Raw genomic sequence first — 55591 nt, 5'->3', positions numbered from 1 at the left:
TTTGTAATATATAGGAAATATTCCATGTATAGGAAACAATGGGAATTCCAATGGGCGACTTTTGAAGTGTACTATACTCCACGCTTTTGTTTCATGGCAAAATACAATTTGCCGTTTCAACACACTTTGCTCCATTCAATTTTTGTTGTAAAGGTTTGCTCTGCTATGACAATACGTCATCGGAAAGTGTGTAAAAAATCAGTAAAACTTTTGTAAAATATATGGATGGACGCTAGATATATTTTATAAGAAAGGTATTCCTAACTTAGTCACTAACTTTTGTCCTCATAAGAAACTAAATATTTATTTTCTACTAATTAGTTTCGAAAAAAGAGCTGACAATATTCATCAAAGTTTTCTCTCACAGTTGGTCCATGAAAACTTAGCCTGCAAACTCAACGAACGGAATTACGCAGAAAAGCTTCTACCGAGAAGAATTTTAAGTATCATTAGAAAGTTAAATTACGTAGATTAGATTGATGCCTGCCTAAAAACAGAAGGATTGAATGGTGTTCAAGTTGCCATCGTACGTATAATGTTAACTGTTCCGTATTCTAATTAGCGAAGACTTAATGTTTGTTCCCAAGTTATTTGATCTGCAAATACATTAAAACCTCCTTAGACATCAATAGACCAATACTATAACGTAGAGAAAAGGAATAAAACCTCTATAGACCAACCTATTGAATGTCCAAGTAGGCAATGTACATACAGCAAAAGAACAAATGAGAAACAACTTACAATTAAAGCAACTCTATTGATGCCGAGGCTCCAGACGTCTTTGTGGGAACAGTTGAGTAATATATGAAGCCGACAGATGAATACAAAGTTTGTACGTTTTGTCTGCGATCGGAGGCACCATATGCCAAGTCGGGCATGGCCGATGTCTGGGATATTGCTTGCTCAGCGGTTTGTACTTTCAGGCTGATGTTGAACTAATTCAATACGAAATGTTTCCATATGCCAAACAAAAGGCATGAACAAGACAGGAGTATAAATAAATACATATTCTATTACTTAGGTTTAAGGTACAAGTTGAATTGGACTGTGGACCTCTAAACGTAAGTAAGGCAGAACGAGTTAAATGGAAAACGTTTTAGGCTAAAAGTTATAAATTTTCTTGAACTTTTAAAGGAAAATTGATTAAATAAATCGAAAGTAATCTTTTCGACACTTCGTTTTTAATCTGCATGTTTATCAACATTTTAAGCCAGTTCAGAGAATTGAGTTTCGATTTCGTTTTTTGCAGATTAAATATAGTTGATTGCATTGCTTTAAGATTAATGACATATTTTAAAAGAAAAATATATCTATCCCTGCACTGAATCGTTCTTTGCAGGTCAATTTATTTCTTTATTAAAAATATCAAACAAATGCTATCGAAAATGTTGAAAAATGCCAAACAATTTCCAAAATGTCTCAAATCATAATCCTGACATTAATCGTTCAGTTTGTTGTATATGAAATATATTTACGAGACCAATTTAGTGTTGTATCTGTAATACAAGACGAGAGCGTGTCACGACGGGAAGCCGAGCTCAAGTAGACGTGACAACTCGTAAGTATGAATACGTAAGCGTTCATTACACGCATACACATTTGCATCTCGCTTGGGTGCCGTAACTCGACTCAACTCAATTTCCTAGCACTCAAACGGTTTCCCGGTCGAGGCGAGGCCGACTCGGCCTATTCTCATTTCCGTATCATAAAGCACTTGTACCATGTTAATTTGTTTACTCTTCACAGTACTCGAAAATAAGGTAATAACACTCGACTGCTGATTCTGAAGTACAGTCACCAACAAAACGCTGCGACTTACAGCTCTACCTTTTGTTTATTAAAAAGCGTTGACATTTTGTGAAAATAATTTTCTTGCATCATAATTGTCAAAGCGCCAGCAGTTAGTAAACTACTTCGCCTTTTTGTAATTTATAATAGAGCTTACATCACTAATTGTGTTCATGTGGTTTTTAAAAGGGTAAATATATTTTAATTGACTGTACTTTTCATAATTATAAATATGAAATGCAGCATTCAACATCACGCTTCAATTTTCTTTTAAGCATATTACGTGCGGTACCTGTAACTGATGTGGCGTTTATTTTGCGAATTTATATTTCCATTACGACTTTGTTGTTGTGTTATATTATATCTAAGCAAATCATAAAAATGGTCGAAGTTAATTAAGATGAGCGTAGGATGTTCTTACACTATTTCAGTATTTACTTGCGAGTATTATTTATCACATACTTAATCCTAATTTCGTATCGTATCACGTTAAATGTGTTTACGATATATTTTATAATTAACAGTAATTGCGTCCTTTAAGAACAGGCCTCTTACGCATAGCGGAGGTGTGATCAAAGTGGATCACTAGGTGTCTTTGCGCATGTGTGCATGTGAGTTGTATGTTTGTGAAACCCACCGTGATACAAGGTTTAAATTCCTAATTATTCGAGTCAATTTTTGTTTATGAAATTAGACAAATAGATTAATAATTGTTCACCACGTTATCTTACTGTGGGTTGCAGATTTCTGATCCCAACATTTGGAACTATTACTTATTTCAGAACTTCAAAGTTCAAGATACTGACATTTGAGTGCTATATCCATGAAATTGTACCTCTAGTTTGTAATCAGAGATATGCAAGATAGAGTTTTAACAACGTTGACGTGCAGCGAACCCACTTGATATATTCCAGCGTATATTTTCAAGTATCGGGCGATATCCTGTCGAAACTGGATAGACGTGTATCTAGGTGACATATTTATTAGTTGGGTTGGCAAATAGGAATTTTGCAGGAATTTTGTAGGGTGTTTGAAAATGGTTTGGAAGCTGTTCTATTTCAGCCCTTAGTCAAATTAAAAACTTTATAACAAACTAGCTGTTCCCGCGACTTCGTCTCCGTGGGTAGAAGATATAAGTTATGATTTATACCCGCCCTGTTTTGTTTCACATTTTCCGTTGTATCTTCGCTCCTACTAGTCGCAGCGTGATGGTTTAATAGCCTAAAGCCTTCCTCGATGAATGGTCTATTCAACACAAACAGATTTTTTCAATTTGGATTAGTAGATCCTGAGATTAGCGCTTTCAAACAAACAAACAAACTCTTCAGCTTTATAGATTAGTATAGATTCGAAACATACCATCGTCATTATCTCAGAGGTGACTATAAAGCCAACATATAATAGTAAATCACTTTGTAGGTAATGTTTAAACCTTTTCAAATACATATAATTAATTTCCAATAGCTTTGTTAAACTTATTTTGTTTTCAAAAGCCAACAATTTTACAGTCAAAACAATTACTCGATGTTTTATTATTTTGATTAAGTTTGATTTATTTCGATTAAGTGTTAATCGAGTAGGAGATTGTTAAATCCATGTCGCCGAACTCTTCTGTCAAATCATTCTATTGGAATAATGTGAATATTACGACGTTATTTTTGTGACGTCATTTCATCATTCGTTTAGCATAGCATATTCGGCACCTTTTTTTAATACTTGCTTTACTCATAGAAAACTGTCTGGATGTTTTAAGTTATGTCATATCTGTCTTATGGAAATAGGGAAGACACGAACTGAAAATGGATTCTTATCGAAAGGGTTAAAACAGCTGCCTAGTACTAGAGTCTGTTGTCGGTCCGTTTGTCTACCTCATGAACTGTGATAGCTAGACAATTATGATGCATATTTCTGATGATAATTCTGACGCATTAATAACTGCTGAGGCTTAGTAGTAATGTTGCGTTAATCTATAAGTTACGGATCCCTTAAATATGTGATAACGCGATGACGATCAACGTCTAGATCGTGTTGTTGTTAAAGTAAGATGGCGCAGTATTATACTTACTTCAAGTTTCGATGTCTCGTTTTCCCGACGATCAAAATTTTGCTTTAAGCCTATCTACATTTGTAGTTCAGTAATCATATCATTTTCTGACTATTCAATATTACTTATCTCTTTGTAGTTCACTCACTAGAGAATAGGCACCATTTTACTCCTCTAAGGCATATGTAACATCTAGTATGTGACTTATAAAAAGGAAAGTGTTTAAAGAGAATATCAAAGAAAAGGGTATCGCGTGCCGTTAGCTCCACAATAGCTCTTAAAGACAAAAGACTGCGTAGGCGACACTTTAACTTTCATCGACTTGTAAAGAGGTAAGTACATAAAAGCTCATATATACGCCCACGAAAAAGAGAGACAACAGAGTATGAACGTGTCAAATGACAAAAATAAATTAAATAAAAACCTCATTTGTCAAGCTTATTGTTTTGTCAACGTCATACAGAGGTAAAAATCCTCAAACAATTTAATTATACTGTCGACGGGCCCTTAAGATAAATGGCGACATATTGAAGACAAAGGTCCCGCCGAAATATAAGGTCACCGAGTGAAGACATTAGTCAACAACCTTCGGCGTCGATGCTAAAGAAATAATATACTGCCGGGGTCGCCATCCCCGGAATATGTTTTTATTCCCTGTCGTGAAAACCTTTAACGATCCTACTTTGCTTTTTTACGTCTGGTTTTAGTCAGCTGCGTTCGTTGTATCGATAAATGTAGCGAAAGCTTATTGCTGTAAGTCACCTGCCGGTTTTATAGGGCTAGGCTCTACCTATATAATCACAAGTAAACCGAACGAATACCTAAAAGATTAATTATAACTAAATACAATATTATAATATGGGTAGAGTGAAGAGAAAGAAATGGTATTGGCACTCTACATTTCGACAAGTTTTAAAAGTAATGGGGAAAGGGTGGTGCAGAAATGCAACGAGATTTTTTAGTTAAAAGTTTGGTTTGCAGGAACCGGACTGGGCGATGAAGAAATAAGAAAAAAAACCAGTTGAATTTGCTAGCCGTTGACGATGTTGAGGTACCTAGCGCCTCGACGAGCTTCAACCATTTCTGGATATTAAAGAGTCATAGAGTTTGCCATTCCATTACTGTTCGTTTTAGAGTACTGGCCTCACCTTCTATAAAAGACAAATTGTAATGAATTAAATATTTTTTTCATTTCCAACATTTAAAATAACGGTTCATCAAGACTTTTATTGGTATCTGCGGGTCAATGTGTGCTCTTGGATAAAATTACGGGATCATTAATTGTTACTTCTGGATAAAATGTTATAAGGGAAAGCTTCTAAAACATCTTTTCAAAACTGCTTTTTAGACAGGTAAATAAATATATTCACGGCTTTGTTCTATCAAAAAGATCGTTTAAACTGTATTTAAAAAACTCGAATAAAATGTAACAAGAGAAGTTCAAAACAAAACGTGTGATAACACCTTTTCGAATTAGTCTTAACATTTCCATTGGGAGATTGGGACTTCGAGTACCATAGCAATCCTGGCACAAAAGAAAAACACAATGTTTTAGTCGAGTTACTTTACCGAGCAGAAAAAAAAACAATAGAAGGTAGATAGCTCAGGTGTAACTCCGCGTCTTAGGGTAATAATTACTGCGTGTGTGCAAAAGAGATGCCGGTCTACCTCCCATATTGCGCTGTCTCGTTTCCATAATACTAATGACTTGAAGCCTGAGATTACGTGAGCAAACACTAGAACTCTATGTAACATAGTATATCAATAGATTTCCAAAAAAAAGAACCGCTTAATGTTCTTTTTTTTATTAGAGAGCGTATAGAAGAAATAGATATTTATTTTCGCAGTATTATTATTTTTTATGCGAATATGAGTACTGAGACAAAAACCCAGCTACAAGTAGCCCCACATAGTTTCACTTCTATTGTTTTTCTATTGCTGCCGTTTATAATTAAGATGTTCAAAATACATATTAAAACTTCATTCTTAAGTTAACATATTAATAAAACAATTAATCGTTGATCAAACATCGTTTTTAACGTATGCCTATATCTAGGTACCTAGTATACCTAGGTACATGTATGTATGAACATGTACATATGTAGGTATCCCCTATTAAACATGTCCGTCGCTCATTTATTATTCGTGTCGAAGATATTGCTTGTACCCTTGTTGAGCTAGACCACACTCCTTTGTAACTGTATTTGGCCGGTTGTAGGAAACAACTTAACACTATATTGTGAGGATATACAATATACACACTCGTATATATGTAGGTATGAGAAGTACTAATGTGTCGCAACTTGGGGACGCATTTGGCCAGCCGTGGGCCTCGGCTGAATGAAAAAAAAGGCTGAATTGATTGACTGAATAAGCATAAATTTAATAAGAAATAATTTATATCAACTATTTTCTCAGTTTAAAAGTATTTTCTCTCCAATGTTACTCCAAATCAAAACATATGAATAAGTAATATAAACGAAAAGGGATGATTTCGTTGTGAAACGAATCGGAAAAAATATCTGAAGATCTCACAAATCATGATTTCGGTTGGCACTCAAATGGCACTTTGCGGAAAGGTCAAACACCCCCTTTGCGGAAATCGGAGAGACAAATCAATTTATTATTCAAAATATGTTTTGATTGTTTCGTTACGTTTTGTTACGTTACGTTGCGTACTTGCCTGCATAGGAATCTGCACGTCGTACAAACAAATCTATACTAATATACACCGTGATTTTTTAGTCGTCTTACAAAAGCAGCCCAGTTCATGTATCCAATGACTAGAACACGTTCACGATAAAAAATAGGTATTTATGAGATTTGAATAAATCTAAAATGCAATTTTTTTCAAAATTATGATGCAATTCATCAGTTCGAGCCTTGTAACAATGGTGAGGGGCGCGGGCGGCGGCGTTTTTATCATTTTTAAGAGTATTTTCAGATTTCTCTTGTTTAATTTTTCTTTGTACTTAATGTCTTAGTTGATGATAAAAAATAATAATCGCGCCTAGGGGTATTTTACGTCGGATACATGAACTGGGCTCCTTTTGTAAGACGACTAAAAAATCACCGTGTATAAAGCTGAAGAGTTTGTTCGTTTGTTTGAACGCGCTAATCTCAGGAACTGCTGTTTCAAATTGAAAAAGTCTTTTTGTGTTTAATAGCCCATAATCGAGGAAGGTTTTTATTACCTATTATATAACATCACGCTGCAACTAAAAGGAGCGAAGATACAATGGAAAATGTGGGAAAAACGTGGAAAAATATTCATCTTCGAGGGCTTCCGTTCAATTTTTTTTTACTTTTTTACTTACAATACATAAAATACAGTACTTAGCACTATGTCAAGAAGCTGAATCATGCAGAATAGATGCTTGTTGAGAGAGCAGACTAAATTGTTCTCTTAATGAGTTCTCGAACCAAACTTCGGGCATGAACTGCTCTTTTGACGAATTAATTTTGAAGTTTGACTTAATGGTGTTCAAGAGTTTTTGCATAAACGAGGCGCATTATTACTTTTAAATAATTTGTGCTTGAGATAAAGAAGATTACATTGTCTGCGTGTTATAGCGAGTTAGATTTTCAGATTTTTTATTCATTTAATCTGTAACCATTTTTGTGATTGTTTGTAATTAGTTGAATGCTGTGATAAAAGATGTACGAGTAGATAAATATGTCTGTTGATAAAACAGTACATTAAGGTGGCCAAACTTCAATGTAACTGAAAAATAGTTGACTTCCGAGTTGATTTTATTTTTGGCAACTTTCGTAAGGGTGCTCTAATATTTCTTGTTTTTTTTTTATTTGGTGTGTATAACTAGTGGCGAGCGATTAAAAAGCGATTCGGTTTGAAACTAGTCGGCCAATTCCTATAAATATTCGTGATACTGACTTGTATTTATCGGATTTTAATGTGAGCAGTTAAATTGTATTTACAAAGGAAGTTTACTAGAAATATTTGTTGAGTTTGTTAACGGTAATAAGCTTTTCTTTGTATGACGCTATTTGCAGACATATTTTTGTATAGACTATCCCTACAAAATGTAAATCCACGAAATGGCGTTATAAAAATAGGCCAAAAATATTTAACCAAAACAAAAAGCCCGCATCAAGTTTCCTTCTGAAATATTTTAATTAAACGTCACTTAAGTTGTTTCAAAAATGGAATAAGCAGTTTTGGTGTTGACAGTCAAGTGGTGACCGCTTGGATTACGGCCAGAGATCCGAATTCCGTTTTCATTTTTACACTACTTTTGAACGAGTCGTGGCGAGCGAAACTCTCGCTTGGTAATAACTGGAGCACTGACTCTACATCTACATGTACGTAGCAGTTGTAGGGTTGAAATATGAGTTTTGTGAATGGAGGAGTTTGTGCGGTTTTTAGGATGCTTCGTAACCCCGTGGCTTGCTCTTTGACTTGCATTTTAGTTTGTTAACTTTCAGTGTTTTTTTACGATGGTAAGTACAAAAGCATTAAATTTTGCTGAATAATTTTATCACTATTACTCTTTTTTCAGAACGCATTAGTCTATCCGTCCGTCCACCTGTCACTAGGCTGCATTTATCAAAGTGAACTTGACTAGTTTTTCAACACATTATTACAGCAATATAATTATATTTATTTGCACCTTAGATTATGCAATCCCTATCCCTATTTTTTATACATTACATAAAAAAATAGTCTTAGATATATTGGTTTCATAAGCCAATTGGTTGCATGATTCGCCATGCTCAGAAGTAAAGTGGTTGCTGTGCCCGAAATCAGTTAGGACGTCATAATCATCATCCTAAGATCAGACTTATACAAGAGTTCCAATCTTCTAAGGACCACCTAAGGTTAGAACAACTAATTTAAATTGTATAATTAAACTAAAACTACGTAACGTACGGTTATCACATTAATTACTCCTGTAGTAATATAATTTAATTTGGGTTGAGTTTGTCGGTTGTTAGTGGTTTCCATGTTATTAATAAAGGTGGTTGCTTCGGGGGATGATTTTAGTTACTCTAAGTTCGAAGAGTAAAACTGAATTAAATGATTCTTAATTATAAGTTGGCAATCGTCTGTCACTTACAATTTTGTGAAATTTAATGAAATATTTATCATGAATGCAAGATTTAAAAGTAGTAATTTAGATGGTTCCGCACCCAAGAATAAAAACGGAATCCTATGACTAAGGCACCGTTCTCTGTCTGTTCGTCTGTCACCTGCATATATATTATGAACTGTGATCGCTAGATGATTGCTATTTCTATTGCCGCTATAACAACAAGGTCCAATGATAAGGATTGAGCGATTGCTGAGAGCTGAAATTACGGAACCCTCAGAGCAGCACGTGACTGGTTTATTTGCTTATATTTAAATTTCCGAATTTTATTTTGAACATGTAACTGCATGCAGTATAAAACGTTCAAATGGAGACCACATTTCATCTCAATTTATTAAAGAAGATTGCAAAAAAAACAGCGAAGAAACATAGCATAAAGTAGAAACGATTAACCAGAACAATACACCAAATGAAATAAACTTTTGGCAAAATGTATTGAATTAACGAATTAGTCTAAATATTATTTCATATGAATGTATGTATTTTCGTGTTTCGTTTTTCAAGAGCACTTTCGAGACGCCTCGTGGGATAACAAGCGTGTTCGCAATATTCCGCAAATTACCTACTTTGAAAATGTACGAAAAGAATATCCTTTGTTCGTTTCTCAAAGGAATAATATCTATCAGATCACAGTTGTTCTTTGAGATAACCATGTATGTAACGATGGTCATTAAGACCTTCAGGTTCTCCACAAAAAGGATCTAAATGACGTAGTCAGAAGAGACATACTTGTATCAGCAACTGAATGAATATTGCTGTAGCAGTGCATTGCGAATGGCTATAGTATCATAAGTAATCAGTCACTCAGAATGATATATTATCTATACTCCCCGCCACGACTAAATCGAAAAAATGTTAATATACGTATATTAAAATACAACGGTTAAAACACGAGTACTTGGATTGCTCGACTAGTTTTAAATACACTCAACCGGAGTCCTTAAACAAGAGGCGCCGAGATCGCCGGTCAAATAGAAATTATCATCATAAATTAGAAACACAAAATATAGTTGCTTTTTATCTTCTTTGTTTTCCACAAAAAGAATAAATAAATGAAAGAGATCGGCCAGTCACTAGTAGTGGCGTCAAGAAAAACAAAACAATGAGACGATGTAAAGAAAGGATTCTGAACATTAATCTGAGCGTAAAGTGTGATGAATTGATTGATTCTGTCTTCACCGGATAAACAACATCCTGCCACGAAATATCCTGATTAGTAGCGAACAGCGTACTATCGACGATTAAGACTAGTTCCACAAGACCTTCGGGAGTTGTTTGTTTCCTTGGTTTGTTGTATAGGGAGCTGAAAGCCAGAGGGGTCATCGTAACTGGTGGTACTTCCCCACTGATGTTAGGTTTGGTAGTTGTGGTTTTAACGTTTATCCGTTCATTTGTTCTTGTAGGTGTGTTCAGATATAAATTGCAACTCGGTCTAATTCATCCGTGATTTATACGGAACTCATGATCTTATAGAAGAGATTTTTATGGAGTTTTATCATAGAAATGATAAGTTGGGAGAGTTAATTGGTATTATACTTATTGCGCTCTCATTCTCAAAATGGAAACCATTAATGTTTCCGTGATCTTTAATTTTTCAGGTCTGTTTGAGTTTTATTGTTACAAATTAAAACCAAAATGTAAGTATTTGAACAGTACGATAATGAAAGAAATATTTTCTATTACTTTTTACTTAAGTTGTTGTACCTACTTTTAGGATTCCGCGCTCAAAAGGTAAACGGAACCGTATTACTAAGGCTCGGCTTTCTATGCGTCTTTACGTCTGCCACCAAGTTCTACCTCACGAACCATGGTAGCTAGGAAGTTGAAATTTTCACGCGTAATATATTTCTCTTCAAACAATATAATTTATCATTGAGGTTAGTTACAGAAGATTGGTGCGGTATTTAATTTATAGCGGAACGATTTTTGAAATGAGATTTCCTTGAGCCTAATTGTAAAGACTCGCGCTTTCCGGTTTATGTAAAAAAATACATCAGCAAATAATTATAATCTTTCTTATTTAATTTATTTATTTTTCAAACGTCCACATTTAAGTGGGTATTAGCATTTCTCTGAAAAACAAACGGAATAGTACTAAAGTCTTTTCATAAAATTACTTTTTTAAGAGGTCTTTTACTTAAAACACTTACTTTGAAACATTATAGCGAGTTATATTATTACTGGCAGCTTAATCGCACAAAAACTGAGTTAAAGAAAAATAAAGTCTAAATTTGAATTTATGTTCTGCAACAGTTTGGTTTTCACACACAAACGAGCACTTCACAGCTATCCATCGCTATTTCGTAGCTTTGTAAAAAAATGTTGAAATTTTCCTAACGGCTAGTGTGGACCGTACTTTGAAGCAGTACTATTGCAATTTTGGGAGAGAGAAATGGCTATACGCCATATATTCTGTCTCGCTCTGAAAACTACAACATTTGTGCTTTATAAGGTGGTGGCAGGCCTCCGTTCTGTGGAATTGCCGCTGCATGTGGATATTGTCAAAAGCTGGAAATGGTTTCCACCTGTCGGGCTAGGGATTTGAGATATAGATATAGGCTTAGTAGATGTGCGATCGTGTTTGCTTAGATTGCTTTTTGATAATTGGGGTATTGAACTTAGATAGATAGTTTTCCAAGAAGTGTATGATACGTATTTTTCTACGGCAAATTGAAATCGCGTGTGACGTCACTTGACTTTTTAGCCCCCACTCTCTTACGTTCAACTACGTACCTATCCAACGTAATTAGAATTTTTAAAGATATCTTGAACTATCATTTGATCCACATACTTATGTATAACGTATTTTAGGTGTTATTGTCTCAGAACTTTAAATTGATATTTTTCGCTTTATTAGTGTGTACCTGTGCGTGTAAACAAGCTGCATTTTTCTAGGCGCTCATGAAAAGGCAATGTCATTTTCATACTTGTGAAGTTTTCTTTTCTCATTTACAAATTATACAGTATTAAGTACCGAATAGAATATGAAATAAAAAGAGGGAATTAATAGAGTTTTGTGTAATCTGTTGAAAAACAGATTATACAAATCTCTATTCATTCCCAGAACGCCATCCGTTCTGTTAAAAGATAAAAATATTCAGGAAAACAAACCATAACATACCATAAAACGTTTCTAACTCATAAATCCGGACGTATATTTGTAAATTTTGACGTTCGTACACGCCCATACATTGATAGAACTGAGATAGAACACGAATATGAACGCGTTGATTCAGCAAAAAGTTTACAGCTATGAGCTAAACTCGAACATTAATCTATTGTGGAGTAGAGTGATGGCGTAAAACATTATAGTATTGCCAATAGGGATAGCGACTGGGTATTAAAGTGAAAATCTGTTAAGTCAATCGGTTAGATAATTAATAAAACATTTATTAGTCAGGTATTTTTTGCCTTTTTCTGAAAAACAAAAAGTGACAAAGATGTAAATTATATTAAAGTTTAGAAGAGGGGTTTTGTGACGAAACAATTGAAATTATACATGATCGTGACGTCACGCTTAAGTTGTAATTTGATCAATTTATGTTTGTGGTACATACACAATAAAACATGCATTCAACGACATAATATGTACAAGAGGGACACTGAAAAAAATATCACCATCCCAGAATTTAATGTCGGGGAAACAAAAAAGACTTATAAAAATTAAATTGATTTTAATTATTCTAATGTAACGATGTACTGATTTCATTTTCCTTGTCTTGTTCAATCAACTTTTGATATTTGATTTTCCTGTTCGTTTAAACATGAATCTCCATTCTAAAATATTTGTTTAGGAAAAAGAAACGTAGATATTATTATTAGCCCTAAATTAAAGTATTATGTAGAGGTTTTTGTGTTACTGTTCTCAATAATGTTTATATAATATCGATATAAAGAACCTATGTACTAACGTGTCTAAACCACTGAACTGATTTTAATGAAATTTGGTACAGAGACAGAGTTAGCCTTGGGAAAGAACATAGGATAGTTTTTATCCCGGACTTTTGAAGAGTTCTTTCGGAAACGCGATGTAACCGACATCGACGCGAACCGGGCGAAAAGCTATAATTTATAAGTACAACATAGGTTAATTTATAGCTGTTTAATTTGGGGAAATTTATTTGGGTCGGACTGTTTAGATATCCACTTTAATTATATTAACCGGGCCATAAAGATACTTTATAAGCCTCGTTCATAAAACAAGTTGGTTCTGTATGACCGGTAACTTGATAAACTGGATTTAATTATTAAACTTACAACCAATCCTGTTATACTGTGCTATCCAGTGAAATAGGTTGTGGAGGTGAGAAAGGCATTAGTGAGTTACGGTATTCAGCTGAATCTGGTAAGATCAGAGGATCTATCCAAGTTATATTCTTAAAACCGTTTACGACAATACATAACGTACAATGTCAAAATGTATTTAAATAACATTTCTTCTCGATTATTCACGTGACTTTGACCTGTCATTTTCATACATATATTTGAATGTTTGTTTGGGAAACATCTATTCTAACAATTATAGAAATGCTATCAATGGCTGGCAACCTATAGCGACGTCATAAAATTGTATAACTTCAATTGTGAAAACGTGACAGCACATATAGTGCCGTCTCTCTTCCACTAATGCTACTACATTACTCTGTAAGGTGGTGACAGGAACTCAGGAAACCCGAATGAATGTGGGGAGATTTAAGGCTATCGACAAGGTGAAATAAATTTATCACCAAATAGTTTAGTAATGTTTTGATCTCCTTGTTCAATTATTATTTTGGATGTTCGAACTTGTCTTTGTTCTCCCGGGCACTAAACTTTAAGAGTAAAACCTGATTAATGGTATCCTAGGATTCGGAGGTATTGGAAACAGTTTGATAGATACCACAGGTATAGCATAACTGTAATTACTATAGAGCAATGTTGTCGTCTGAAATAGGAAGACTGAGTATCTTACATTTACGAGTAGGTAACCACTGTCTGAATGGAGATTGAGGAAGCTTTCCGGTGTACAATAATGAGAACATATTGGTAATGATGATAACATAATATGATGACTATCACCATAAAAATATGGGTTGGCATATAGGTATTGAGAGCTAGTCAAGTTGATGGATTATCAAGGTTATCGGCGTTACGATCAGGTAAAATAGTTTACAAACACTTTAAATAGAATTCTGTTTTAACTTACTTACCCAATATCAATGTAAGTTTAAGATATATTTTTTGATTACTGTTCATATGGAATATTTACTCAGAAAGTATAATCTTGAGCTTCCTAACACAACCTTAACAGAACATTACTACCAGACGGTATGCAGTACATCATGAATACGTAATAAGTTAATGTGATGCGTTAATATTACCATAGCTGTGCCTCTCAGGCTTTCAGCTGTTGCTACGCAAATACGAGTAGGAGCACGTCCTAAATAATTAGTGTGCCTTGCTAATAGGTTGTGGCTGACACGCTAACGAGCGGTTCTATACACATGCGAGCGAAGCGTGGTTCACCATCTTAGGAACTATTTATCAGACTAGGGTTAGTACCTAATATCACACCCACAACATTTCCTTTGATAAATTATGCATGTCATGCCCGTATAATGAACTCAAAGTTTAAGGGACGTTTCCGTAGTAAAAACGTAAGTAAATTATTATGTCAGTCGACGACAGATCAGAAAAAGGTTGACGGCGCGTATACAAACAAATGACGAATGATATTAACGGGCCGCAAAAATGGGATAGCGAAAAACACTGGAAAAATGTATTTTAGTGAATTGGTTTATTTAAAACTAATCTGTGTGTAAAATAAGTTATTAAGCAAACTGACTTAACAATGATGGAATATTATAAGAACTTTGCCCTTTGTCCATCAAGCTATATCTATATAATGATATTCGTAAGGTTTTCATGCCCGTTACGTGAAGTTTTCGTGTAATCCAACCTCTTTGAGCCGCTGCATCATCCATGACTCTGCAAATCCCACCGCCTCCAGCGCCATATCATCGATGTTATAACGCAAAATAAAATACGCTTTACTGTTTGACACTCGCTAACGTCGCATTTACATGAAAAAGGGAATGTGTTTACACTAAAATAAGTTCCTTTGAGACGTTTTATGCTGTTTTGTTACATGATGTATTCTCGAGTAAAGGTGAGCGCATAAATAAAACAAGGCGTGAAACAAAAGTGAAACGTGTCACAATATGAACTAGAAAATAATATGTTTATAGTGACGTGTAAGATTTTGTCGGTATTTATTTTTCCAATTTATCGACGGTTTTTATTTAGGGTCCTTAAAAAGGGTTGGTAGATTTTAGTATTATGCTGACTTAAATTTTGTTTTAATTTCAGATTAAAACTCATTTTCTATATTTTTTGTATCCGTAAATATTGTAACAAAACCTAAATCTAGAGATTTTGCTATGTGACACAATCTTCGATTACCATAATTCAGGAAATTAATAATTAAAATAGTAAACGAAATCTCATATTACTTTACCCGTCTTAACTTTAATTGTTTTAGTTGAAAAGTAAAGCTACTAACACTGTATCACCCTCCGCAGCGCTTGAACTTAAGCGACAAATATTTACTTTCCGTCGAATAGCTTAAAACTGTTGTGCAATGTTTTCTTAACAAAAACTCCGTCATTATTTTAAGCCGAACACAATTTGACTCTTAAAACGAGTCCCTTGGGCGGATCCTAACAACCGTTTGTAAACAGGCAGATCTTTTAACCGGATCACAACAGACTACGGGGAGCATTTTTCTGCTAGAATTCTTACAACGCAAATGAAAAATATCCGGGTTTTGTGGATGTATTATGTAAGTTATTGCTCAGTAACGATATTTCGCTTCGATATCACATGTCTAAACTTATTTGTGAGAATGTCTTCCCCGGGGCGTATTCTAGCGTCGTCAATTTACCCATCCCTCCGGCTCGTCAAATCGTACAAACTTGCTTGGTATTTCTAACGCTCTGCAATCACATCCCTAGGGTGTGACGTACTGGCTGACATACTTCGTGGCACTATTGTCTTTAAGAAGTGCTCTAGAGGCAAGGCGCGCCTGAAAATTTTATTCGTATTCGAAAGACAAAGGTTTAGAACATATGATCCGTAGACCTACTATAATGACTGTCTTTTGTTTGCAATGTTTGAGATAACGACGCGGTTAGCAACTAATCCCTGTCGTTCGTGATACTTTGAATACGTTGGTTGTATTAGTATTATTTCGTGAAATAAAATTCTTATTTCTTACACAGTTGTGCAGCCAAACATAATATGACTTGTAGTAATAAAGGACCTACTCAAATACAAAGGTACTTTTTACAAGACAAGTATTAGAACATTAGTGCCGAACTTATTGATCCGATGGGTGAATTCAAGGTTATTTTTTTAGAAGTCCGACGAAGCGAAGAAAAGAAAATTTTGATCTTTTTACTGAAAGGCGTAGTGTAACAAAAGCAGTATCTAAACAACTCTCGTCTTGTACCGAGTAAAGTCTTTGAAAGCGGATTTGAATCTTTACAACACACATTTTCCGTACTTATTTTCCGTGTTTTTAACTGAAAAACTTGACACAGAAATTTTATTAAACTGTTAATGTTTTACCAGCGATGAAAGATGAAAGAATTTAAATTAAAACAATAGCTAATTACGCTTTTGTTTCAATATTATTTCACGAAACATTTTTTTGACTAAAATTCTGAACAAAATGACTGGTCGTGGCAGCAAGGCCAATTTTCCTTACATTATAATGTAGAAAAAAAAACGACTGTGATATCGTATAATTTGAATTACGAATTTTATAAATGTGTTTATAAGTATGGTACAGAGTAAATTTTGTTCAGTCTCGTAGTATGTTCATAATAATATTGTAATTCGTAGAATTCATAACTTTTACGCAAAAGAGAATCCTTTGATAATATTCGTGTCAAGAAATATGTATTTAAACATGTATGATGGTTTGAAAAAGATTATAAATGAGTTTTTTATGTACTCGGCACGATATTTAACACATATTATTTACCAAAATCATGCTCGGTCTGTTACAATTATTATTCTTGTAATAGTATTTAGTGATAGTTCTCTTGTTAGTTTTAAAGACCGAATATAAATTTCATAAATTTAAAATGGGCTATCGTCAGGGATATCGTTAATCCACGGATCTGACATATATCTAAAATTTAATTACCTTTCTTTTACAACTAATTTTTTGATTGATTAGATATGATTCCGCGTATAAATTGTTATATACGCGGAATCATATGCACACGGCTACATTTTCCATTTCAATTCGATGTGATATGTTCTGGGTCTTTTTATGGCAATATAACTTCGAGTATAAGACGTGAGATTTTATTTTCATAAATATTTACTGTTAAATTTGAGGTCGAACTTTAATCATAAATCATGTTGATAAATAAATTGATTACGTAATAATATTGATTACAGCGCTGGCAGCGATGCGCTCGGAACTACAGCGTGATTTGCATTTAAAGTACCTTTCAGCGGTAGTTTGCGGACGCACACATACAACCCTGTATCAAGGATTATGATCGCATGAACATATAAATTACAACGGATCATTGTTAACTATGTAAACTGCTTCGTTTTAAACATATTGAGGTTATCAGAAACGGTGAAAAATTAAGGAAATCCTAGCTTGAGGATTCACTGAATTTCTCTATTTTTTATGCAGGTTCATGAACGAATCCTGTACCTATGTATATGTTAACTATTCTCATGTTACACGATATTGTATATTTTGATTTGATTCAATTGTTTGTATGAAAACAAATTCGTGTATTTCGAAGCAATGTGCTAGCCATTCGTAGTAAGTTTGATGTTGTTTTGTTTCAAACTTCTTACTCGAGTGAGATTGATGTGGCTTAGTATAAATAGTTTCTTTTTCAGTTGGAACACACATCGATGTGTAATTCTCCCAGATATGCGTAAACTATGCATACGTGATACACGTGTTATTTATGTTCACAATAAATACACGAGCGGATAAAGTGTTTTCGTATGTGGCAATTATTTTTATACCACAAATTCTCATTTCCTTCTAAATATCTGCGTTTTAGATTTTTATACTTAAACAGATTATCTCTAATAGTTGTGTTTACTTAAATGAACAATGTTATGGACAAACTAGCGATAAGACATTCCTCGAGACATCAGGACATCTCCCAACAATTTAGCCTCGCCGACGAGTGACCTATTTTTTGCCGTAACCAAAATGCCAATTTTTTTTGCAACGAGGATAAAATAAATGTTCACAGATTAAAATAATGGTCGCCCACTTTAGATGTTGAATAAAAACGGGAGCTTTAATACATTTAAAGTGCCATATTTTGTTTTCTATGATTGTATATGGATGTATAAATAATGGGGCGGGAGAGGCGGTGAACGTACTGCATAATGTGACCTCGCATATCTCGCTGATATTACCGTGATGACAAATAATGATGTGTAAACTTTGGTGCGAATAGACGACAAAATAAACACTGATTTGTACGCGTGGGTTTTGATTACATTACACACACCACTTTTCAGTCAAATAACAGATTATGTATGTGGACAACAAACTGTGTTTTTAAATTATTCTATAATATTATTGAGACATCAATGCATCGATAAATAATCAGCACGTAACATAAGCTTTGCCAGCTTTTGCGGAATTTAAGGATACTTTACGGGCTTAAAATGTAATTAAAGCGAGCAACAGTGTAGCTAAATACTCAACTGGCAACTACAATTAGGATCTACTGAGAAAAAGTTATTACAAAATTGAACGTTGTTGTTTTAAAACAAACTTTATATAAGTTATACTCTTACCTTCCACTGACTGTTACCGATGTAAGAGCTAGTCAGGACATTAAAACTACACTATCCGGCTCGTTTCCACAGAGGCCAATCATCTGCTTGGTAAAGGCATAGGCAAATAAGACTTTCTTGTCGAGTCTCTAATAACCATAAAAATAACTTCAGGAGCATCATTAAAACGGTTTGTTTCAGTAGATATTCATCAAGCGGCAGTTTAATTAAAACGAAAGTCTTGTGGCAACACTTTTTGCTGTTGACTGACCCAACGGGTTAATGTGATTACACCGCGGTCATTAATTTATACTAAACGCTGGCCGGTATAACCCTCTCGTGTAAATATAATGCCGCCAGATGCATTGAAGAAACGAACAAAGAGTTTGACTTTGAAATTGTTCTTTTTTTTGTCATTCGCGCCGCTTGTTTTGTTAAGCTCAAGGTCGAATTTGAATGGAGCGGTGGGGAACAGGTTTTCATTACGGGAAAAGTGTGTTTGTGTGCGTATGTTTATGTCGTATGTTACTGTCCGATAACAAAGGAATGTTAAGTATATCGTACTAGCGGAACATCACGGTTTCATAAGGTAAAAGTGTCGGTATTTATCGGTACACACCTAAATATTCCCCAAGACTTGGAAACAGAACAGCACACTTTTATAGTTCTCTTGAGGCGATAAAATGCATCAATGGCGACAATTCTTCGACCAAATATCTATAAATTCGCTTCAATGTGTTTCGTTTCTATGTTGCTAGTATTGACTTCGGTAGCTTTGTTCTCTACTATTTATAACAATGGCTTACCAATAGTCCATTTCTATTTATTTTCTTGGGTTGTTACTATCAGATGGCAATGCGAAAAGCCACATATTCAGAAAAATGAACCTGCACATTATAAATAAAATAATAAATTGTTTATTGAAAACACTTAATTATTTTATACTGTCCTTTATTTACATTGTCACAAACGGATAACTTAGTTGCGACTAAATTAATATAAATCTGTGCTTTATTCAAACAAATCGATAGTTTCGTAGCCGTTATGTATAAAGACAAGCATTTGCTTACTACGTCAATCGAAACGTTCCTATTAACTATTAATTAACTAAAAGCACTCAAAATTTAACTCTACTCTGATAGGAATAGGTCAGGTTACCAAACGCAAACGTAACTCGAAATGTATGCATAATGTTCGCGTACTGTGAGTAAGATTTACTATAGATCAAGCCGGGACATGTGAAAACGTTGCGACTATTCAGGCTCGCACGTTTGGCACGTTTGCATCATCAAATGAGTTTGCATTGTCCTCGAACTATAGAACAAGAGCCCTTCGGCGACGAAAGCTTTGCACACTTGTACGTGATTATTACGCGTATACGAGACTTACACGATTCGTTAAACAAGAGAGCAAAAGGGATAAAAACAAAACCTTGACAAACAAAAATCAATACTCGAACAACGTAAAAATAGATGTTCTCAAAAAAGGTTATATTCACAGATTTCAGTGGAATAGCCACTTACGGAAGGCTTGTAGAATTTAAGTTTATAACATTCATACTTGAATCAAAATGAAGACTTTCGTAGTAAGCGAGCAATATCGGAGATACTAAAAGTATAAGCCATAAAACATAAATTGCGTAGCATTCGTAGCAGGTGCTACGAAGCGTGAACGTTGGTTATTATCAGCGACCGGAGCCGTCCCAAAAACCCTTATCCTCTTTACCGTCTAACCGGAAACCGGAAAGCCCGTAGCTACTCAATGGGTTATCGTTGGAAATTGTGATTTGGAAAGCGTGTGAGCTTTACACCTCGTATTTTATATTTCATCGCGCGAGAGCTTTTAAGATCAAATGCGATTCAAAGTGAATTGCATCGAATTGTCGTGTGATTGAGTGTATTTTCAGCGGTAATGGTACATTTATGATGAAAGACTTCTTTAAAAATATACTCGGTACTTTTGAGTTTTCACCCGATATTTTTTAGTATCATGAAAGCGTTTATTTAGTAGTAGCTTTCTTATCAATACGCTACGGTTGCTGAAATTCCTCCACCAAAAATATGTGTCCTCCTAAAACGTAATAGATATTCGTCTTAATAATGTAGACAAAACATGTCCTCTCCGCAAAATGTTAATATAACTGACATACAGTTAGTGAGCGTGGGACGTTCGTTACACAGAGTAAACAACGTTTAATGTACAGGGTATCCGAGGCATGCACGGTCGACGTTCGCGCCAAACACCGCACCATTTTGTTTTGGCTAATTAACGTCGAATTGTCACAACCCCCTCGAGACCTTGTTAATGTAACACGGTAACAATTTTATATTTTATACAGAACACACGTGTATTATATTATATGTATGTATATGTGTACTCATTTTTATGTCCCGTGTCTGTTTTATCTGACACTGGAAAATGAGGCATGGTTTTATGGAGAATATTTTATTTCTTATGCGTTTCATAATTTTAAATGTAATGCGCAGAACATTAACGTCTGCCTCCAAAATACCTGTGTTCAACAGTATGTCACATTATTTTTTTTATTGAAAAGACGAATTTGGCGTTAAGCATGGATGTGGATGGATATAGGGGAAGAGGACGACCAAAGAAACGATGGATGGATTGTGTTAAAGACGATATGGCTGTAAAGTGTGTTTCTTGTGAGATGACGGCCGATAGGAAGGTATGGAAGAAGATGACATGTTGCGCCGACCCCAAATAAAATAATTGGGATAAGGGCAGGGGAATGATGATGATGAAAAGACGAATTTGGAAAGTGAAAATGCAAATAGTCAAATACATGTCAAAAAGAAGATATAAAATTAGCTTGTAATCGTAAATATCCATCTGATAAATATTTTAGTTAGTTGCTTTATGGAGCAGTAAAATTGGTTCCTGTTTTGTTGCTATAGCTTGTTTGCCTTGACTTCGTCATATTCTAACAAAAGAAAGTAATTTTTTAAAGTAACGAAGTTTATTTTTACTAGGTATATGGAGTAAACAGATTTGTTAATAGACGTGTTTAGATGGGCTAAATTGTACCAAGTGAGTCTATAAAATATATTATCCCTTTTACCTCAAACATAACTTTTACACTTCCTGCAGAAAAATCTCAAAGCCTGATAAATGGCGGTATAAATAATTCCTTTTGTACTAAAAACTTGATGTATGTAAAGTATCGCTGAATTCTGGTAACTCGAGCTTAGCGTTACGCGATAAGGGTACACAATTTCCAGGGCCATTTCAGGGTCAAGATTGGTCGCATTCCCTATGTATACCTAATAGAGTAGCCGTCACTGAACGTAATAAATTGCCAACATTTTGCTGTAATAAATGGCCTATTATGTAAGAAAGAAATGGTGTTTGTACGGACTTCGTAACAAAAACTATTCAATTTTATCTGGACCTTCGACTTTTTGTGGTTTTATTGCTTGCGATCTTTTTGCTGTCATAAAAAAGCAGCTTGTTCATTTTTTCACATAGTTCTCTGGGATGATGTATTTTGACACGAGGTTCCAACAAATAGTAGTACATTACTGAGGATCAACGGAGACCTACTTCTATTATATGTGTAATAGTAAAATCTACGTCTTGCATGGCTTGAAGTCTGTCCCACGGTGGGCGCCAATAAGTAATTTTGTTAGAGGTAAGTAGTGATTTGCTTTTTTCAACGCTCTTGTTCAGTTTATAAAAATGAAACCGATTCGGTTTCTAAAACATACCTTTTAAAAACATGTAGAGTTTATCATTTCTATTATACCTATTTTCTTAGACCCATGATTATTTAAATAAACTGCTTAGGACATAGACCTAAATAACAAATAAAATATATTCCTCATAAAAATAATGTAACGATAACTTTACAACAGCCGTTGCGATATAGTAAATACTTCAATATATACAATAATACATTGTAATAAAATATAGAGAAACACTTTACGTCTTTGACAAAGCAATATTTGATAGGTGTTTTGATTTACTGCCGGGCGCCCATAAAAGGTAGACCTCGTATAAGAGAAATAAAACCCGTTAAATGCTCGTTGACAGAATCAGGCTTATGTGTAGCTCCTTTAGTAGTTATTTTATATTTTATTTCCAGTTTTACCACGTCTATATGTCTGTAAGATTTTATGCCCATGACAAAATTCGTAAGGTAATAAACAGCTAAGGAATATGCTTATTAAGAAAATTTATAAGTAAAAAAATTTACGATCTTCCTAGTTATTTTACCAACGATGTTGGACTTCTGTTATTGAAATGAAACTTCTTCGTTGGAGTAAAATTAATCATTACGCATCACTTTTTTCAATCTTACTAATCTAATAAGAAGTATGGATATTAGAGAGAGCGTGGGTCGAGGGGCCATATTTATTTTTTAATAAGTGGCTTGTATAGGTAACCGATATGTTTTGTATTGGGAACTAATCTCAATAGACCTATTTTCTATAAAGGATAAGAGGTTGAGTTGAACGTAGGAGGCAAAGCACCGGATGTTTCAGGGCAAATTCTAAGACGCCTACGCTAGGAAGCCTTTACGGAGAAGCGGGCATTGGACTAAATTAGACTGTTTCAGTGAAGAAGGTATGGCCTACTCATAAGGTTGAATATCTAAAAAAATATTTTTACCTTTTAAGTAGTACCTTCGCAATATTACTAAGACTCCGGTGTCTGTTCGTGTGCCTGTCTGGAGATTATGAATAATGATATTTAGCAAGTTATTATGTATTTCTATTGCCGCTGTACAAATAGACAAATAAATAAATTTAAAAAAAAGTTAGATTTTGAGGCTGACCTCTTTTGATTCATTCTTTTTTCTTCTATCTATTTTCATGGAAACCTAAGTGTAGCGAGTCCTACTCGCATTTGATTGTTTTTTTTTTAATAATACTATTAGCATTTCCACAAGTCAGGTCCTTCATTAACAGAAGCGTAATTTTTCAGAGCGGAAACGACGCTACGTGGAAGTAATTTAATAATTTGATTAGTAGAATGACTAAGCAGGAAGTGTAGGCTGGTGAGTTTGATATTTTAATAATTTACGCGGAATGATTACCCTATCCCGTTACCCATGCGGTTGTGATATTTTAAAGGCTACCATTAAAGGTATACCATTAAGGTACGGGTATTGACTTTCAGGCCTTCAATAGCCTTCAAGGGAATGTTAGTAATTCGTTTTGGTGCGCTTTGTCGTCAAATTTTTTTAAGCACCCTCTATTCCCCTCTATTTTACTGTTCTATGTCATTTGCACGAATAACAATGTCAATTAGCTATTTTAAATTGTTTAAGAACGGTTAAGTCACGACCTCTTATCGGGATCGCCCCACTAGTTTCAGATGCAACTGAACTCCTTAATCATGAGCTGATTTAAAGGAGTGGTCGCAAGTCTAACCGTTCTTAAACAATAACCAATCTTTCACACAACAGTTATTGTAATACTATCCAACATTATTTCATAAAGGAGATATTTAATTGCACATTCGTTAAATACATACGATCAATTTAAAATATCGGACTATTTAAATTCATCAACGATTTCAGGCCGTAAAATATATGCTTGCAGTGTACTGATGGCGGTTAATAAAACATCGGGTATATTAATAAAACAATTTATTTATTTAAACTCGGCAATGTAAACTTACAAAATATGGTACAGACAGTGAATTGGATATTTGGCACATTTTGAGCCGTATCGAAACCCCTTTATCAATGAAATACAGTATTAATGTAACACATGCTTTAGGTAATGAATAATTTGTTACTTTTCATTAATCACTTAGTTTATTTTCAATTAACTATAACAAAAACATAAATACCATTAAAACTATAAACAACAATTCTTTCTTAATTTAAATTGTCGTTTCAGTAAAAACAAATGAACATCAGTTGTATTCGTCTAAATATTATTTCTACTTTGGCAGTACCATTGTATCGATTTATTTACATATTAATTTAATTGGAAATATTAACATTCTCTTAGTCTAATTAATGAAATGTCAATTTATTCTAATCGATTCATAGATATAAAACATCGATATACCTACTTATTCCGTAACGTATATCTCAATCCATATAAATGTATACAAGAGTTAAAAGTGTGTGGATTAGAAAATAACGTCAGACTTGCCAAGTGTCGGGAAACACCAGCGGGAATGTAAATATAGTAAATCGTTAAATTTGGCACACGATTATTTGGCAAAGGTTGTCACTACAAATCATGATTTCACCAAAGGAACTTGAACTATGTAAACAATATAAAATGTAACATTCGGTTCGCTTACATCAACAGCACTTAGCCTACACAAATAAGAAATGAATTTATTTACAATAATATATCGTAAACAACTACGCTACTTTGAGTCGACAACCGAACCTTAGAACCTTCAGATAGAACATTCACAGCAGGTGGTACTGGTGTTTATAGTTCAGTTAGCGGCGTGTGTGTCGTGAGAGCGTCCGCCGGGCTGCCTACACGTCGCTGGGAGGCGAGGCGGCGGGCTCCGGCCGCTAGTGCAGCTGGCTCTTGGTGCTGAAGCCGTAGTGCAGGTAGGGCGAGCCGGCGCCGTCGCGCGCGCCGCCCGGCCCGCCGCCGCCGCCGCCCGCGCCCCCGCCCGGGCACTTCAGCGCTGACCGCAGCTCCGACGCCATCTCCGAACACAGCGACGCCTACACACACAACTCACGCCGTACAGAACGCTCATACACCCACACATACATATATAAAATCTTTAGAATAACCGTACCTCCTCCTTCTGTTATCCCGGCAGCGGAAAAAACAAAACAAAGTGAGACAAGTTCAAGTAATTACAGTAAACACACTTGTTATCATAGCTCATTACGTGGTCAAGTCTGGTACCTACAAAAACAGTTCTAAATCATCAATCTAACTAGGACTAAGCTAAAACAAACAAAAACACATAGTAACAGTCGTGGTAGCTTCTACTTAATACTGTCAACAAACTCACAGAAAATAATATCACCAATTAATTTTAAAAATAAACCTAGAACAAAATAAATGTTTAGTTAGACATCGATATTAGCAAAATAAATGTAAACAGCATGCAGCGGGAGCGTCAACTAAAATCACATTCGTCAAAAATGTCGCTCAAATATTTATTTGTTGGACATTCCATCGGCAAAGTGCCATTTGCTATTTCAATATTTCGTAAATTGTACTGACGGGTTCCACTTGACACATGATAAAGTAATACCACTTTGTCAAATCAATCACAGTTGAAGCGAAAAATACGCTATTTTCAGCAAAAAAAACTCAATACTTAAGTAGGTATTTTATTTTGATGTATTAAAATGTTCTGCTCTATGATTGAACGCTAGAAAAATGTACTCGTTTATCTAGTATGGATAGTATTTGAAAGGACTCACTCTTTCGTCGACGGCAACTTTGCGCGACTTCCAAACAAACTCGCAGACGGCGATAACACAGGCGACGCCCATTCCGCCCATTAGTACCACAAACACGCCGCCGACGTTCGCCAGCCCCAACTCATTTGCCGTTGACGATGACTTTGATGTCTCGTCCTGTATTATAAATACATGCTATATACCACACGCGCCCACCCAACATCATACCCTATAAGCGTTTAGTGTTCGCTTCCCGAGAAATTCGATGTATAAGGAAAATCAGACGAGTTCTTTAGATGCCGCAAATTAATACGGGCTTTTAATAAAAATTCTGATCTTGATGTTCCCTTTTTAGTATTTTCATTAGTTGAAAAGTTATTTGGAAGCTAATAAAATGAATATTTAACGAAATTACTTGATAAAAATTTATTCTGATGGTGAGATGTTGTTGAAATGGGCGAAAGTCGTGGAAATATTAATTATATATTAAGATCAAGACAACATTGTAAGGGAAAGTCTTCGGAAACTCTTATAACACTTAAACTCCGCCGAGCACATCACATCGCTAGCTAACGACGTCGTTTTCCTTTTACTTACCCTACAAGACCCTCCGCCGCGTTTCTCTTTCCACCATTTTGTTTTCAGAATGTGCAATTTTCCTTCCTCTTGCAGTTTCAAAACAGCTCCGCTTATGGCCGTACGGTAAGGAGAGTCTAAACATAATTCGGCCGTTTAATATAGTCATGACGAGAGCACTTGAAATAAAATTGTGAAATACTCCAGCCCTATATAAAAATACTTTTGCGCATGTCGACAAACCGCGTCCGTAAAAGTTTATATTGGTATAAAACTAGGTACTTTTTTGTCGATACAGTTGTAAAAGTTTTCTCATTTATTCGAAGCATAAGTTGGTATTGTTATCTTTGGACTTTTGAGTTTGCTCGTTTTTATAGTTTTGTACAAATAATTGGGATGGAAACTTTTAATTTCAATTTGTTATTCGCATTCCGCTGGTACCATGACTACAAAATACGTAGCATTTTTACAAAAAGTAATTCCTGATGCTCGAAACACAATAGAAAAAATAAAAGACGACTTACTGGGCGGCATAGCAATCCCATATCCTTTAGAATCGAGCATCCCACCAACTTGTGTTAGATCGCAGTTCCTTTCAACAACATACTCGATGGTGGTTGACTCCATGAGGTAGGCATATGCGCCTTTGCCTCGTACTACTCTTTCTTCTCCTTCCTTGTTGCTTGTCGCGAATACTGATGGCCGGGCTGACTCCATAAAGGACCACATGCGTTGGTATGTTGAGAAGTTCGAGTCCTATTTCGTGAAAAAATTTAAGGACTAAAGTTTCGAATAAAGAGTTGAAAACATCTAACATCTCGTATCACTTATTAATGTAAGCACATTATGGAATGTAAGACGATGACCTGTTTTTGGCCTGTTATATAGACGATGCCCAGGTTATCCAGGGCTTATAAACATTATAATTTCAATTTCGGGCGTTGAACTGACTTATAATAATTCGTGATTAAAAACGTCTTTTATGTCTCACAGAATTTATTTTACAAGTTGTGTAAATATACATTTATACCGATTACGAAAATCCCAGTATATCTTTAAAAGCAATTTTTGGTAAACCTAGATTTGCGTCGGGAGTATAACACTTTACTTAAGTTAAGAACATACAAAATACATCAGTAAGCTCTGTAAAGTACTTAAGTGTTTTAAAACATTCTGGTGTTCTTATTCAGATCCTTAGACTTAGATACAGATCTAAGCCTAAGCCTGCGTTTTTATCGGGGATGTATAGTGAGGGATATCTTTTCAAGAACCAACGTTATCGCTTCAACAATGAATAGTAATGTAGTAATTGAATTTTGGCTAGGACAGATGTATCACAAGACATTAGCTAGCTGCACGCGACATGCTATAGTGCACAAGTGTGTTCGCGAATACAGGTGCACTCTCATAGCCCGATGGGACGGCAATCCGACGATACCGGAGATAGATCAGGAACACATTTACCCAAGCCTTTGAAACACGAAAGCTTTGATTTTTATTTCTAAAATGCATATAATATTTGAAAAGTCGCAGGGTGCCTTGGTGTTGAACTCGAGATCTTTGCCGTAACAGCCTTGAAGTCTATCAGGCTACCAACAATAAGCCTGTGTACGACTAGGTAGATAGAGCGATTGTATTCATTCGTAACTAAAAGAACATGGATTTATGAACTTTTTATAGATTTCGCTATATATTTTTTTTCTTTCAGTTGGTGAATTCCTTAAGAAGCGGGTGAGATTTAAAAATAATAAATTATTCAAGCAGGTCAGACAACACTCTTTCGGTACAAAAGTGCAAGTGTGTACCCGTAGCTTGCTAATGATGTTTTAAACTAAACTTATTCATACGAAATAATCGATACCACGCGTAATATACACCTTTTCTAATTTAAATTACTTACCCTGAAGAAAGCAGCAGTAGAACCTCCTTTCAACGCTCCATACTTAATTTTGGTCTGTTTAGCGAGATCTTCCGCGCTCTCAATAGGTGAGTCCATTCGCTCCACGGTAAGGAAGGCAGCCAGGTTGGCAGTGTACGAGGATATCATGATCAGAGTGAAGAACCACCACATACCTGCTACCATGCGGGTGGAAACCGCTCTGGTGCAAACAACATTGTATTAATACGAGTAACTAGGTTACATCACACAAACGAGCACTTACGTGTAAAATCTAAGACGCAATGGAGCCGATATGGAACTTTTGTATTCGGAAAATGTAGAATATTTTCAACGTCTCATAGCTACCCCATAGCTTCAGTGTTGTAGTGTCAATGCAGTCTGTGTTATCTCTAAGTTAACTAAATATTTATTTCACATTCAAGTTTCCATTGTAGTTATTTGAATGTGAAATCAATATTCTGTTTAATATCTAACAAACTTTGATGCAGCAAGCTGTGGATACTGCACAAGCACACAAGTCATGTCAGGTGCGATATCGTTTTCGTTCACGAAACTAGTTGTTTATTTAGCTACTAAATCAACTTTACGTATTTAGCTAAGTACTGTGAAATGGAAACCAAGGCTAGACGAATTGCCGGCACGTCTCTATTTAAATTGGACGCTCTAGGCGACTACCGATGCTTGAAATTCACAAAGGGCTGTGGTCGCTTTGAAACTAATTAGTAAAAGGGAGTTCTTCATCCAAGCTCTGCAACTGAAGGCTACATTTCCGTTTTATAATTACCGCGAGATTGCTCTTTGAAATATTTTTACCTATTTGTGATTTAGCTAACTGGTGACCTCGCTTAGGTCTTTATTGAATTTGTTGAATAAATAAATAAAATTGTCAGCCGTTTTTACTACTGTAGCGGAATTGTAACCATCAGTGGCGTTTGGGACTTACTTCGGCGCGATATCCGAACCTTGCTGCATCAAGGATCCGATAGTGAACCACAGCGAGTTCAACAGAGTGAACTGATTCTCCAGCACCGGCGGCTCGTCTAGGCAGTTCCTGGGGGAGTCCCACTCGTACGGGCTGAACCTGCGCCCAAATACTGCCTGTCATTCATTTACAATGCTTCTGTTGATCGTTTGCCAACCTACTTAGAGAATATTCAACACACGGAACCGGAGCCAAAGACGATGCCAGTTTACCAAAAATATTATAAAAGTTGGAAGGGCAGCGCATAAACTCCTGCCGTGTCTTTATTTTAGTACTTTGTAAATAAACTGTTATGTGCGCCCTGTGACCCGGCGCTTGGCAGCCTCTTCAAACAACTCTTATTGCGTTATCTTTGAACGTTACAAGAGTGTAATTAATTCGATATAGGATAAGTAACACATTTCAAAAAGGCGAGTTCCGTAATTGAAATTCACTTCCGAGTAAGTTGGCGAATGATTGAACGACCCCTCTTTTATGTTCTTCTTGTGGACTTCGCTGAGTTCACTATTTTTTATTACCAGAAATGAAACGCGTATTTTGAAATCCGAATCAAATTTTTATTAGTGTTTTCTTTTTCAAGATTTAACGAAAACCTGCTTAATTTCATTCCTGGTTGAAAACTGCTCTCTGGCAGTTTTGTACTAATAAAAGATAATTGTTGGGGGTTCGCTATATTATCTTACTTGGGCAAAAAGTCACAGCTTTGTTGCATGAGAGATCCGATTGCAAACCATAAACAGTTTGCGAGAGAGAAAATGTTCTCCATTTTTTCACCATCAGGAGAGTGCGTTTGATGCCATTCGTATGGAGTAAACCTATCGGATAAATACATTTAGACTGATATTCAGTATTATCAGGTTTCTCAGATATTCATGTATCGCAGTAAATGTGAAACAGATATTCCACAGTAGAACACACGTCGGTTAGTCCGGCGTAATACCAGCGGGCTGTGGATGCTATGAATATGAGCTTTAAAAAAACGAGAAATATATAGAGCCCGTACCTTGACTTTTGAAATCGCTGTATGTGGTGCGGTGTGCCAAAATAGTCAAAATTTGACACAACATGAGTAATGGTTTATTATACGTAGATCATGGTGACTAAAGTTTGTCTACTAGCACGTACCTGGCTAATATAAAGAGCAGCACAGACACACCGAGGTAGGCCGTTGCCATATAAATCCACACGTCGAGGGAAAGCGGCGACAGGAACGAGAACAAGTTCGGCGGTTGCTTAATTGGTTTGCGGTAAAGCACGGAAATACCGAGATTCATGAACGGCATTGTAAAGTCCACCACCTGCTCCCTGTTCCAACAAAATAATATAATGTATAAAACAATGCGCTTTCACGTTCCACAAAAGGCTACCAGCCAAATGCTAAGCGGAAAGAAAACAATACTGCGAATAAATACAAGCATTGTTTTACTCTCAACAAAGAGAACTCAAATATATGTATTATATCGAACACGTGTTTGTATAATTTTCATATATATTTTCATGAGTACCTGTCGTAGGTAATGGTGAGATCAGCGATGGCGAGGTCGGCCCGTTGTTCCAACAGTTCCCTTATCATTCCGTCCCACTCTTTAGTCTCCCGGTTGTAGGACCCGTATCGACCGTCAGGCGCCAGCTTGAATGTATAATTGAAGCCCAGAATTTTAGATATCTCGTGAATTAGATCAATGGCGTAGCCCTCGAATTGAGCGTTACCCGTGAGCTTTTCGCTGGCCTCTCTCCTCATACAATACGGCGAACTCTAGGGAATTAACAGATTACATATTATGTAAATGTGTTGAAAAAGAATTACTATATCAGTAAACAGAGTTTACATACTTGGGGAATACACGTAAAATGAATTCTTTAACAGCGAGCGCAGAGAAATGCGAGTGATTTTTTTATTTAAAAGCAGGTTTGACTGTCTCTGCGTTTCTGTTTAGAGCTTTGCATGTATCAAGTCATGAATACGGATATGTCTCGCATGAATGTTTTCTCTCTGGAAATATATTTTTACAGTGTGTCGGTCTACATAAATCCCCTCCTCGCTCCTCGAGAGAACATTCATATATATGTGTGATACGCTAATTTTGCCTTTGTGGGCCACGAGAGAGCAGTAAAATGTTTCCAGTAGATTAATGCCTATATCTTGAGTGTTATTTATTACTTACCAAAATTGTTGTTACAATGAGCGTTTTGTTCTGTAATATTTCAACTATTTGTTTCTGGTTCTCGCCGTAGGATCGCGTGTAGTTGACTCCCTCAGACGAGTTCCAAGTACCAGCTTTTTGTAGACCGTCCCTTGTTAATTCAATTATATCTAGAGTGAAATCGCTTCTGAATCCTTGATGGTCAAACTTTATCACTCCGGTTAAACCCTTCATTTCGACCTGTTCATTGAATTAATGTATTTGTATCAGTTTCGTGAAAGTTCTGAGACACAAAATTATTGTAGTGTAACTGCAAAGTGTCGGGATGGATGGAAGTTATAAGTAGAAAGGAATAAAATAAATAATATCGCTTGTTAATTGGTAGTTATACTATTAGTCATCATTCTATCTATTCGTGTTACTTTTGGGTCAGTGTCTGCGTCAGTAATTAGAACATAAACGGAGACAATAGCGTAGACATTATTTGTCACAAAGACTCCCGGTAATGCCTATAAAACGAGAAATCCAGTGGCGTTGAAGCTGAACACAACTGTAGCAGTTAATCCGTCAACGCTCACGTTCCAGCACTTAATCCCACTATGTTGGTAGCAGCTTTGTTCAATGACCACTAAACTTCTTTTATTTTTCGAACTCCAGTGCGCTTTAAAACGGAATTCGTAGTTCGTTTGTTTATGGATATGCCTTTGCTTTAGTTTAAACTTCATATAAATACATCGTTTAACAAAACTAGAGACGTTTCGAAATTGCTTGTACTTTTCAAGTTATTATACAGGGGAACAAAAATATTTTAAGCGATATTATATCCCGACTATTTTTTCTTCAGTACTATGTTGTAACACGCTCTATAATAAATGATAGAGTAACATTACTCACAATTTTCATGTAGTTTATGAGGCTATATCCATGGGGCCATGTGTCTTCGGCCTCACAGGAAAGCGGCCTCACGTCTATTTGTTGTGACGTATCAAGATCATGTAAGGCTTTGGCGAACAAATGGACCGCGTCGTACATTAGTGCCGTTTCCGTCTGCGTACATGGAGAATAGTAGAATAATTTTCAAAGAAATGTTTAGAAAAGAAAGTGTTATAGCTACCCACGTATAGAAAAAAAAATAAAGGTTATATTTTAGTGTATTCTCACCTTAATAAAAGTCATGTTTTCCTGCAAACAAACAATCAATATCAATATGGCACTGTTTTTCGTTTCCTTGCACAAATATGTTTATCATTGGCATACATACAAATGGGTGATTACCTTGGCGGTCGTGTGTCCCAGTTGTAGTTTACGTCCTTTTCGGGCTTCGTCGTAAACCCAATCCCGTACTACTCTTTGAACATCAGCACGTTCCGGGTCAAGTAATCTTATTGCAGTTATATTTGTGCCGCCATACTTGAACTCTTCCAAATCTACGCTGTGGAGGTCCTGTTCGCAATTTAAATTAATGAACTGAGAATTTTGGCCCAACACTTCTTGAACTTTTTATAAACCTTTTATTAATAATAAAGCCACTATGTAACCCCATAAGTACTTACCAAAGAAGTGATCAGATAACTATGGTAGTCGGACATCATTCCTATTTGTTGAGCTTGTTGGAGCACATCCCTAATCCTTTCCGTAGCACAATCCAATACTATGTGTGACTCAGCCGAGTTCTTTATTTGTTTCAACAACGGCCTGCAAGGAAAAGTGGACTTAAAGACTATTGTCTTAAGAGAGTAAATAGATTGTTTTTCGAAACAACACGTACCTGTAATCATGAGAATCTGGCAGTTGTCTTACTGCAACAGGCAGTTCGGACGGTCCGTGAGCTTTGAGCAACTCTTGAAGACGAACTAATCCGTCGCTGTTCTCGTAAACTATCGTAAAGGATTTCCATCCCCATGCTCTCACTAAATCCACATAAGCCTAAAAATGTACAGTTTTTGCTTTTATGTATGAAGGCTATGGGATTATTTGGAAATCTTTTTTTTAATACTGGCCAAAAAGAGTAAAAAACGGTGAATGAATATTTGATGATCTTACTATAGCAGCACGTTTTGATACCTACTCTATGTTTTGTTGATTAAAAATAGTGATTTTGTGAACAGAGTTTTGATCATTGTTCTTGTTGCGTTTTGTTCCCTTTGTTTCGCATGCCCGTGCCTGCTGCTCAAATTGGATCGATTTATTTGCGGCTGTCTATTGTCTGGTCATGCGGTTCGATGGACAATTTTGTTATACCTGTCATTGTCTCTGCATAGGTACCATAAAGCTATTCTCGGACTATTGAGAAATGAGTATTTAAAGTTTGCATTAAAAGCTTACAGTGTTATATTTAAAAACTATTTAGGTTGGTTGAGCATAGATGTATAAGAATTTATAATGTTATTATGGAAAACTGGCAGTGAACATAGAATGTAACATTATTGCTATAATATCTGGCTTTTCCCTTGAAATATTGTATCCTACAGGAAAAACATTTTTCAATAAGCGCGCTTACATTTACCAGGTAGAACCGATTAATCCTCGCATGTAACACTTCGCAATTAAAATGATTAAAAAATAAGTTGTCTGAACCATTTCTATAACAATATATAACCTTTCAGTTCATATTTCAAATATTTAGTGGTATTTCTTTTATTACTTGAACTTGCCAGATTTTTTATAATGGGTTTTGCTATACAGTTTCAGAAAATGCAGTATTTATTAGATGAAAACTGTGAGTGAAATGTCACTAAGTGTAGTGTAGTGCACTATCTAGATTCGACAACAGCAAAAGCGAACTTTAAGAGTTCGTGGCACAAAGAGGAGTGACATCGCAATAGCTGCCGAAATCCATTTGAATTTCGTGATCACGGTGAATTCATGCGCAATGCACCTAATCTAATCGATCTCTCTTGACTTAGATAGAAATGCCGAAGTATTTCCATTTGCTTCGGATTATACAAATTTTAAACTAGTAATATTATTTTTTCACATTTTGAAAATGTATTTAAATTTTCGATCTAAACTTATATTGACGGAAAAAATCCGACAACCCGTTTTTTTTATACATAACTAAAAACAGGTTAGTTATACAGAGAGAAAATCCCTGCTTACACGATTTAAATTTTATGAGCATTCTTTATGTTTTATTTTTTACTGGCGAGTACAGGAATCATAAATTTGTCTTTGGATAAAATGGAATTTAAAAAACAAGAATAAAAAGATGTACTTACTCGACTCAACGCAGCCGGGTGCGGATAAAGGTTGACAAGACAGGATTCTCGTCGTGTTCGGTAATCCCACCTCGTTTCCAAATGTGGTAGCTCCATGGTATCACAAATAGACTGGACGTGCGCCGCCGCTGGAGCCGACTGGGGGCCAAAGATGGCCGCCACTCCGCTACGCAGGAGGTGACATACTGTACAAAACGAAAATTGATTACTATCAGCTAGAAGAAGTTCCTCGACGACTGAAGATCAATCCAAAAATCTCTAGTATCTACAACGCTTAATTATATTTTTGTGAAAGGGTTTTCCTGTAACCTGCTTGATTTGTAGGGATATCAAAAGGATGACAAACATAACTTAGCATACTGGCTAAAACTTGCGATTATTTGGTTTTTTTTTTGAAACAATAAAATGAGTTTTTTTACCAAGTCCCTTGGTACACTCTGCGTATAGTGCGCTTTAAAATTTTTTCTTTGCTGATTATCAGTTTTTTTAACATATATTCTATTGCGTAACAAAAAAACATTAAAGCCTCCATAAGAGCACAACAAACAATTAAAGAACCATGTTTTGTATTCGCATATTCGTATAATTGATATGGTGATACAATAGGACGAAACGGGTGTATCTGTAATTCGTTTCCATACGGGTATTACAAGTGGCGCAGAGGGTTTATTTGATTGTGTTTACATCACGTTCCGTTGATGTGTTAGGGTTGGGCACTTCACTGCGTTCCAGAGGGAATCTCGATCGTCATACCGGAATGGTATACATTTATTTTTCGTTCATCAATTGTTTTTTCAGCCATGTTATTAAGATGGACTGTATTAGTGGCTGTTTTGTTCGTTTTGAAAGATAAAAAAAAATGTATGATTAAATAAATATAGGTGCATATTATCCTGACCCCACCCAGTAACTATTGGCAACAGACATTACCTAAGGATGCATGAGATATAGTAGATATATATAGGTCGTATTATTTGGACGTTTTCTTTCACCTTAGTCCGTACCAACTTAACTGAAGCTTGTATTGGGAAAAATATGAAAGATAGCAAAAATGGTTCCGAGATGGGATCCTTACTGCACTCTCCTCCAGACAAAGGGATATTATAACGCCGATACCGTTGTTCAGGATCAGTAGGTACTATACTATAGGGAATACATGCCGAATAGTGAACGAAACTCGATGTCAAGCCTTATGGTGTCTCTGTTTCTCATGAGACCGAAACGGTGACTATGTGTACGCGTGTATCTATATGTTACATACTGCTAAGGGACTTGTAGGTACGTATGTGTGAAGTGTGTTGAAGGATACAGAGTCGAGTCAATAACAGACCTTCTACAATAAAACATTGCGATTAAAACCATAAAAAGCGGTACTTTTATCTAATCAAGTATTGTTATATCTATCCATTAGGTATTGATTTACATAACATTTTACTCACTTGTAATGTTAGCACTATTACAAGGACTGTTCAAAAATGTAATGTGTATTGTACAGTCGTAAAAGACTTAGATATCAATGATTTACAAATAGGCCGAGTGGTCGAGGTTACCACGCCAAACCTACAGAGCGTGTGTCGTGGGTTTGATCTCCACGCAGAACAAGCATTTGCGTGATCCACGTATGTTTGTTTTATGTATGGGTTTTTATGCAAGTGAATGTTTTATTATGAATCTGAATGATGGTCCATAGTGCCGGAGTACCGTTGTTCAACATTTATTAAAAACTATTTGTATTTTGAAAAGTCTTCCTTGATTCTACATACCCAAACCATTTAATCAAAATTTTCCACCGACCAAAGCAACACCGTGACCAATAGCGTTGCCGCCCAAAATATCTATCAATACTCAAAACGGGACATGAATTGCACGAAAAGTATCACGTACAGTCATGTTGTCACGCCACTGTAAGACGTGACCAAGTAAAGGTGGGTTACTGACTGAGGGAGCTTTCTTACCTATTTATCTGGTCTTCACATTAACTAGCGAATTTGTGCTCATTTCCACGTAGTGACTGCACGAATATTCACTGTGTAATATGTTACGTTACACTCTGTAGCATCGGTCAGTACCGACCTTAACGTCACTCGCCCGTTTCAAAGACGAGTGTTTCCGATTTTGCCCCAACAGCAAAATGTAGCATTGGGGTAAATTGGGGAATTATTATCAGGAACACATTAGTTAACCATAGTTATAGTTATAACAGACTGGTGGTTTGTCGAGATTTTTGTGCTTAAAATATTCTGCACGTCATAAATAAGAATATGGAATTAGTAGATACTATTAGATATAGTATAGTAGCAACTACCTAAGTACAAAAATGACTTTCCTTTAGTGATAAAAAATCATATCTCATTTTTGATGTGAGAAAATGTCTTAAATATAATTGGCTAAAGTTTTGTTTATATTATAGTTTTGAGTTTGTTTAAAAAAGGCGACTTGAAACCTTCCATAGCGCGGGGTAACTTATACAATGTTATAATTGTAATCGAATTAACTTATTACTGAAACTATGCTCATCATGTACTGCATCTTACATCCCACTAAAAAACTAATTTCTAATATAAAAATCTTGAAGTATGCAATATTACGGAGCGTTTTTGTGCAAGTGGTATAAAGAAGATCCATCCATCATCATTATATAAAGGGTGAGATGGATATGAAGAAACTTGGGGTGATATATTATGGTGGAAAGATTATGGGTGACGGTGACGGCCGATAACGTCGTAAGCTGCACCCCGCTTTGAAATTTGCTTTCCTTTATAACTAGGTATAGTTAGCAACGAAAATGGAGGTACGTGGAATCCGACCGCTACCTCTGATAATTATGTGATTGTTGTCGAAGCGTACTAGCTATCGAAGCTCTGTAAATCCTCCACAACTGACTGTTTTACTGTAGTGGCCGTAGACCCATAAAATTCAATGAGTGATTTTGGTATGTAGGAATCGAAACGATTTTTTCAATGAAAATGAGGATGATATCATCATTAATCAATTGTTCTGTTGCCTTGAAATTCAAACATTATATTTCTTAATTTTTTTATTAGACGATAGTATAAAATAATTAAGCGTATTTTGTGGTGCTTACTTTTTCTTAAACTCCTGTCACTGACTGTACCTACAAAGTTTGCTATAGAAAACTGAATCGTCTCATGGTGATGGTTTGCACTGATCGATCGGGAACGCAGTTTTATGAAAATTACTTTACTTTTGCAGAAATGCAATTAAGTAGTGTGCAAATTGAATTTTAGTCGATTGTTATAAAATGTGGACGTTATGTAATGTTACGTCAAAAAAACGAGACCAAGAACTACATATATAATGCATTGATTTTTTTTAATATTTAGAATGAGGCCAGAAAGCGGTCGGTTCGAGGTGCAACGGGATAAGGGTATCGTAGAAGGTTCTGAGAAAAGTTGGACACTGAATTCTAGGACAAAAAATACTCTCAATAGACGTTAGCGTTCACAAAAATGCTAGGTACTCAATAATTTTTCCTATAAAAAATACGAAAATTTAAATACTATACCTCTTTTGGACGCATGGAAGCTGTCTTGCGGCGAGATGGTCTCCACTTGCGCGAGGAGCTTGGCTCGCGGCAGTACCGCCCGGTCGGCGTTCACGCGCTCCACCGCGTACCGAAACGCTACCTCTTGCTTGTCATCCTCCGGATGGAATAGACCACCTGTGTAGAATGTTAAAAGTATTAGTTAAATATACCAAGAAATATTATACGTGTGAATGTAAGTCTTGTGTGTCACGATCATCATGAAACTTGGTACAAATATTTGTGGAGGTATTAGAAGAAATATAGGGTTCGTTTTACTCGAAGTAAAAACACGATTATGCTTTACAGCGATATAAGGGCGACTGCTAGTGTGTAATACACGAAAAACAAAAACAAAATAGCTCCGTATAGCTTCTGTTTAATTTATGTTAGGAAGCGAATCTATTTCATCACTCTCATTTAAAATCTGAACTGGCATGGTTACCCCACCCAACCAATGACTTCATAACCTAAGAAACGGCAATAATATAATAATTAAATGATAGACAAAGAATAGAACTAACTACATAAATGTTGTTTTATTCGAAAAAATATAAAATAACTTCAATAATCCAAGCGGGGGTTGGAACGAAAAGGTATTTCTATCGAGACGTCGTAATTTGAATGGAGAACGGTGTTCCAAATTATAATTCCATACTGGACTAGACTTTTACGCAAAGAATATTTTTTCAATAGCGATTTTCTATTACCTCTGATAACATAAGGAGCTTTCACAATATCATTTTCATAAAATAACTAAAGTTAGATAAGATATTTCGCGTCTAACATAACAGTCTACCGAAAATCTGTCTAGCTTTTATTAGTACTTAATGTAGCAGAAGTCTATTTTGACAGAAAACATAGATTATTATTATCAATCATCTGCGTTCTACTTAGCCGTAACATCTCAGTCTGTCTGTAAAGTCCGACACTTGTAACAATTCGAGTGATTGACGACTCATTGGGGACAGTGACAAACTGATTGCGATTGAAATTTCCTTGCAGCTGTGGCTTATTGAAGTGTTTCTTCATATGTTTCGCTATTAGGTTATCCGTACTAATTTAAGAATTATTGTTGATGATAATTTATTGAAGAAGGAAAACTATAGAGCATTATGCTACGAGCTTTAAAAGCGGATAGTGGATTCCAAGTTAATAATGATGGCATTAGTCCACAAGCCTAAAATTTCAAATAAAATTTAAAATAAGTGATTTATAGATATCAGGCAGGCCTGCATGGTTTTTCTAGTTCAATTAATACTCTACATTTTAATTCGGCTTCTTTTTTAAGGGCTTTGTCATTGGAGAAAACTTAGAGCAACAAACTCACAGTAGAACGCCTGCTCTCAACCATAAGTTACTACAAAATTAATTCGCACAAATAAAGAGCACAAAGTAAATTGATTGTCGAATATCACGTACATCAAACTTTGACGACAAGTACTTCTAGAAGACTTATACGTATTAAATATCAAACGAACTTCTGCGAGTTACCTTGGGTCGGTGATCTGCCCCTAACTGGTAAAGTTTGTGACTTCAGATAGGCTGATATTTCCTCTTATTGGGTTTGAATGTTAATATAATATTCTTGATATTTTATTCAACTATTATTTCAATCGAGATGAAGATAAAATGTGCCGAACTTTATTGTATAAAATGTAGGTAAATACCATTTTAGGTTGACATGACTTTGACGTTGATTTTAAAAATATTTTTTGTGAGCTGAGTGTTTTATTCTAATAATATTATGAACTTGTTACAATATAATATTTTACATATAGGGATCCTAATGATAGCAATATAGTATTTAGACTTAAAACAGACTATTAATATAACAAAGTGAGCGGTCACAAGTGTATCGAATAAGTGGAGAAGATTTTGCATCACATAACACGGTTCAACATACCTTTAAAAAGTAAAAAAAAAAACAAGTACTTGACTAATTTGCGCAAAGGAGATGACGAAGTATTTAATAAGATAAACTTATAAAAATAGACTAACTAAGTTACTCCAAAAGTGAGCAGTTTTCGCAAAATTTCATGCTCAGTCTGTTCCAAAATGCAGACGTTGGGTTGCACAAACTTCTGAAAACTTCATTATACTGCAGAAAAGTATCTATTCAATCTTTCATTCAATAGACAATTTAGTAAATTACGTAGATACTAAATAGGGTACTAGATAGGTAGGGGTAGGTTAATTCTTTTTTAATCTCTCACGTACTTTAATCAACACTTTTTTTATGACCTAATGTTTTTTTGTAACCAAAATGGTTGTGATACAGTGAATTGAAGTTTTATGAAAGTCACACCTTGCTTCAATTTTTTTATTTATTTTCAATGTATACTACAATGTAACCAGTAAAAGAAGATTCTTTATACTTATGGTGGCAAACAAGAATACATATCTATACTAGCTGTTGCCCACGACTTCGTCCGCGTGGTTTAGTTTACCATAGCAGCGCCATCTATTGATTACTTAGATACTCAGCCCGGTCGAAAGGTATCGACATCTGTTAGAATCAGTTGTAGTTAACAGATAATTGTGACTGTCAAATAATAACAGACAAATAATTATCAATAAATTAAAATTGCGACTATAATTTGATATTTAAACTATCCTATCTCTCAAGTTGGATCGAACTGCACATGGTGTGCGAATTTTATTATAATCAGTTAAGTGGTTTACGAGTCCATTGAGGACAAACATTGTGACACGAGATTTATATATATTAAAGATTTTCGTATGTATTTATGACCTAACCGATTGTCAAAAGAGGTCTACTTTACATATCCTGTCATTAAAACAACTTTACTACACGCTTAAATATTTGCAGGCTTTCCATAAATTGGTTGTAATATTGTAAGTTTAAAAAGTTCACAAAGAAAAACAAGAACATTGAGAGAATTAAACCAAGCAAAAAAATACAGAACAATTAAAATAAATGTTACGAAGATAAAAACGAAAAGCAAATTAATCTAGAAAAACGTTTCTGCTTAAAGGACGGACTAATTATATTCAGATCATTACTTTATACATTATGGAAATTTAAACGGCTTTTAAATAAAAATCTTCACTGAACCTAGTCGTAATTTATCGCTTACTAGCTCTTTTCAGCGGTTTTATCCGCGTGGGGGACGGTTAAGGCTGCTAAAGCATAACAGATCTTTGACGCAGACGGATAAAAATTAACCCTGCATGTTAAGTTGTTAACCCGAGATGTCAGTTACCTCTGTGTTATTGAAATTGGCCTTACCGTTTGAGTTTGAAGAGGTGACAAACATACAAACACACTCACATCTTTCTCAGTCTCAAACTAAGCGAAGCTTGTATTATGACCGTCGTAATAAAAATACGACCATGACTACTGATAAAAATACTTCAATATTTCTAAATACAAACATAATATAGATATTTCACACCCAGACACAGAAAAAAGATCGTGCCCAAAAATTTGTCCTGGATGGGAATCGAACCCATGACCTCCATTATAGCAGTTAGGGTCACTAACCACTAGACCAACATTACAGGTCATACGATTACTTTTGAAACCTTACCTATTCGGATAGTATCAGGCAAGGCTGACAGATGGCCGAAGAATAGAATAAGGAATATCGCTTTCGCCCCTCTCATCCTGCAACAAAAAGATAATAATGTTATTTTTATTGACAACGAGATATAAACGTGGACTCGAGAATGATCGATTGTGGGCCAGTGTGTTCGATTTCGGAAACATTGAATTTTTGTATGATCTCGGTTTCTTTTATTGTATATGGACAATAAAATGTCGAGTGATGTATGTCTCTTTGAGAATTGTCGTATCATAAAAATCAAGCTTGTGTCCACGTGCGGGACAGAATTGTTTAGTGTTTAGAAGTAAATATTAGATAGGAAAAGTAGTAATAGGAGTAGTAGACGGTAAAGCGTCACGCAAATTTGGAAAATAATTTTCGTATCTTCGACAAAATTTAAATTGTTTCACAAAAACATTCAGAGATAGTGAAGCCTAGACTAATTGACTGATATCAAAGGTTACCAAGTATTTTTTAGTGTCAGTAATAATTTTTTTTATATATGACCAAGCATAACCCCTAAGTAGTAATTCCATTCCTTTTATTAGACATGGTATACCTTAAGGGCGTTCTCGTAAAAGAAAACGCTATTCTCTGTGCACTACCTTTCTTTTGTTTATGACTGAGAGCTCCAAGTATCATAGCTTTGCTTTTGTAGCCGGATCTATAGGCTTACCAGTAATCTCTACCTTCAACCCTTGACTAAATAACTAGATAATAATTAAAAGATCTGAACTGAACTATGAATCAAGTTCTTTTCTTGCTTTTATAACAATTAAGTCGTTTTTTATATTAAGACTTCTACTTTTTAATTATTTTGCTCGTGTAAAGCCGTATATAGAATTAATTAAACCAGTAACCAGTACTTTTACAATAAATGAATTGTTAAACAACTCAAATTCTATGATATTTTATTGCCGTCATTCCTTTATTAAATTTAAATGAAAATTATAATAATTATTAAATGTTGTGAAAACTTAGGGCCTTTAATATGATAATTGCTAAATAAAGTCACGAAGCATATGACCTAAATTGTAAAATCCATAACCATTGCTGTTTCACAATAAAATACAAAATACAACGTCCTTTCAACAAACCAATGGTGTGAGAATTAAGTGTAATCTTAATACGACAGAGTTAAGTGGTACGTGATTGCGTTAAATGCTACAAATGACAATGGGACTCGAGTCAACGTTTAAACGACTTTGCGCAGTTTGCGAAGGTTTAACAGGATTACCAACCGTCTCTAATTATCGCTGGATGAGTATAGAGGTTTTATTTTAATACGTGATAATCCCTGCAAGAAGGGACATTATAATATGTTTGTTGATTTTGTATTTTTGATACTTAGTGTTCAGGGATTTGAGACTATTAGTATCTAATAGGAAGTTGTGTGGTCAGTATTGTTATGGGGTATGGTTTGGTAATTGCAAAAATAGAGCTTATGGGCAGAATGAATTAGGTCTAAAATAAGTTGAACGGTCGAGAAAGCAAACCGATAGTATTCAGTTGTTAGCGTTTTTCAAATGAGTCTCAGATATTCAGATCACCAAAAATCAATAATGTAGGTAGAGTAAGTATTACATTAATCGTTAAAGAGTTCAAAGACTAGTAGTAATGAAGACTGACACCACGAAGGTACTTGAGGCCAGATATCACGTATAATGATTAATAGATATTATTATATTAGGACATATTTAATAGCAGTAAAAAATACACGACGTCCGCTCATGATCGACATTCAATTTTTCTATTCAGGTACAAAACCCGAAGGAAAACAGCAATTTCTTATCATAAATCTTATTAAACAAAAATCCATTTTGGTAGCGAAATTGAATTCATTCCAAATTGTAAATAAGTACATTAATAGGTAAGTATGAATAATACCCATCAAACCAAAAAAAAAAAATTTTAAACACTGTTATGCTCTTGACAAACAGCAATAATGGAAACTAAATATTGGAAAATATATAAACCAATGAAAAACGTTACGTACCATCCCCAAAACAGTTGAATAAAGATCTTTGTCAGTCGTTAAAAGATGCCCAATAATTGATTCGAAATTGAATTTGAAAGCCGCAAAGAAAGCGAATCGAAAAAAAAAGTAAATGGAAACCAATAGTCTTTAAGCGGTGGACCGTTAAAAATGGTACCACCGAAGACGTTAATAATCCCCCAGTTTCCAATTAGCGGGTTCTTCATTTGAAACAGAATTAACAAAACGTCGAAGAAACGAAAAGTCTTAGAATTGTATCATTTGAAGCCGTATACATAATTGAGTAGGCACTATGTCCACAGTAAATGAAAAATTAAATATTTATTAAGATTCTGCGGTTGAGTCCAAGCATCCAAGGATACGATTTTGTTAATAACATGGATGTCAAAAACAAAGGGACATTTCTGTGGGCCATTGTGAGTCGCTCGTGCGTGTAACGTAGATAGGTATAATAAGGGTTTCGTTCCCTGTTCTCAACCCCTTTTTGACAAGATAAGCGTTAAGATTGTAAGCTGTTGCGTGACCACGATAAGATGGCCTTTGTCGGTGATAAGTGTGAAGTGTTTTGAATGAGGTTTCTTTATACAATTCTTACTACTATATTTTATTTATTTTGTGCTTATTCTGTCAGCGGAGGTTTATATGTATAATAATATTTGTTAAAAATAATTATGTTATGTATAGCATATATCGTTAAACTTAAAGATTTTATTGCCATACATAAACTTAAAAAAAAATCACATCTATTTGAGGAGCAAGATTTTTTTACAAATCAAATCTATTTCAAGAACTCCGCCTCAACAAAATATATAGCAAAACATTCTACCAGATAATATCTTCATTTACAAGTAGAAAATATCACATACGATCTATTTTCGTTCGCGCGTGAAATTTCGTCTACATTGGTAAGAAATTTACGCACCAATTATCGTAACGTTAACACTGTAAGCTCGTTTCAGCTGATATGTTGTTCTAAACATGTTTTTCTTTATATTCAGAAAATAGAACACTTTTTAAAAATAAACCTTCACACGTTTGGTTATATTCCATGAGCCGGGGATATCTGTGGTAGTATAAATCTTATAAAGCTCCAGATTTTTATAAATCGACTGTAGGAAGAATGCTGGCCCTAAGCAGACATCGAAATCTTTTTATTTCTTGTGCAATCTATCCTTATTGGAAATGTATAAAGATAAAAATAATATTTTTTTTTAAGTAACTGATCGGTGGGGCTTGCAGATAAGTATAAAACGTAGGTTTGAATAACAAAAGAAATGGCAAAAACAGCCGGCCGTAAAAAACAGTAAATAATGTATTAGTACCAGCCTATATACGTTCCCCTGGTGGGCACCGGCCTCTTACCATATCGGGCAGGTTTGGATACTGATCACCAAGAGAGCTCACTGCGGGTCGGCGAATTCAGATTTCAACATTTAGAAACGAGGTTTTTTCACGCGGTTTTCTTCATGATTTGCCATAACGGACTTAGAATTACTAAAAATATGACTTCTTCGTATTAGACCTAGGTCTTTGAACGTACTTAAAATAAACAGTTTATTTATTCATACGACGTTCAAGCCAATGTTATTTTTAAAGGTTTGTAACATTTCAGGTATAACTCATTGTTTTAAATCATTTGTAAGCTACTACATTCAGAGCACGCACGCCCATTAGTACGGTTTTTCAACTGTAATTTTCAAATTACCGTGAACTGCTAAACGAATTTCAATGTATCGCTTTTAAACTTCTGCGAAAAACGGAAACGCTGTAGGTAAAGAATAGTGGTATAAAAAGGTGTAATTTTTGAAATAAAAATCGATTGGTAATAATTTTGGTGTTAAAATAAACAATTTTTTTTCTAGTTTTCGACTTTTGATAACAAATATTATGTAACAATAATAATTTATTAATACACTCAGTATTTTTTCGTTTCGTTTCAATGCAGTCAGACAGATTAAGTTCGGGATCCATATGCATGCGAATGCTTTTCACAGAACTCAGTTTGACTCGCAACAGTGTCACCGTTTCAGTTTAGGTTAAGGACAGAGTCCTTAATCTAATCGGTTGGGTCCAAAACAAGTCGGGCGATTCCGATAAATACCCATGAGTAAACTTTTGCATCATTTAATTATGAGTCATCGTTACCTCCAAAGACAAGTACTCTAAAAATCCGATACTTAAAAAATATAATAGAAATATAATATTATTATTCAAGAATAATTTACAAGTTATTGTTTCTGAAAGCTTTTCATGACAGAATCAGAATTGTGAACACTTTTACGATCCATAAAATCAAAGTTAAAAGCGGATGCACTTTGCTAAAATCAAATTCACAACGCTTGATGCGTTGTGAATTTTGTTTCAAGTTTCATTACTTGTTTCACAATTGAAAATAAAGTGTTTTTGCGAGGTTTCTGGTAAAATATATACCTATCTACGTAAACTACTAAACTCTCTTTGTTGAAATACTTAAAAAGAAAAATAATTTTAAACTTAAGAATCTAAATCTCGATGTGTTTTGAATCGCGTTTTATTTTAAAGATGAGTTTTAAAATGGCACATCATCAAGACTATATACTTTTTTTAAATTCCTAATAAAAGAAAGTATAACTATAGCCTATCAACATAAGCAGTATAGATGTCATATAAGTCAATCCGTTCATAATACGTCTTGAAACTCGAATAATTACTTAGTAGTTAAAATTATATTTATTTATTAGAAAAAAAAATGTTAAAAAGAAAAATAAAAAGTTATCTACAATAACATTGTTCTGACTTGCTTAACTAAAAACAAACAAAATTGTATAAAAAAAATTCAAATAAATAACAATAAATGATTAAAACGTAGCATGTCAAAGGGCAATGGAACGTGAAGGCGCTACATTCTATGTCACAGTTCCGCTGTTGTAAATTTATAGAACTTTAATGTCTCGGCAACATGGCGTGTTGCATACTATACGTGTAATACCGGTTATTTCAGACTGAATGAAATGTTTCTGACAATAAACTTAATAACAAGATTAACTGGTGAATGTTACAAAGTGTTATATAAAAATATGGAAAAAGATATAAAAAAACAACATTTCCATTTTATTGGAAAGTAGCTATAATCAATTACTTATGCATTAACGACGATTTGGTTTATAATATTGAGCTGGCCTCTTTTAAACAATGTTCAGGTTCACTTACTATTGACTTAATTTCTTTAGAATTCTTTCAAAAAAATACGTACATAGCGAAAGTCAACAACGAAAAATCTCAACGATATAAATAACGTATTAGAACTACGATTATATGCCAATTATTTCGTGATACATTTTGCAAATCACGTTACTTGATTGGCGAGGACTGAATTAATCAATGTCACGGCTTAACACGATTGACATAATATATGTACGTATCATATTCCGAATACGATACATAAGTTTCATACTATTCTACTAGCATCCTTCATTTAGGTGTTAGTATACCCACTTGTCTAGTATAGACTGCCTATATTTTTTTATGAATATGTGTGTGACTTTACACTGGATTTCAAAAGTATCTGCCATAGTTATAGATGCCTAAGATAATATTTTTTATATCATCTGATAAAAGATCTAGCTAAAATTATCATATCTGAGGCCTAAAATAATATTATATTCTATTTTGAAATTAAATTAGTTGAAAATAGCGTTCTATCGCGATTGAATAATTGAGGAAATACTATCATTCCAAGTAAAAAAAAAACATTTACAAGAATTCAGCTTTAGAGCTTTAATAACAAAACCCAAAAAATAACCAATTCAGATCCTTGACAAAGGTAAGGTCAAATTCTTGAGTAAAGAGACTAAGGGAGGGCTAAGTCTCTGCATTTAACATGAAGTGGGCTTAGAAACTACAACTTTGGCACTCAGGCATACAGACAAGCTGAAACAGAGTAGAACTAAACATGAATTTAAGAAAAAAATATCATAATGTTACAACTTAAAAACACAGGCTTAATTAAAAAAAACAGCCTTAGCAGACAAAATAGGTTTATTTTTTTCAATAACAGCTCTGAGCAAAGACATCATAAACGCAAACTTTAAAAATCCATTTTTGTTTAAACTGTTCTGCTATTTAAATCAATTAAGTACTTCAATAAACAGGATTCCTTATAGTAAACAAATTGCTTGCTCTCAATTTGAAGTTACAATTTCAGTTAGATTTCATCTATAAAATCAATACAAGCGCTCCATGATGGTCGTTAGATTGGCATCTATTGTACTAACTTAAGTTCCCTGTCTATTACATGACAGTTTATCGCTACGTGGAGCTAAAATTTTAGATTCAGCTTGAATTATATTGTGAAAACTTACGAGGATAGTTTGGGTGTGAGAAATATAAAAGGATGTTATAATTTGTTGCCGTAATAGGCTGTGGTTTACCACAGCCTATTACGGCAACAAATTATACAACGGTGTGTTGATTTTTCCTCAAAAGTGGTATTTGTTACGCGTAAATATCTAAATCCAACGAAAGCCAAATTGTTCGCTATACTGTTTGCGGCTAATTAGTCATACTAATTTAAAATGATCATGCCGTACATACAAATAGTTACAGTTTTACATAACTCCTTTGTTGAATTTACTAAGTCTTGTTAATTTGACATAATTTAGCAGATATTACATTATATTTTATGCATTCATTGTTATACCGTACATATTTGATACATAAGCATCCAAAACATCAATAACGGCCTCTCAAAAGGCAATAAGTACACAAAGACTGGTTACAACATTTCTTTACCAAGCTTGTTAGCAAACGACACAATACATAATCCGACTGTGGAGTATGGATGCTCAACGTCCTTTCAAACCCTGTACCATGAGGCTCACAAAGCCGACCTACTTACACCGCTAACGCGAGACAGCGCTATAAACTACACATAAGAGTCTCGCTATCGCAACGACAAAATATATTATAGTGAATGGTAGTACAGGCATAGGTCTTATAGAATAGGATGTCCATGTCTTTGCAAAAGGCTTATAGGGGCGATCGCTTTGGTCAACGGTCTTTTGCATACAATGATCAAGTCTTAGTAACTATGAGACGCACAACTAGGAGGTTTTTATGTTGGAATCGATAGAGATTTAGGATTTTCAAATAGCTATGTATTTGAGTAATTTGAAGTTTTGATGGAACTATAATTAACATTCTGAAAAACATACTAAGGGTAAGTATCTTTAAAAGAAAATTATTAATTATCATCTCTTTCGCCGTTATACCCATTTCCAGAAAATAATCATTTTAAATACAACTCTTGTCGGTATTTACGAATACTGGGTGCATCGAAGGAGTCAGTCGGTTTGCTTAAAGTTGAAATTCAAATGTGAGTGCAGACATTACAGGCAAAGAAAATGCTATTATGCGGAATAAATAAATTTCGTTCACCTTCAATTTCTGCTTTGGATCTTTCTTGCAGAATTTCAAATTTAAAAATATATTCGTTTAACCTGGGTCAGATTTTTGCAGCGACATTTTCAAAAAAAATATAAAAAATGCACAGAAAGATACGACAAAAGCCATTTGGAGACCTACTTCTTGCAGTCGTAAAAGAAAAAGATACACAACGAGGCGTAGTCTGCTGTCACATTCTCACCAATTGCACCAATCTCACTTGGAGATGTAGTGGAAGGCTTTCACCTGAGGGATTTCGAGAATATAGTGAAGGAATCTTTTTCTCAATATTTGTGGTGTTATGTAAAAGTCACGAGAGAATAAACTGAACCCAACCCACCGCTCGCCCAATATAACAGACACTATTAAATCTAATAAATATTGACTATCATTATATACCCAGATAGCCAACTAATCTAATTAAGATTTCTATATATAAATACAATCCTAAATTAATATCCAAGATAAAACTGTCAAGTCACATTTCCTCATCAAACCGGCATCTGGTACTTGTCCCATCCCTATCTTAGATTTAGTCGCAGTTCGTGGTCTGTCCCACATAATCCTGGATTACCAATAACCTTGTTAACGATAGTTTTGTTACCCGTTACATAATGTTCATGAGCTTTCGGTAATATAAAAAAGGTTTTGTTACGAGCTTACTCTACCTTTTGATACTAGGTAATTCGAAGTATCAAAATTGTTTAACGTAAAAAGTTAGTGTCGTAAAGTTATAGGCTGTTTTGTTATTGTTGGATGATAATAAATTATACAGGGTTTATGAATAGGTATTATGGTAAAATAAGTTTCTATTTTATTAAAAATAAAAGATGCTAATACTGAAGATTATAAGTGGAATGTTCATAGAAAAATAAGAGATAGATCATTGAAGAGATGATTTTATCCGTGGAGTGTTATAGTTAAAAGGCGCTCATATATTGCGTCTAAAATAAAAACCACTTAAGGTTATTAAGATTCTATTTCAAAAGCCATAAAGTTTTAAACTGTAAATTAAACATCAAAAGTTACAACAACTTAAAAATTACGTTTATATCTTTTATAGTCTCCATTTTGGAGGCAGTAATAGAAAGACAGTTCAATTACAGACAAAATATCCAAAACACATCAGATACATGTACGATAAAATGTTATCTTGTACGTTTAAAAATCGACTCACGTTCTAAAAATACATCTCAAGTTGTAAAACATCCTCTTTCAACGATACCAGTCTTACAATTACAATGAGAAGCTTTATGTCTTTCACGTACAGACAATTCAACTCATCTTTGCGCTTGGTACCATGTGTGAGTAGCCCTTGTAAATATACAGTGATGTTGTGTACTAATGCAGCTTTCAATTGTGTGTCATTGTCATACAATTCTTTTTTTTAGATTAATTATAGTGTTTATTTACAATTTACAGAGTTAAATATTTACAAGTTAAAAAACAAAAAATTATTAAATTAAAGTATCAAAAAAGGAATCGGCGTCGCTGCCGGCTGGGAGTGTGCCCAAAAAGGCTGCAGCATTGCCACGTTTAATGGCAATGCTAATCCTCTGAGCGAGGTAAAAGCCAGCCTTTGGGTCATGAGAAGTGTCAACGAGACGCTTTGCTAGGTCTTTAAAAAGCGTTTTGGCACTCGGCCCCACGGCCTAAAAGTTTCAACCCCAAACGGCTCAAAGAAGTAACTACCAACTAGATTACCATATTTGCGCCGTTTGAGGTTTTCAGCAGCCAACTACCAACTAGATTACCATATTTGCGCCGTTTGAGGTTTTCAGCAGCCGCGGCAGCAGAGCCAGCGCAGCTCGAAGAACCGGGAAGGTGAGATGGCGCAAGAGTATCGACACAAGTGGCGTCCCACAATTTTGACTGACTTCACGAATAATCACGCCTAAGCCAGGGGAGCGCGACGTATCGCGGTTTCGATCCCCGCATTGGATAAGACACAAATGTTTGTCCTGGGTCTGGGTGTCTTTGTGCATATGACTTGAATGTTTGTGGAATCCCCTGCGACACAAGGATTAAATTACTTACTGCGATAGTAGTTTTTTTTTAATTCTTCTTAAATATTTATCACATAGCGCCGCGCGCATATATGAATTGAACTGTTGGTACAGAAGACTATTTATTTATAGATGATATTTATCCGTTATACTTGACTGATGAATCCAAGAAATTTTCATTTGAGGCGATTCGGAGAAAACTGAAGGGATTGTTTGTTTACGATTTGTTGGTTTGTTTATCATCGTTTGGTTTGTAGGTCATTACGATTTGTTTTTCTTTTTTGTGACCTCTTTTGCGCTTTGATGTATATGTATCAGGTAGTAATACATATTGAATCTTTCTTTCTTCTTTTTATTTAGTTTTGGTATTGTAGTCATTTCTGTAAGGTAAATGGACAGAAATGGTCTAATGCATCTAACAATTGATAGAAAAAATCGTAGAAAAAAAATCAGTTCATAATTATTTCCAATGAAAATTATTAGGATTACGAGATTTCTTGAATTTAAAAATATTTCAAGTTACAAGTTATGCATGTAGGATATTAAATTATTGAAGGCCACTTAACATCATACGAGTGCGTTCTTGTACAAAAAGAGATTCATTTATATAACTGTTGTATTTTGATATCTCCTAATAAATTACTACAAACACTTTTACGACAAAGATTACTTTTAATATCACTTAATAATCTTTATCAATTCAATAAAAAATTGAACATGTCAAATCTTATCACAGTGCGGAATAATTTCTACATATTCTGAGGCTTCCGTATGTATTATGACATGAGTTGTAAAACTTACCGGATCATTTAGTTGTATGTCAGTTGTTTAATTTTCAAAACAAATATTTAGTTTTTTTCTTCTTATCATATTTTTTATGTACAACCAAGTGCCAGAATTTTACCCGCCCATGATAATCTGGGGTGTAATTTCCTTAAAGGATTCGTAGCGATGCAAATCTTACATTTCGACCGATATTATCAGATAAACTGCACCCATATCAGTTGGGTCTTGGAGGGGTGATAATTCAAAACATGGAAACTTTGCCGCGCCTTGGTGAGCCCGTATCTTCAAAATGTCTGGGAAAGAGTACAGTACTTCTTCCTACATTAAAAGTAATACCTATAATGCTGAGTACTTTGGTTCAGTATACTGTTTTTTTACTCAATCTACCAAAGAGTTTCGTATAAAACTTCGCGAAAATAAATTGAATTTTGAAGCAATTCACAAAAGACACATGTAGGGGTGGAAACGAGTAGGCTTTCTGGGTTGAATCAAATTCAGACACCCTGGAGACTGTGTCCGATTTATCTTATTTTAAAGGAGGCGGTGAGAAATAAGGGAATTTGTTACAACATATTTTTGTTTCTTTTCTAAGTTAAAAATATAGGTATGTATACAGTATGCACGTCAGTTAGGTACGTGTAACTGATAGGTAGGAATATATATTTTTTGTGCTGGGGATTAGAGATTGAAATATATGAACACTTTTAGATATAAACATATTTAACTAACATGGATTAAACATGCTGAAGTTCGCAATTCCAATATTTACTTGCAGACAACCAATGGAAAACATTTTCCCGAAAATGTTCATTCAGAAATTCTCAATCATCGCTTGAACGACTAAATGTTGATATAAAATCAAAACTCGTCAATTTATAACAAAGAAATATACAATAAAAACTGCCCCGATTTATGAACACGCTCAAAATTGTACGGGAGCTATTAATCAAGAGGATAAATTACCATCGAATGAAACGTAAAAACTTTTTGGAAATATTTTTTTGAATATCTATTGGGATTTTTCGGCTTTAATAGTTCGGGCTTGCATTCGAAATAGCGAAAAAAAGATTTATAGTGAAAAATGCTACTGGAAACGACAGGTGGAAGTGGATAACAGCGCACTGGTATGGTGAATAAAAAAATACTTCGTAAACGGAAAACCAATGAAAAATACTGTAAAATGGAATGGTATCATTTTAGACACCGAATGTAAACTATTTTTTTGGTAAAAAGATCCTATATTAGACGATGCGAGAAAAATCGCACGAGTTGCAATACATCGCGGGATCGCGCAGCTCTGGCATCAAAAGTTATATGTTATGGCGCCAATGTATCGCAACTTGCATGATACTTTCAACACCATCTAATCGGGTTTAAGGCAACGTGGTCTTTTCATCCGTCATCCGTTTTTTACCACGTTGTCATGAACCGTGATAGCTAAACAGTTGAAATTTTCGAAAGTTGAAACCATGCTGCGACTAACCAAAAAGTAAGCCATGACATGCATTTGATGGGAACAAGATTTTGTTATCTGATTTGTATTTATTTTCATTTGGACATCAACCATGACCCTCAGTGACGCAAATCTGACTCTCATTTGACCGATTCTTTTCGCAACTCTTGGGATTTTACCCAATTTTCCGTATTCAGAATGTGAAGTCATACAAACGAGGTGTCATTGGAAAGGTTGGCCCTATTAGTTTAAACCTAACACTGTCATTGACAAATCGTAGGTTAGCAACATCATAACCCTTAGGAAAATACCGTACAATGACACGCTCGTAAATCTTTTGTTTTTCCTCCACCAAGAATTTCAATGTTGACGATACTAAATGATTTGTTTGACTCAAAAGAGGTGTTTTCGTTTCATGTCTGGGAGGAATCGATCACTATCTGACGACAGCTAAAAGGAACTCGTGATGGATTGAGTTTTTCCGTACTCTCTCAGTGTAATTAGTCGTAGAAAATTAATTGTAGGTACATCAACTGACTTCCGCTATTGACTTGAATTTCTAACATGGAGAGGTTGTGACAAGATCTTCTTGGAGAGCTAAGCAATAGGCAGTTTGGCATTATATTGAGAACAGAGGTGGAAGTTGACTTCTGTGTAATTAAGGAGGCTGTATAGGTTTTATAAGGGCTTTCAAGTGTGATTTTTTCAGACTGCCGAATCACCTTTGTGGCAGCCATTAGTCAACCAAGGAATATGTTTTTTCTGATAAATACAGACTGGATTGGATTTTTATTGTTCAACTTCAGCTATGTGAAAATATTTTATTTATATTCTCTAGTAAACATTTATATTATGGAGTGGTATGCTATATTTTGCTTTGATAATTTGACACCATAATACTGCATCTGAATTGTGACAGTCTGTGGTTTGGTCATCTGAGCACAAATACTATTGTATTGTGGTAGGCTTAATTATAATGTGACGGTATTGGTTTTGAATAATTATAGCTTTTGTATAAATTTATGAGTAATTTATAAAATACTTTATTTAATTGAAAGTTGTAAAAAGCCGTCAACGGTAATAAAAACCTTACCTACTTATTATAAAACAGTTTTCGCAACACACGTTAACAACATCCTTAGTGAAAATTTGGCGAACCAAACAAATTGTGCGTCTTTATAATATTGATAAAATAAATTGAATATTTTTTTTAAGTATAAGTCAGTTATAAAAATGAAAATGTATTAAAAGCTAAAACATAAAACGTTTCATTCTAAAATAAGACTTTTGTTTTATCTATTTGGAGAACTAAAATAATTACTGCAGCAAGCATTCTCAGTCAAAAACATAGCTGTCTAAATTCAAAACAATTTCGAAACTCAAATAGTTTTTGACATTTCGCAACTGAGTTCGACAGAATGTTTGGCAGACAGAAAAAGACAGTTGAAACTCAATTTCGCTCAATTCAATTATTTTGTTTATAACAAACTGCGATTTGATCTTGTTTTTATATTTAGTCTAAAGGGCTACGTAGATTTCACATTGAGATATAAATTTAGATGAGTTTAAATATAAGAGTGGGACTGGGTTTAACAAATTAAAGAAAAAATCTATTTGATGCGTCGTCGTTGATTTGAACCTACCGATATCCAAGGAAATGGAATTAGGAATGCTTTACAAATAATACATTCCTTTATTTATTCAGAAATCTATACTAATATATAAAGCTGAAGAGTTTGTTTGTTTGTTTGTTTGAACGCGCTAATCTCAGGAACTACTGGTTCGATTTGAAAAATTCTTTTTGTGTTGAATAGACCATTTATCACGGAAGGCTATAGGCTATATAACATCACGCTGCGACTAATAGGAGCGAA

At 34.8% G+C, this 55591-nt stretch overlaps 1 protein-coding gene across 5 annotated transcripts; it reads right to left on the bottom strand.

Annotated features, from left to right (window-relative positions):
* Positions 1-24635: 24635 nt before the first annotated feature.
* On the bottom strand, positions 24636-42639 carry LOC113507813 (glutamate receptor ionotropic, kainate 2). Of its 5 annotated transcripts, none has more exons than XM_026890740.1 (18): positions 42041-42639; positions 38469-38624; positions 34943-35127; positions 33493-33650; positions 33278-33419; positions 33000-33167; positions 32886-32906; positions 32619-32771; positions 31746-31964; positions 31086-31336; positions 30706-30885; positions 30264-30395; positions 28599-28797; positions 27223-27454; positions 26720-26835; positions 26144-26299; positions 25504-25512; positions 24636-25426 (listed from the first exon to the last, which is right to left on the bottom strand). In XM_026890740.1, the coding sequence occupies exons 1-18, from the start codon at positions 42306-42308 to the stop codon at positions 25268-25270; spliced, it is 2904 nt and encodes a 967-aa protein (XP_026746541.1). In that variant the 5' UTR covers positions 42309-42639; the 3' UTR covers positions 24636-25267. The 5 variants fall into 5 exon arrangements, with proteins under 5 accessions (XP_026746541.1, XP_026746540.1, XP_026746543.1 ...); XM_026890739.1 differs by lacking the exon at positions 30264-30395 and adding an exon at positions 29542-29679; XM_026890742.1 differs by lacking the exon at positions 25504-25512.
* Positions 42640-55591: the final 12952 nt, after the last annotated feature.

The sequence above is a fragment of the Trichoplusia ni genome, unplaced genomic scaffold (genome assembly GCF_003590095.1).
Source record: "Trichoplusia ni isolate ovarian cell line Hi5 unplaced genomic scaffold, tn1 tig00003175, whole genome shotgun sequence".
NCBI classification, from domain to species: Eukaryota; Metazoa; Arthropoda; class Insecta; order Lepidoptera; family Noctuidae; genus Trichoplusia; species Trichoplusia ni.
This window is presented reverse-complemented; position numbering and strand designations above follow the sequence as displayed.

What these genes read in the sequence shown, in the direction of transcription:
- LOC113507813 (XM_026890739.1), bottom strand. Translation starts at nt 42,308, where the DNA reads ATGATACGACAATTCTCAAAGAGACATACATCACTCGACATTTTATTG. An exon ending in TCATTGTAACAACAATTTTG is followed by an intron (nt 31,337 to 31,745) that starts GTAAGTAATAAA and finishes TTAATTCCCTAG; the next exon opens with AGTTCGCCGTATTGTATGAG. An exon ending in TGGGATTGCTATGCCGCCCA is followed by an intron (nt 26,836 to 27,222) that starts GTAAGTCGTCTT and finishes AATTATGTTTAG; the next exon opens with ACTCTCCTTACCGTACGGCC.